The sequence below is a fragment of the Cetorhinus maximus genome, chromosome 18 (genome assembly GCF_964194155.1).
Source record: "Cetorhinus maximus chromosome 18, sCetMax3.hap1.1, whole genome shotgun sequence".
NCBI lineage: Eukaryota > Metazoa > Chordata > Chondrichthyes > Lamniformes > Cetorhinidae > Cetorhinus > Cetorhinus maximus.
Genome location: NC_135896.1, coordinates 90788090 through 90855780, shown reverse-complemented (window position 1 = coordinate 90855780; position 67691 = coordinate 90788090). Strand labels below are relative to the sequence as shown.

At 42.1% G+C, this 67691-nt stretch overlaps 2 protein-coding genes across 10 annotated transcripts; both read left to right on the top strand.

The window, feature by feature from the left end:
- Window positions 1-7025: 7025 nt before the first annotated feature.
- LOC144693337 (serine/arginine-rich splicing factor 5-like) lies at window positions 7026-36747 on the top strand. 8 transcript variants are annotated; one of them, XM_078563153.1, is made up of 8 exons: window positions 7026-7163; window positions 14518-14662; window positions 14780-14850; window positions 16954-17064; window positions 18667-18736; window positions 23120-23190; window positions 35222-35329; window positions 36137-36747. In XM_078563153.1, exons 2-8 carry the CDS (start codon window positions 14540-14542, stop codon window positions 36375-36377), a joined length of 795 nt encoding a protein of 264 aa, XP_078419279.1. In that variant the 5' UTR covers window positions 7026-7163; window positions 14518-14539; the 3' UTR covers window positions 36378-36747. The 8 variants fall into 8 exon arrangements, with proteins under 8 accessions (XP_078419279.1, XP_078419274.1, XP_078419275.1 ...); XM_078563148.1 differs by having other exon boundaries at window positions 7046-7159; window positions 14515-14662; XM_078563149.1 differs by having other exon boundaries at window positions 7056-7159.
- A 7967-nt stretch (window positions 36748-44714) lies between these two features.
- On the top strand, window positions 44715-54434 carry LOC144693336 (serine/arginine-rich splicing factor 5-like). Of its 2 annotated transcripts, none has more exons than XM_078563146.1 (8): window positions 44715-44833; window positions 47465-47592; window positions 47726-47796; window positions 47887-47985; window positions 49979-50048; window positions 52038-52111; window positions 53159-53266; window positions 53802-54434. In XM_078563146.1, the coding sequence occupies exons 2-8, from the start codon at window positions 47470-47472 to the stop codon at window positions 54070-54072; spliced, it is 816 nt and encodes a 271-aa protein (XP_078419272.1). In that variant the 5' UTR covers window positions 44715-44833; window positions 47465-47469; the 3' UTR covers window positions 54073-54434. The 2 variants fall into 2 exon arrangements, with proteins under 2 accessions (XP_078419272.1, XP_078419273.1); XM_078563147.1 differs by lacking the exon at window positions 44715-44833 and adding an exon at window positions 45906-46028.
- The last annotated feature ends 13257 nt before the right edge of the window (window positions 54435-67691 follow it).

The following is a 67691-nucleotide window of genomic DNA, read 5'->3' as shown; positions in this document are numbered from 1 at the left end:
TTCTTTGTTCTTTGTTCTTTGAATCACCGCAAGTAAGTAAGTGGTTTCGTCTTTCCTGCTGATTTCTTTTGGGAAGAGACAGAACAGAAAAATGTAGCTCATCAACCGCTCACCTGTTTCTTTGGTAATTGGCTGTTTGCATTTTTGCTGATTCTCTATTTCCTCTGAGGATCAAAGAGTTCCAAACCAGTCCTCCTATGATGTCAATGATAACTAAACAAAAATACCTCACTCCTCCATTTGCCCTCAAAAGTAAATTCATCAGTGTTCTTAACAATTATTTTATTTCAGAGGCCTGGAATTCCCCTTCGAACTTTGTCATCATAAAGCAGACAGCAAAACCTAACGACTGTGGTCAATTAGTGAAAATGGAGGGTAGAATCTTTTCTGGCGAGATTTCCTGATGCAAAATGTGAATGACAATACATAAAATGGAAGTTCCCAATTGGTTTAGTGGGTAAAAGGACCTGGAAAAATTTATTAATTTTGCTCCCAATTTCCACTCCTCCATCATTTTCACATGGTCCATCTCTGACACTTCCCTTCCCTTCCTTGACCTCTCTGTCTCAATTTCTGGTGATAGACTGTCCACCAATATCCATTACAAGCCTACCGACTCCCACAGCTACCTCGACTACAGCTCCTCACACCCCACTTCCTGTAAGGACTCCATCCCATTCTCTCAGTTCCTTCACCTCCGTCGCATCTGTTCTGATGATGCTACTTTCAAAAACAGTTCCTTTAACATGTCCTCCTTCTTCCTTAACCGAGGTTTTCCACACACGGTGGTTGACAGGGCCCTCAACTGTGTCTGGCCCATCTCCTGCGCATCCGCCCTCATGCCTTCTCCTCCCTCCCAGAAACATGATAGGGTCCCCCTTGTCCTCACTTATCACCCCACCAGCCTCCGCATTCAAAGGATCATCCTCCGCCATTTCCGCCAACTCCAGCATGATGCCACCACCAAACACATCTTCCCTTCACGCCCCCTGGCGGCATTCCGTAGGGATCGTTCCCTCCGTGACACCCTGGTCCACTCCTCCATCACCCCCTACTCCTCAACCCCCTCCCACGGCACCTCCCCATGCAAATGCAGAAGATGCAACACCTGCCCCTTCACTTCCTCTCTCCTCACCATCCAAGGGCCCAATCACTCCTTTCAAGTGAAGCAGCATTTCACTTGCACTTCCCTCAACTTAGTCTACTACATTCGTTGCTCCCAATGCGGTTTCCTCTACATTGGAGAGACCAAACGCAGACTGGGTGATCGCTTTGCAGAACACCTTTGGTCTGTCCACAAGCATTACCCAGACCTCCCTGTCACTTGCCATTTCAACACTCCACCCTGCTCTCATGCCCACATGTCTGTCCTTGGCCTGCTGCATTGTTCCAGTGAAGCTCAATGCAAACTGGAGGAACAGCACCTCATCTTCCGACTAGGCACTTTACAGCCTTCCGGACTGAATATTGAGTTCAACAATTTTAGATCTTGAACTCTCTCCTCCATCTCCACCCCCTTTCTGTTTCATCCCCCTCCTTTTTGTTTTTTCCAATAATTTATATAGATTTTTCTTTTCCCACCTATTTCCATTATTTTTAAATGTATTTCCACCCATTGTTTATCTCTACGTTTTATGCCCTTTTAGTATTATTTCACCCCACCCCCACTAGAGCTATCTGTAACTTGTCTGTCCTGCTCTCTACTCTTAATTAGCACATTCCTTTAGATAATATCACCACCTTCAACACCTCTTTGTTCTTTTGTCTGTGACATATTTTGGTTATCTCCACCTATCACTGGCTGCTTGTCCCAATAAACCGCTCCCCCCTTAAACCAGCTTATATTTCACCCCTTGCCTATTTTTACTTAGTTCTGTTGAAGGGTCATGAGGACTCGAAACGTCAACTGTGCTCTTCTCTGCCGATGCTGCCAGACCTGCTGAGTCTTTCCAGGTATTTCTGTTTCTGTTTTTGTTTTGGATTTCCAGCATCCGCAGTTTTTTGTTTTTATCTCTAGTGGGTAAAGTGTTCGGTCTGCAGTGATGTTCAGTCACGGAGAACAGAACAGTCCAGACCCAGTCCTGGGCCTGTGCTAAGCTAACTGAATTCAGCCAGGGTAGTGGTGTTCAGGTTTTATCACAGTGCCTTTAAGCTACAAGAGATTCTCTGGTCCTGATTGATATCCTGTGATAGCCCTACTGAAAAATGTGTTCACCTGAATGTCAGATGAGGACAGGATTATGTTTTGATTCCCCTTTTCAGTGTGTATTCTGGCGACACTTTCAATTTAAGAACGCTTGGGAAGAATGGAAATAAATAGTATTTCTCTTACCAATTACAGATAGGTAATAAGTTGTGCATTCTCTCCTTATTTGTATATCCCACCTTAATTTGACATTATTTATCAAATTATGAACTCTTGAGGCAACTTGGGAATTGAGTTGGTTGGAGCACAGTAGTTTCTCTGCACAACATACTGAGGTGCTAGGAGAGCCAAAAGCTGAAATGCTTCAGCCTCATCCCTGCTTGTGGCTTCCACTCTTTATGCAGACTAGCAATGGATAGTGGAAGGAAAGACAAAAATGTAACAGCTGGAAGGCAAATGACAAAAATAGGAAGTGTGCGTGGATAAAGTTTACAAGTCTGGAGTTATTGTTAAATAAACAGTCCCTTGTTCGTACAGAACTTGAATATTGCCAAAAAGGGACACGTGTCAACAAAGCTTTTCAAGACTGCCGGTAGTTTCTGGCAACTAGTCGACTTGCCATCCAAACAGCAATCCTTGCTCCTGTAGTAAAAATTGTTGTGATCATTTGAAATTTGGCATTCTTGCATTTGTCCTGATGAGCGCAAGACGCAAAAGCTTCATAAACATAGAATCGCACAATTGTTACAGTGCGGAAGGAGGCCATTCGGCCCATTGTGTCTGTGCCAGCTCCCCGAATGAGCAATTCGCTTAGCACCATTTCCCCACCTTCTCCCAGTAACCCTGCGCATTCTTCCTTTTCAGCTAACAGTCTAATCCCCTCTTCAGTACTCTGGTTGAATCTGCCTCTCTTCATGTCTCTCTTTTCAATATTGTTCAATGGTATGTTTGGAGACCAACAGTTTGAAAGGTTTTTAAAATGTCAGTGAGTCAGCCACAAACAGCAACTTGCAGAGTTATGATGAAATCTATTGTCCAGACACAGATTCTAACCATTCACAGACTTTAGAAAGTCATTAGAAAGGGATAATGAACATCCCCTTTGGAAAACTTTTACACAATTTCTTCCAATTCATTGAATAACAGGCTTAATCATAGCTGCTATAAAAACAAAAAGCTAAAAGCTACTGCGGATGCTGGAAATCCAAAACAAAAACAGAATTACCTGGAAAAACTCAGCAGGTCTGGCAGCATCGGCGGAGAAGAAATCAGTTAACGTTTCGAGCCTTCATGGCCCTTCGGCAGAACTGAAGCATAGTTAGGAGAAGGGAGAAATATAACCTGGTTTAAGGTGGGGGGGTGGGGGGGCGGGGGGGTGGAGAGAGACGTTGAGGGTGTGGTGATTGTGGAGATGAGCAGATAATCAAAAGATGTCACAGACAAAAGGGTCAAAGAGGTGTTGAAGGTGGTGATATTTGTCTAAGAAAAGTGCTAATTAAGAATGGAAGACAGGATATTCAAAGTACAGCTCTAGTGGGGGTGGGGTGGACAGACTAACAAGGTTTTAGTTTTAGATTTAAAAATAATGGAAATAGGTGGAGAAAGAAGAATCTATATAAATTATTGAAAAAAAAAAGGGGGGGGGAGAAACGGGGTGGGGATGGGGGGAGGGGGAGTTTAAGATCTAAAGTTGTTGAATTCAATATTCAGCCAGGAAGGCTGTAAAGTGCCTAGTCGGAAGATGAGGTGCTGTTCCTCCAGTTTGAGTTGGGCTTCACTGGAACAATGCAGCAAGCCAAGGACAGACATGTGGGCAAGAGAACAGGGTGGAGTGTTAAAATGGCAAGCGACAGGGAGGTTTGGGTCTTTCTTGCGGACAGACCGCAGGTGTTCCGCAAAACGGTCGCCCAGTTTGCGTTTGGTCTCTCCAATGTAGAGGAGACCGCATTGGGAGCAACGAATGCAGTAGACTAAGTTAGGGGAAATGCAAGTGAAATGCTGCTTCACTTGAAAGGAGTGTTTGGGCCCTTGGACGGTGAGGAGAGAGGAAGTGAAGGGGCAGGTGTTGCATCTTCTGCGTGGGCATGGGGAGGTGCCATAGGTGGGGGTTGAGGAGTAGGGGGTGATGGAGGAGTGGACCAGGGTGTCCCGGAGGGAACGATCCCTACGGAATGCCGTCAGGGGGGGTGAAGGGAAGATGTGTTTGGTGGTGGCATCATGCTGGAGTTGGCGGAAATGGCGGAGGATGATCCTTTGAATGCGGAGGCTGGTGGGGTGATAAGTGAGGACAAGGGGGACCCTATCATGTTTCTGGGAAGGAGGAGAAGGCATGAGGGAGGATGCGCGGGATATGGGCCGGACACGGTTGAGGGCCCTGTCAACGACCGTGGATGGAAAACCTCGGTTAAGGAAGGAGGAGGACATGTCAGAGGAACTGTTTTTGAAGGTAGCGTCATCAGAACAGATGCGACGGAGGCGAAGGAACTGAGAGAATGGGATGGAGTCTTTACAAGAAGCGGGGTGTGAGGAGCTGTAGTCGAGGTAGCTGTGGGAGTCGGTAGGCTTGTAATGGATATTGGTGGACAGTCTATCATCAGAAATTGAGACAGAGAGGTCAAGGAAGGGAAGAGAAGTGTCAGAGATGGACCATGTGAAAATGATGGAGGGGTGGAGATTGGAAGCAAAATTAATAAATTTTTCCAGGTCCCGACGAGAGCATGAAGCAGCACCGAAGTAATCATCGATGTACCGGAGAAAGAGTTGTGGGAGGGGGCCGGAGTAGGACTGGAACAAGGAATGTTCCACATACCCCATAAAGAGACAGGCATAGCTGGGGCCCATGCGGGTACCCATAGCCACACCTTTTATTTGGAGGAAGTGAGAGAAGTTAAAGGAGAAATTGTTCAGTGTGAGAACAAGTTCAGCCAGACGGAGGAGAGTAGTGGTGAATGGGGATTGTTCGGGCCTCTGTTCAAGGAAGAAGCTAAGGGCCCTCAGACTATCCTGGTGGGGGATGGAGGTGTAGAGGGATTGGACATCCATGGTGAAGAGGAAGCGGTTGGGGCCAGGGAACTGGAAATTGTTGATGTGACATAAGGTGTCAGAGGAATCACGGATGTAGGTGGGAAGGGACTGGACAAGGGGAGAGAGAAGGGAGTCAAGATAACGAGAAATGAGTTCCGTGGGGCAGGAACAGGCTGACACGATCGGTCTGCCAGGACAGTTCTGTTTGTGGATTTTGGGTAGGAGGTAGAAGTGGGCCGTCCGAGTTTGGGCGACTATCAAGTTGGAAGCTGTGGGAGGAAGATCTCCAGAGGAGATGAGGTCAGTGACAGTCCTGGAAACAATGGTTTGATGTTCTGTGGTGGGGTCATGGTCCAGGGAGAGGTAGGAGGAAATGTCTGCGAGTTGACGCTCAGCCTCCGCGAGGTAGAGGTCAATGCGCCAGACAACAACAGTACCACCCTTGTCAGCGGGTTTGATGACAATGTTGGGGTTGGACCTGAGAGAACGGTGTGCAGTGAGTTCAGAGAGAGACAGATTAGAATGGGTGAGAGGAGCAGAGAAATTGAGACGGCTAATGTCACGCCGACAGTTCTCAATGAAAAGATCAAGAGAAGGTAAGAATCCAGAGGGAGGGGTCCAAGTGGAGGGAGAATATTGGAGGTGGGTAAAAGGATCCGTTGAATGGGGAGAGGACTCCTGCCCAAAGAAGTGAGCACGGAGACGAAGACGGCGGAAGAAGAGTTCAGCATCATGCCGAGCCCGAAATTCATTGAGATGAGGGCGTAAGGGTATGAAACTAAGTCCTTTGCTGAGCACTGAACGTTCAGCATCGGAGAGGGGAAGGTCAGGGGGTATAGTGAATACGCGGCTGGGGCTGGGATTCGAAGATGGGGTGAGGACGGAGGGACAAGCAGGGGTGGAGGGTCCCAGATGGGTGTTGGTGTCGATGAGTTGTCTGTCCACCCCACCTCCACTAGAGCTGTACTTTGAATATCCTGTCTTCCATTCTTAATTAGCACTTTTCTTAGACAAATATCACCACCTTCAACACCTCTTTGACCCTTTTGTCTGTGACATCTTTTGATTATCTGCTCATCTCCACAATCACCACACCCTCAATGTCTCTCTCCCCCCCCGCCCCCCCACCTTAAAACAATTTATATTTCTCCTTTCTCCTAACTATGCTTCAGTTCTGCCGAAGGGCCATGAAGGCACGAAACGTTAACTGATTTCTTCTCCGCCGATGCTGCCAGACCTGCTGAGTTTTTCCAGGTAATTCTGTTTTTGTTAATCATAGCTGCATTGTCTAACCCTTGAGAAAGGACTTTCATAGTATTTACACTCTGATCATGGAAATTACAGGGGTACTGATGGGAGTGGTTACTCCTCCCGGCCGGGAGGGGGCAGTGTGAGCGGGAGAGTATCACTGAGGGAGCGGCTAGTCCTCCCGGCTGGGAGGGGGCAGTGTGAGCGGGAGAGTATCACTGAGGGTGCGGCTAGTCCTCCCGGTTGGGAGGGGGCAGTGTGAGCGGGAGAGTATCACTGAGGGTGCGGCTGGCCCTCCCGGCCGGGAGGGGGCAGTGTGAGCGGGAGGATGGTTGCTGAGGGGGCGGATAGTCCTCCCAGCCGGGAGGGGGCAGTGTGAGCCGGAGAGTATCACTGTGGGAGCGGCTGGTCCTCCCGGCCAGGAGCGGGCAGTGTGCGCGGGAGGGTGGTTGCTGAGGGAGCGGCTAGTCCTCCCGGCCGGGAGGGAGGTAGTGTGAGCGGGAAGGTATCGCTGAGGGAGCGGCTAGTCCTCCCAGCCGGGAGGGGGCAGTGTGCGCGGGAGGGTAGTTGCTGAGGGAGCGGCTAGTCCTCCCGGCCGGGAGGGGGCAGTGTGAGCGGGAGGGTGGCTGCTGAGGGAGCCGCGGCCACTCTTGGCCTCGCACGGTATCTGCCTGGGCTTCAGGAGGTGGCGGCTGTTGGTCACCAGGGAAAAGGTTTGGGAGAGAAAGAGGAAAAGGACAAGTGAGTGAGTGAGTTTGCGACGGACTGAGAGAGTGTGAACAGGAGAGAGAGAAGCTGGAAATGTGAAATAAAAGCAGACCGTGCTGAGTATCTGCAACAGTCCCTCGATTGAAACTTGTTGCTGGTTCCTGTAGTGAGAGGCTGACTGACTGAGGGAGCCTGAGCTTCACAGGATGTGTCTCCCAACCTGACTCTCAGGCCCAGAAACTCCCTTCCTGCCAGCCTGTTAAATCATTCAGTAAAGATACTGACCCAAATTCGGCCGCCCTTTCCCTTCGCCTCAAAAAAAACACTTGCAATTTTGACACAGGTAATTTCAGTGAAAGAAGTGGGATTAGGACATGTTTTATTTATTTACATTAACTGTCCCCCCCCCCTCCCCACTACTCTTGGTGGTGATAGGGTGGCAGGGTTGGGGTGATGGTGTTGGAGTGGCAGGGTGGTTGGGTTGGTGTGGTGGGGGTGATGTTGGGTTGGGGGTGGTGTTAGGATAGAAGGGGTTGGGGTGGTGGTGGTAGTGATAGGGTGGTATTAGGGTGGCAGGGTGATGGGGGTGGGGTGGTGGGGGTGGGGTGGTGATAGGGTTGGGGGGGTGGAAGGGTTGGGGTGATGGCATTGGAGTGGCTGGGTTGGTGTGATGAGTGCTACAGTTGGGGTGGGGTTGGAGGAGGAGAGTGGTGGTTTGGGGTGGGGGAAGTGTTGTCCAGGAAATGCTCCACGCAGGAGAGTTCTTTTGCCCCTTTATATTTATTATAAATCCAAAAATATTTTCTTTAAAATGCAGGGTTTAAATGCTGGGCTATTTTGTTGTTGTGGAAATTATCTTGGTCTCCAAGTGAACTGAAATTACTTTTGGAAGAAGTAATAATTGAGAAATGTCAGTGGAGGATGTCAGTGGGTTTGAGGAGGAGTGTTAATGATGTCTTCAAAATGCCAGTTGGGAAGGACTTGAGTTTGTTTATGTTCCAGCAAAGCTAAATGTCGGAATATGTTGCCACGTGCAGCTTAATTAAAACAGATTTTCTTTCAACGTTTCCAATGAATGGCCAGTTTGGAATTATCATCTGGCTATGATCATGTGACCACTTTCTAGCCAGTTCTCGTCACTTTGTAGGTCATCTTGTTGACTTGGTGTAAGTATTCAAATATGATACTGAAAACGAGGGAGTGCCAGTATTACTGACAGTTCCAAAATAGTTGCAGAATTTTAAGATATGCAATTCTCATCTCTCTCAGCAATTATACATCACTGCTGGAATCTTTTTAATTGGCAAAGACTGTTCCTGCTCAGTTTTAGTCTGTGGTCATTTACAGAAGCTAGTCTATCTCTACCAGGCCCTTTTCACTTATGCCATTGCTTCCCCTTTATTCGAGGTGTAATGGTATTAGTATTCCAGAGACCCAGGGTAATGCTCTGGGGACCTGGGTTTGAACCCAACAATATCTGAAATTAAGAGTCTAATGAAGACCATGAAACCATGTCAATTGTTATAAAAACCCATCTGGTTCGCTAATGTCCTTTAGGGAAGGAAATCTGTCGTCCTTACCTGGTCTGGTCTACATGTGGCTCCAGACCCACAGCAACGTGGTTTACTCTTAAAATGTCCTCTGAAATGGCCTAGCAAGTCTCTTAGTTGTATTGAACTGCTAAAAACAAGTGCAATGGTTCAAGAAGGCAGCTCACCACCACCACTTTCTCAAGGGCAATTAGGGATGGGCAATAAATTCTGTCCTAAGCCAGCGACACCCACATCTCATGAATTTTTTAAAAACTCATTTTTTGTTCAATATTTTACTTTATTTTGGAGCAATCATGCACAGTAAGTGGCCTTTCATGCTTCAAAAAAAAACCAAAGATCAAACGTGGCAGCAGTTTTTAATTTATCACAAAGACTTGAAGTCTAATGACATATTCACGGTGTTTTCCCCACATTTACAGTTTTCAATGAACTCAAGTTTGTAAAGATGAGAAGCTGGGCAAGGAATAGTCCAGACTGGTGGCAACAGAGGCATGGGTGAGGGCTTTTTGCAGCAGGTGAACTGAGGTGGGGGTGGAGGCAGGGGGATGTTGCAGAGGTGGAAATGGGCAGTTTTGGTGATAATGCCATTTCAGTGCTCCCATGGTAGAAGGGTTGAGATGAGTAATGGTGTGGAAGTAGACACTATTCGAGTTGATATAGGGGAATAGAAATTGCTGCAATTACATTTTCATGCTCGGAGTGGACCTGGCACTTGGAGCACAAAAAGAAAGCCCAAAATCTTTGTCCCTTGTTAATTAAAACAGGAGGAAGGCAGATATCCAGCCAAGCTGTATGTCATGAGAGAACAGAGGTCACAGAGCATGAGAGTGCCAAAAGCATTATATCCAAACAAAGCAAACTATGTAGACTTGAGTGCATTGACTAATGTAGATTGGGTAACTGTATTCAGTGAAATTACGTAATCAGTAGTTAGCATTTAAAGGATGAATACATAATTTGCAACAGATGTACATCCCTCTTTCCCTGGTACTGATGCCAGTGGCCCATGAAGTTAAACTCCTTCCTACCACACCACTCCTTTAGCCATACATTTAACTTTCTAATCTGGTTATCCCTATACCAGTTGGTGCATGGCTTAGGGAACAGCCCAGAGATTATTACTTTTGAAGTCCAGCTTTTTAATTTGGACCCAAACTCCCTATACTCTCTCAGCAGAACATATTCCCTGGTTCCACTTATGTTGTTGGTTCTTACATGGACCATGACAACTGGATCCTCCCTTTCTTCCTCCAAGTTCTCCTCCAGATGTGAGGAGATGTCTTTACCAGTTTAATATTGGTGACGACTGAATGGAAAGCTGCAGAGAATGGAGTGAGCTGTGAATAACAAAAGCAATTGTATTAAACTGTACATTGCAATGGTTAGTAAGATGTATACTGCGGGTACCACTTATCTGTACATGTAGAAGAGGCTGCATTAATGATTTTCAAAATATCTCATAAAATTTTCTCAACTCATTATATTGGATGAGGGAAGATTGAATTTAAATTCTGGAAATTGAAATTAAAATTTTCTTTGAGACTTGACCTGACTTCATTATTTGTGATTGCAATTTGACTAAAGGTGTTACTCATCCCTGCAGAATTGTTTCATAGTGAGCCCTGAAAGGACTTTGCATCAAGCTTTACTAGTCTATCCGTATGTGTCTGTAATAGCATCAAGTAACTTGCGTATTAAAATTAATTCCTGTGTAAAATGATTTTGACAATCCCTAATGATTAAATTTAAAATCATTGGAAAACCGTATGCTCCCTCCACCAATGATGCACAGTGATAGCAGTGTGTACCATCTACAAGATGCACTGCAGCAACTCATCAAGCCTCCTTAGACAGCACCTTCCAAACCCACGACTGCTACCATCTAAAAGGACAAAAGCAGCAGACACATGGGAACACCACCACCTGGAAGTTCCCCTCCGAGCCACTCACTATCTGACTTGCTGTTCCTTCACTGTCGATGGGTAAAAACCCTGGAACTCCCTCCCTAACAGCACTGTAGGTGTACCTACACCACGGATTGCAGCGGTTCAAGGCAGCAGCTCATCATGACCTTTTCCAGGGCAATTAGGGATGAGCAATAAATGCTGGCCTAGCCAGAGATGCCCACGTCCCATGAATGAATTTTTAAAATGCTCACGTTGTAGCAACAGTGGCTGTTTCCAGCTGTAGTACTGAAGACTTGTGCTCCAGAACCAGCCACACCCTTAGCCAAGCGGTGCCAGTACAGCTACAATGCTACATATACCCAACAATGTGGAAGAATGCCCATGTATGCCCTGTCCAGAAAAAGCAGGACAATTCCAATCTGGCCAGTTACTGCCCCATCAGTCTACTCTCAATCAGCAAAGTGAAGGAAGGTGTCATTGAAAGTGCTAAAAAGCAACATTCACTCAGCAATAGCCTGCTCCCCTGTGCTCAGTTTGAGTTCTACCAGGGCCACTCAGCTCCAGATCCCATTAGAGCCTTGGTCCAAACATGGATGAAAGAGCTAAATTCCAGAGGTGAGCTGAGTGACTATCCTTGACATCAAGATAGCTTTTACCCAAATGTGACACCAGGGAGTTCTGGTTGTAGTCCTACCAAGCACAAAGTAAGATGGCTGTGGTTGTTGGAGGCCAATCATCTCGGCCCCAAGACATCACTGCAGGAGTTCTTCAGGGTAGTTTCCCAGACCCAATCATGCTTCATCAATGACCTTCCCTCTATCATAAGGTCAGAAGTGCGAATGTTCACTGATGATTGCACAATGTTCAGCACCATTTGTAATTCCTTAGATACTGAAGCATGCAGCAAGGGCCAATTTATCAACCCATGCTAGCTTGGACTAATAAGTGGCAAGTAACATTCACGCTACACAAGTACCAGGCAATGACTATCTCCATCAAGAGTGAATCTCTTAATCTCTCCTTGACATTTAGTGGCACTATGATTGCTGGATGCCCCACCATCAACATCTTAGAGGGTAGATGGACTAACCATATTAACACTGTGGCTACAAAAGCAGGTTGGAAGCTGGGAATTCTGAGGCAAATAATGTGCATCCTGACTCCCCAAAGCCTGCCACCATATAGAAGGCACAAGTCAGGAGTGTGATGGAATACACTCCACTTGGCTAGACAAGTGCAGCTCTAACAACACTGAATAAGCCCAAAGCCATCCATGATAAGCAGGCCGCTTGATCAGCACCCCATGCACCATCTTAATCTCCTCCCAGCAATGGCAGCAGTGTGTACCATCTACAAGAGGCACTGCAGCATTTCACCAAGGCTCCTTCGACAGCACCTTCCAAACTGCAGCAGGCGCATGTTCCCTACCAAGTTACTCACCATCCTGAGCTGGAAGTATAGCACTGTTCCTTTAATGTTGCTGGGCCAAAATCCTGAAACTCTCCCAAACTGCATTCTGGGTGTACCTACACCACATGCAGTGGTTCAAGAAGGTAGCTCACCACCACCTTCTGAAGGGCAGATGGGCAGTAAATGCTGGCCTTGCCGTCGACACTCTCATCATAAGAATGAAGTTTTAAAAAGTAGCATGTGTGCATTTTTTGTCGATGAATAGGATAATGTTGTGGGATGATGGGGATATTAAACTGGATGGGAACTAATTGGAGAAGCAAAAATACGAGGGAACAACATGGGGGGTAGGGGGCAGTGAAATAAAGCCTGAAACAAGGAAAATTGAAGATGCTTTGTTTCAGAGAAAGAAAACAGAGTAAATAAGATGGACAGAAACAGGCTTCACTGTGGATTAGCTATAGTCCGGATTGTTGTTTAATTTGCTTTCATATAGAAATCCAATTGTTTTACTTGGCTGTGTATTGCAGCTTGTGTCATTGGAGACCCTAAATACCACTCTGGTCTGACTAGGATCAGCTCTTCTTTTCTAGTTGCTTTTCTGTACTGCCTTGAAACCGGACATATGTTTCCGAGTTGCTGGTTAAAGCTAATTTGTACCTGTTCCAGATAATGTTCATTGTATTTTTTTAATTTATAATTGACTATGTGCTCAGACTGTGTCAAAGCATGAGTAGCAAATTTAAGTGGCAGTCTTGTTACTAGGAGGATTCAAAGCCAACATATTTGATATGGTTAATAATTTCTGCAGAAGTTTTCAGCCTCCTGCTACAGTATTGCTGGCCTGCTTAACCCCTAATTTACATGATTGCTGTTCGCATTAAGATGTAGGGGAGATGGTGACATAGTGGTAATGTCACTGGACTAGTAAACCGGAGGCCCAGGCTAATGCTCTGGGGACATGGGTTCAAATCCCACCACGGCAGCTGGTGGAATTTAAATTCAATTAATCAAAAAATAAAACAGAATATAAAGATAGTCTCAGTAATGGCGATGAAGCTATCATCGATTCTTGTAAAAACCATCTGATTCACTAATGTCCTTTAGAGAAGGAAATCTGCCATCCTTACCTGGTCTGGCCTACATGTGACTCCAGAGCAATTGGTTGACTCTTACCTGCCCTCTGAAATGCCACTCAGTTCAAGGGCAATTAGGGATGGGCAAAAATTGCTGGCCTTGCCAGCGATGCTCACATCCCTTTGAAAGAATATATTTTTTTAAATGCCATCTTTGGCTGAGATGGTTGTAGTCCGACCTAGCACAGATGGTTGTGGTTGTCGGAGGCCAATCATCTTGGCCCCAAGACATCGCTGCAGGAGTTCTTTCGGGTAATTTCCTAGACCCAACCACCCTTAGCTGCTTCATCAATGACCTTCCCTCCATCATAAGATCAGAAGTGTGAATGTTCAATGTTGATTACACAATGTTCAGCACCATTTGCAATTCCTTAGATACTCAAGCAGTCTATGCTTGCATGCAGCAAGGGCCAATGTAACTAGATCAAAATTGAGAGTTGTACAGTGAGGGTTCAGCTTTTCAATACTTTTAGTATTGCTGAAAAAAGAGATGCCTAAGCTTTCGCCATGCACTCATTAGGACACTTGGCAGGAATGTGAATTCTTTGCAATGCCAATGCATGTTCAAATTGTGCCTGTGTGGTACATTTTAAAGTTATTTTACCATACCATTTGTTGTAATTTAGCCCTGCTGTCCAGTAGTTCTGTACAGCATTCTTGATTTTCAATCCCTTTGCAATGTCAAAACATTTGCAGTCTTTAAGTGTAAAGTTCTGCATTATTTCAACTTGTATCACTGTAGTAATCAATCTCCACCACTGGAGGTTCCATATGAGCTAGGTAAATGTTACAGTTGCCTCCATGGGGACACCTGCAGTGACCAAATGATTTGCTATGGAAACAGTCCCAGCCCAAATTCCCATTTTTTTCCTTAAAGTGTAAATTGCTGAATTTTGCATCCCTAGCATTTACAATAAGATGGGCTAAACTTCAATTCTTTCATTGCCTAGTCAATGAAACAATGATGTGATGACTTATAAGAATGTCATCAGGTTTCATCATTTAATATACTGCCCTTTGATTAGTTGGACTATTTTCTTTTCCCTGGAATGGCCAAGCAAAGATCTCATTTGGAACTTACTAATCTATCACTTCCAATGATAACCACAGAAAAAAAAATTCTTAAATAAAGTTGTGCTTGAATATGAAAAGGATCCCTCTAAGTTTGGTTCTGTTCAATTTTAGGTGTTAAGAGTGTAATATGCATGTTAACCCATCTAGATAACTGATAAATCGGCAAAATTGCCTCATAAGAAAGGATCCAAATAAATCAGCCATTTAGTTTAAATAACAGGTCAATTTCAAAATGTGTTTGCTTTACTTTCTGTAGGAAGCGTTGTGCTCTGCTTTGAATTTAATATTTTTAAATGTTTTAATAAAAGCAGGTTCAATTACGTCTAAGTTACAATGAGATGCCGTGTGTTCATCGGTCACTTGAGCCCTCATGCCCGAGAGAAGGATGTTGAGAGGTTTTTCAAAGGTTATGGACGTATTCGAGAAATCAACTTAAAAAATGGTTTTGGTTTTGTGGTAAGTGCCAAGTGTTTTGAAGCTAGCGAAATTCAATGACTCACTGCCTTTCATTCTACATATCATTCCCTGTGCATCTGGTAGAAAGGTAATTTGCAACCAGTTGTTCTATTCCAGGAATTTGAAGATCACAGAGATGCTGATGATGCAGTCTATGAATTGAATGGGAAAGAACTGTGCAATGAAAGGTAATCTTTCACCCCATTCAGCATTACAATTAATATGGGGCATGCCTCACCACAAAAAGAATGCAAACCTATTTACATTTTCTGTCCATAATATTGCTATCCAGATGACTAAGAATGCAGAACATTATTGATGAACATAAATTGCATATTATCCTCGACCTCAGGGACCAGTATATACCTGTCTTGGCACATAAGTGGATAGATCTATTACTTAATCTGTGCAATATCTGTTCAGTCAAACTCCATGTATAACGGACAACAGCTTGCCAGACGCAAAATTTGTTTCATGTGGGTGCAAATTTAACGATTGTGCTGGTCCACTGAGAAGAATAAATACCTGTGATTGTTTTACCCGTGGAAGTGTCTTTGAAACCCACCTATTTCCACTGTACCTTTCTTGGCACACTTGAAAGAGAAAGAACAGTTTTTATAAATTTTAAAAACCTTGTGAGTAGTGTTCATCCTCCCTATCCATTTTAGCCCATGGTGAGCAAAAATGAGGCAGAACTTTGCAAAATGGATGTGATTCCCGGAATTCGGGACTGACCTCTTGACTCCTTTTATTCAGGCAGAAGTTCCTGCCTGCTTCATCAGACTTTGAAGTGTGCTTGCGCATTTGTATCAGCTGAGTGATCTTGACAGCTCTTTCACTCCTTTCTGCACATTCCTACTAGAGAAGCAATCTTTACAGGATATGACACTGTAAGCCTGCTGTTGAGATCCAGCCTCAAGTGATAAATTGGCCTATTTATTTTTGAGACTATTGAGTATTGAATATTAGGAATATTCACATTGGGGTTATGTATTAATTAGTGTTCGTTTGTATGTCTTGGTGGGGGATGGGGAAGGCTGTTACTAAATATAACAGAAAATATAATTTTGATTCAAGTTTGAGCCCGTTGTCTCATGCTGTCCCCTATCTGTAGCTTTTTTCTATCGTTGCTGCTACATACCCACTTTGCTGTTGCAAGAATGACTAACTGTGAGACGCATTGAAACGTTTGAAATGGTTGTTATAGAATAATTCTGATCTCATTTATTTCTTGCATTGAATTTTCTTCAGAACATTATTTAAGAATTACAGTACCTTTATTACAGCTTTAAGGAACAAGCTAGCAACTGGAAGAGAGCACTGTGATGATTTCTCTTTCTTTCATCTATCACTACTAAAAATACACTTTTGACAAATGACCACAGAAAAAATATGTGAATTTTAAAAGTTTTGCTACCAGTTATTGAAGCAGGTTCAGTAATAACTGGATTGCATAAATTCTTGAAACGAAAAGAAAAAAGAAATTGGATAAATTCTTGAAAACAGGAATACAGCCGGAGAATGTGGCTAATTGGATAGCTCTTTCAAAGAGCTGGCACCAGCTGTATGGGCTGAATGGCCTCCTATGTGTATCATTGTCTGATTCTACATATGTGTTCACAATGATTTAAGCTTGGAGCAGGCACTAACCCCAAGTTAAGAAATAACATATGTTCCAAATTCGAGTGATTTTCATTGATTGCACTTGGGGCACTTACTGTATTTCATTTTATACTGACCCAACATTGATACCTAAAATTTACCAGTGCAACTCAGAATCCTATGTTAAACCTAAATTCTAATTTTCACCTGAAAATAACATATTGATCCTTGTGACTCCTTGGATGACTCAGTTAGTAAACTTGAGTCACAAATTCCAGAACATCTCAAGTTTGACCCCTAATCTTTGCTATGTTAGCTGATCTCAGCTATGGTGGCCCTAGAGATATTAAAATTTAATCAGACCCACTTGGGGGAACAAAATCAACCAGGGTTCCCACTTCTGGTCGTTATCTATTAATCCCCTTTGGAAAGTGCATACATGGCCATCACACTGTGAAGCTATCTCCAACATACTTGGTCAAAAGTTCCTGCTGACCAGTATTGTCTAGGCTCATGCCAGATGACGCCAGGTACTCGTGGAACTGTACACTGGCAGGAGTTGATGCCTTCAGGACAAGGGGCAAAAATAGTGGGTGGAGGGGTTAGCAGGCAACTCTGCCTTGCCTTCCTGAAATTTGGTTACATTGCTCGAAAAGAAATTTATTCAACCTTCTGAATCATCTTCATAGGGTTACTATTGAATATGCTCGATCACGATCAAGAGGAGGTTGGCGCAGAGGAAGCAGACTCCCACCACGCTTCAGTTATCGCAGACCATATAATGGTGGAGGCGAGGGAAGGTGAGATCCTCATATAAACCCTTTGGAATAACAATATTCGTGTTCTTGGAAAGGAAATTATGGACTTGGGTTGAAATCGAATGCTTGCAGGGTGCAAAACAAACAAGAAAGCACTGAACTGTGATATGTGGAGTTTAAGATTATTCTCATGATTGGAAAAAGATTGAATACAATAGAAACACTGAACAATGAGCAGAGCATTGGGGAAAAGGATAATAGAAAAAAGACCAATGTGGACAACAATGGAAGTAATGCTTGGAATGAAAGCAAAATAGATTGTACCTCAAGTGTAAAGCTATGGTTAGCATAATGGACCAAAACAAGATAATGGTAAAGGAGAATTTAATACAGGTTCACTAAACATTTGTATAATAATTTTCATATTGTAGTATTCTAATCTGTTCTAATTGATTGAAGATTTGATTGCAATAACCAAACAAAAGCTAGATATTTAAATTAGTTATCTAGCACCATAGTTATTTTTGTTGTATATATTTTGGTGATAGTCGAATCTGTTTTGTCTAACATCTGAGGAGAGGAGGGGGGAGGAATGTTCAACCTAATACCCGCATTAGGCCAAATGGAAAAGAATTTTCCTAAAAGGAATCTTTCCCTTCAACAAAACACATGCCATACCTATTAAAACCATATTGAAATATTAAAAATGCATCTTCGAGGAAAAGCCTTGTGAAAGATCATATTTACAAAGCTGCTGCTCTTCTCTGCCCCATGTTTTTGGGAATTTTTCTGTAAACAGTTTTCTTCCTGCTTTAGGATGCATTGGCACTACAATTAAAGATTGTTCTTGTTGAGGAAAGGTGGGAGGAGGCTGAAGTAGTGTATAAACACTGACATGGGCTGGTTAGGCCAGATGGTCTGTTTCTGTGCCCTCAATCCTGTGTAATCTCACTCGTGTAGTAAGTTTTATAGCTTGTCCCATTGTGGTCCCCACGTCTAACATACCTTATTTGTAGATTTTTTTTTTCTCCCTCTCGGTTGAATGCACTGCCTCTTTGCTGCATATTGTTCTGCATGCCTTCCAGTATCTTACTCAGTTGTGGAATATCCATGGACTATTTGGACTTGGGAAACATCACAACCAACCTAGTCCTACCCTCCTGACATCCGCACATTTATTATTTCCAGCAACAGTCACAAGAGTAGTGATCAAGAATAAGAACGTGGACAATTTGTCTTTCCCCCACCATCCCCCAGCCTTGCAGAACTGCAGCAGTCGTGCTGCCTCATTTGAAATTAGATTACCCAGAACAGTACTACTTGTGCACTAAAGTCAGCCAGAAAACCTTAGCATTACGTGTTTTAAGGTTTTCTAAACCTCCTGTGCAGCAGCAACTTGCCTTTCGGTTCCTTATGATTGGAAGAACCAACTGTTAGAAAATCTCTTCTCAATCAGCAGAATGTGGCTTGAATGTGAAAGGCTGGAAAGCAGCTCTCACTGCTAGCATTAGAGTATATGCAACTCTGCGGTGCAAATTATACAAATACACGCTTGTTCAGATCTGCATTGAAATTGCCACTAAAGCGCAGTCAGCATAATACTGGCTTAAAGAGTGGAATAAAACGTTCTTGTTTGTTTCTCAGAGGTGGCCGTCCAGTTCGTACTGAATACAGAATTATTGTGGAAAACCTGTCCTCCAGGGTTAGCTGGCAGGTGAGCATTGTGATTTATCTTTTAAAACTCTTTTATTGTGTAATATTTTGCAAAATACTTGAATCTCACATGTCTGAACGTATGCAAATAGCAATGCCTCTAAGTACAATGTCAGCCTAATCTAAAGTGCCAAAGCTAAAAAATGGGTTTGATCAAGTCTACCAGAACCCATAACTCTAATAACACTTATGGTCCTGGTTCTGTTTTGAAGAATGTACTTTGAGTATGATACTTTTACCAACACATCAAGTGCCAGAAACTTAAACAGCTGATGCCAGATAACTTGTTTTCCTGTTAGGTCCCCATCTGCTACCTCTTGTCAACACATTTCCTCCTCCAACTGGGAAAATGGCATGGTCTGGGCTGTAGACTTCTCCATGGCCAGCATCCGTTCACTTCGTGATCAGACAACTGGAATTGTGCAGTACGGTGGGTCAGTTCCTGCCTGTTTTTACTTTTCCCTCTGAGATGGAATGCTCTGCTGGTACACAGTGGCCCATCTAGCAGACTGGGGATGGAACTCTCGATCATCTGTTTGAGAGTTCAGTGCTCTACCATCCAAGTTGCAGGGCCACCAAATATAATTTCATAAGTGGCTTAATTGTTCTTAAACCTACACAACTGTAGGAAATACAGTTTATGCTAAAACTGACTATACTAACTTGGGTATTTTTTATAGCTCTGTTATAAGACAAGTGCAATGGAAAAATATGTTCACATTTGTTGCTGTGTACATTTAATGTACTACAGGGACCCAACATTAATTTTTTGATGACTTGGTATTTCACTTGCCTAAATTTAACCTTAGATCAGCTGGATTGTTCATCCTTAAATGTATCAGTTGTGCAAAACAAACTAAACATTAAATGAGAAATGTGATGTATTTTCTAACACATTTATTATTATTATGATATATTAGTGTTCTCTTTCTTAAGTTTTTGCTAGAAATCTTGTTTAGTAGCTGGTTACCACCAGAGTAAATGCAGATGCAAAATGCTGAATGAATATCACGAGTCTCAGTTTGCCCCTGGAAGTGGGACAAGGCAGACGGCACCTAAGATTGCAAAAACACAAGATCCCATGGTAAAAGGTACTTTTTGGCAAAGTAATGTGGTGAGTCAGCAAAAGTTACTGATGGGCCCTGTCACAAATTTAACGAATAATTTGTGGAGTATAGTGGGAATTACACATTGCCTAATTACACTCAGTATCTTAATTAAAAATTTGGTATAGTCCCACTGGCATATCATCAAGTGGCTAAACAAGAGTGCTGTTAAAATTTGTCCACTGAATTGAATAAATTAATTAGTCTTTAATCGAAAGAATTGCCTTGTTTCAGATTTAAAGCGTATAGACTAGATATATTGTGCACTGAAAGAAAATGAATTATGAGCTTAACATCTTTGTTTGGCAAAGTGAATTGTTCTGTAGCAACACATAGAGAAGTACTTGTGCTAGTGTTATGGCTTCAACGAATGGCAGTCTTTTGAATGTGTGCTTAATAATGTACATGGTGACACTAAAAAAAAACTGATTTATTTTGGATTATCCTAGAACAATTTTGTTTGATATTACGTGAAGAAATGCTTTTGCCATGTTCCAACATTCTTGAGCATTTTAGCATACTATTTAGATAATGCGTCCTTCACCCACATTGATATCTCCTGAGTTGGTAAGTTGCTTTGACTGATGTTCTTTGATCCTGAACTCCTCATGATCTGAATCAATTACATTCAGTTGCACTAAAGTATTTTTAGTGGCAAATTTTTCTGTAGATAATGTGCTGCATTGGTCTTGAAATCCCTTTTCTAATGATCTTATGTGGAATGTGATTAGTCTTTGGGAGACCCTTTGTACAGCTATTGCACATACTGCAGAAGTCTTTTGTTGGCCATGTTGCTTGTTTGACCTTAATTCATGTCAACATTGCCAAATGTTATTTGGGAACTCGAAACAAACCTACATCCTTCAGTTATTTTTTTCTAAACAGCATGCATTTAGGAAAATTTGTACTTCGAGACAGATGTATCCTGTAGTATGGAAAATGGGACTAGCAGTAGAGTGCTTGGGGTAGATTTAACTTTATATAAAATTTCAGATGAATCTTTAGAACACATGGCTCTGGGCTCATTGTGGGGCGGCCTGTCCAAGAGGTTTAGAAAATGGCCCCAAGGGGCCTTAATTGACTGTCCACTTCCATGGAGTGGGTTGCCAATTCCCATGGCAGCCACCCCTGGAAAAATGGCCCAGAGGTGGGACAGCATCATGGAGCAGCCCTGACAAGTAACTATCTGTATCGGCCACTATTTTGAACCGGCCACTATTTTGAGACCCATATGTTTGGAAACCAGTTATTCAAAATTAAATTTTTTATAGTAATTTAGCATCCAGAGTGATATTACTTCATTTCTTTTTGGGAGATATCTTGCATTTCTTTTGATCCACATATCTAAGCCATCACTAAGCCTGCCTATTTCCATTTCCCTAACATCACCTGACTTGATCCTGGCCATTGTCATTGTTCTGCCGAGACCCTCATTCATGCCTTTGTTAACTCTAGCCTTGATTATTCTAATGCAGTCCTAGCCTGTCTCCCACATTCTATTTTCTAAACTTGAGATCATCTAAAACTCTGCCAACAATGTTCTAACTCACACCAAGACCCGTTCAACTATCACCCATGCACTCATTACATCTTGATTTTAAAATTTTCATCCTTATTTTCAAAGCCCTCCTTGACCTCATCTCAATTATCTCTGTAATCTCCTCCAGCCTCAAAACCCTCCCAGATATCTCTGCTCATCTAATTCTGGCCTCTTGAGCTTTCATGATTTTAATCACTCTACCATTGGTGGCCATGGCTTCAGTTGCCCAGGCCCCAAACTGTGGAATTCCGTCCCTAAACATCTTCGCCTCTCTACCGTGCTTTCCTCCATTAAAGCACTGCGTCAAAACCTACCTCTTTGACTAGCTTTTAGTCATGTGACCTAATATCTCTTTATGTAGCTTAGTGTCATTTTATTTCATAATGTTCCTGTGAAGCGCCTTGGGATGTTTTATTACATTAAAGGCACTACATAAATATAAGTTGTCCTTGAAGTTGTTGTTGCTACTTAATTCATTTATGCTTGGGTCCAGTTTAAATCTGACTCTACAATTGCGGAGGAATTGTCAAAGATTACAAGCTTAGCCAACCGTAATAAGAACAAAAAAGGCTGGAATAAGCCAGCAGGTCGGGCAGCATCTGTGGAGAGAGAAACAGAGTTAACATTTCAGCTTGATGACCTTACATCAGAACTCATCTATATACTTAGCCAACTGTTGTTCTCCTCCCAAGCATGTGTGAACTCTCTCTTTAACTGGCTATTGTCTGGGTAGCCACTTGGTTTCTTTGGAGGATTACTTTTCCCCTTTTTAAATATATGATTAGGTAATCTAGTTGACTTTTTGTATGGTCTCCATTTGTTTGCAGGTTGCACATATTTATTACATCTATAGAAGCTCTGGCTTGGCTAATTTGACTTCAGGTTGATATGCATAACGTATTTAATATTCAAATTTAATGAGTGCCCTAGAAACTAGGAAAGTATTGGCAACAACCTTTATCAGGATAACCTTTTGTTTTGCACGGTTCTTGTCAACCAGGTATCCTACCCTTACCTCAAGGGTTTTTTGCTTCTGATTGAAATAATAGGATTTCTTTAGTGGGTTGTTTGGAGGATCAGTGTAAGAAAAGGAAAGCCAATACTGCCTAGGAATTCTGTAGCGGTTTCCATTTCCATGAAAGAATGTGGATCCAGAAACTTGAGAGGCAGATTTCCTGAATGCCCGAATGCACAAGATGACCAGCTAAGTATTGAAGAGTGGCTCTCTGGTAAGGCAGCGCAGGTGCTTGGGTGACATCTGCTAAGGCTTGTAAGGTGACTCGCCTAGGGCTGATGTAAAAAAAAAGTAATTAAATCATACTTTTATAGTCTTTGAGAAAAAGAAACAATTTCACAAATTAAGGTTGGTGCCTAGACGGGTGAAATTTCTTTCATTCTGTGCCTCGCCCAGGGCGAACCAAATTTAATTTAAATGCTTTATTTTTAAAATAATGGTTTTGTGGTGCAGTTATGACCAATAAGTAACCAAAAGTCCTTTGTAAAAATGTAAAAAAAAAATTTATGTATACTGTTTAATAATTCAAATTTTTTTATAAAATGATCGTATTTTCTTAAATTCCTAATATTTTGAAGGAAGGTGAACAAAAGTTCACCCATGTTGGAATGTCTACAGAAACTTTAAAATGCCTGAATCATATTTAATATGTTTTAATGTGTATTCTGTAAATATCAAAGTGTACACTGTTAAATGAATAAATATTGTTCTTGTTGTGCATAGGATTTGAAAGACTTGATGAGACAGGCTGGAGAGGTTACATTTGTGGATGCACACAGAAAGAAAAATGAAGGGTAAGTTGAGTTTGCTTTGCCGATTAACCTTATTTGTACGCTTTTGACTTTTTAAAATACAGTGTAAATGGCAGCAATAGATGCATTGTTATCTTTCCATGTGTCCCTTCCTAATGTTTAACATGAGATAACTGTGGTGTTACTTAATGAGACAGGCATTTAAAGGGAAGTTTGATAGGAAGCTACCATAAAAAGAAATGGAAGGGTATGTTGATAGGGTGAGATCAAGTAAGGCTGGAAGGGGGTCATGTGGAGGATAAACTGGCATTGACGCTGACCCAAATGGTCTGTAAAAAATCTGTTTAATTAAGGTTTACCCATTAGTGTTATAATGAAACTTTAAAATAGTTTAGCCAGAACTTCCCCAAGTGTCTGGCTGTTTCAAAAGATCTACTGACAATGTGATTTTAATATAATGTGATTATTTAGGATTACTGCACTAGATATTTTCATCTTTTTCAATCCATTCTTTAATGCAAAGATATTTACCTGAAGTCCCAAAATGATCATCTGAAAGCAATGTGGGCTGACATGACGGTGTACTGTGGTTTAATAAAACACTAGCGCTAATAAGCAGGAGCATGTGTATTAATTTCAGATACTGAAATTCGATGATTTATGCAGCATTTTTTAGTACAAAGCTTTAAAGTATTTATCTGACTTACTGCAGAATTAGACATAAAGATTGTGATATGCAATCTTAGTAGCATCCATACAACCAGCTAATGAGTATGACCTAAGAATACTGTCCATTATATTATGTAACAGATTATCATCGCAAAGTTTGTCATGATTAAGGCTGAAACCTTGTAATAACCTAATCTTTGAAGATTCATCTTCAAAATGTAGTTTTCTGTTTCCTTTAAAATATTTAATTAGAGTTGTTTTTTTAATGTTTATATGGCTAGCCTCAGATCCATCATGCCATTTTCAAAATTTAAGGACTGAAACAAAATTTGAACAACTTTATATACCTTGCAGCTCACTTATCTACCCACCTCAAATGGTCCCTCTGAAATCTCAAATTCGCTTCCCTCAGCGAACTCCTTGTTACCCCCTCAAAAGATTTAATCAAATAGTCAGACACAACCTTCTCTTAACAAATCTGTGCTGACTGGCCTTGATGAATCTGTATCTTTGTAAATGACTATTCACACTGTTCCTCAGAATTTTCCCCAAAAATTTGCCTATTAGCGAGATTAGGCTGACTGGCCTGTAATTGCCAGTTTTCTGGCACCACACCTGTAGCCAGAGAGGATTGGAAAATGATGGTCAGATCCCTTTCTTTTCTTAACAATCTGGGGCACATTTCATCCAGTCCTGGCAATTTATCCACTTTCAAAGATGCTGAACCACTTAATATTTCCTCTATATGTTTATCCTATCCGATATTTCACACTCCTCCTCCTTAACTACAATGTCTACATCATCCACCCTCTTTTGTGAAGACAGATGCAAAGAATTCACTAAGAACCATGCCCACTTCTTTCACCTCCACATGTAAGTTGCCTTTTTTGGTCTTGAGCCCTCCTCTTTCCTTAGTTGTCCTCTTGTTCCCTATGTATTTATAAAACATCTTTGGATTTTCCTTGATTTTTACTTGTGAATTTTTTTTATGCCCTTTTTTATTCATTAATTTTTTTTATTTCACCCCTACACTTTCTGTACTCCTCCAGGCTTTCTGCAGTATTGAGCTCTCAGTATCTGACATAAGCTTCCCTTTTATGCCTTATTTTTCCTGGTATGCACTCTGACATCTGGGGAGGGGTGGCACAGTGTGGGGGGCATCTAGACTTGTTAGTCTCTCACTTTTCCTTTTTGGGAACATATTTGTTCTGAACTCTCTGTGTCTCAACCTTGAATGCCTCCCACTGCTCTGACACTGACTTACCATCAAGTAGCTGTTCCAACCCATTTTTGTCATATCACATCTCTTATTAAATTTGGGCTTTCCCCAATTTAAAACTTCTATTCTTGGTCCAACTTTGTTCTTTTCCATAATTATGCTAATTCTACCTAAATTATGATAATTGCCACCAAAATGTTCTCTCACTGACACCCCTTCCACTTGCCCTGCTTCATTCCCCAAAACTGAGTCCAGAACCTCACTGTGGAAGACACAAATAGCATCCCAGAAATAATGGTTGTTTAAGAGGTGCAAGGGAGGGAGGAACAAAAAACAATTACAATCACCAGGCAAAAGGCACTGAGAAAATTATGAGAACTAAAGACTGACAAGTTCCCAGGTCCTGATATTCTAGAGCCTTAAAAGAAGTGGCTGCAGAGATAAGAGATGCATTGGTTTTAATTCTCCAAAATTCTCTAGTTTCTGGAAAGGTCCCATCGGATTGGAAAATAGCGAGACAGAAAACAGGAAACTACAGGCCAATTAGCCTAACATCTGTCATAGGGAAAATGCTTTAATCTGCTAGTAAGGAGGTTATAGCAGGGTACTTAGAAAATCTTAATGTAATCAGGCAAAGCCAACATGGTTTTGTGAAATGGAAATCATGTTTGACTAATCTAGAGTTTTTTTGAGGAAGTAACAAGTGATGTGGGTAAAAGGGAACCTGTAGATGTGGTATACTTAGATTTCCAGAAGGCATTTGACAAGGTGCCACATCAAAGGTTACTACTCTAAATAAGAGCAAATGGTGTAGGGAGTAACATATTAACATGGATAAAGGATTGGTTAGCGAACAGAAAACAGTGAGTATGCATAAATGGGTCATTTTCGGGTTGGCAAAATGTAATGAGTGGAGTTCCACAGGGATCAGTGCTGGGGCCTCAACTATTTACAATCTGTATTAATGACCTGGATGAAGGGACCGAATGTATCGTTACTAAATTTGATAATGACATGAAGATAGATAGGAGAGTAAGTTGTGAAGAAGACATAAGGAGTCTGCAAAGGGATATAGACAGGTTAAGTGAGTGGGCAAAATTTTGGCAGATGTAGTATAATGTGGGAAAATGTGAAATTATCCACTTTGGCAGGAAGTATAGAAAAACAGCATAATATTTAAATGGAGAGAGGTTATAGAACTCAGTGGTACAGGGGGATCTGGTTGTCCTGGTACATACATCACAAAATGTTATTATGCAGGTAGAGCAAGTGATTAGGAAGGCAAATGGAATGTTGTCGTTTATTGTAAGAGGGATAGAATATAAAAGTAGGGAAGTTTTGCTACATTTGTACAGGGCGTTAGTGAGACCACATAAAGAGTACTGTGTACAGTTTTGGTCTCCTTATTTAAGAAAGGACATAATTGCATTAGAAGCAGTTCAGAGAAGGTTCACTTGACTTCCTGGGATGAAGGGGTTATCTTATGACGAAATGTTAGACGTTTGGGCCTGTATCTATTGAAGTTTAGAAGAATGAGAGATAATCTTATTGAAACATATGATATCCTGAGGGGACTTGACAGGATGGATGCTGAAAGGATGTTTCCCCTTGTGGAGAGACTAGAACTAGGGGACTGAGTTTAAAAATAAGGGGTCTCCCATTTAAGACGGAGGTGAGCAGAAATTTTTTCTCTGAGGGTTGTGAGCCTGTGGAATTCTCTGCCTCAGAGACCAGTAGAGGCAGGGTTATTGAATATTTTTAAGGCAGAGTTAGATAGATTCTTGACTAACAAGGTAGTTAAAGGGTATAGAGAGTAGAGCAGGAAAGTGGTGTTGAGGCTACAGTTGGATCAGCCATGATCTTATCAAATGGCGGAGCAGACTCGAAGGGCTTGAATGGCCTACTCCTGTTCCTAATTCATGTGTTCATATATATGGAACTGCCCCTTCCACGGTTAGGCTTGCTACATACTGGCTAGAAAAATGTTCTCTTGCATGTATTTTGTCCTTCATACCTTTCTCACTGATTTTATCACAGCTAATGCAGATATCGTTAATCACTGAGCAACCATTTGTTGTCTTTTTTCTACCCTTTATTTCCTTTGCCTCCCCTACTCACGTATAATTTTCTGCCTTCCATTTCCAGCTTTGCTTTTTCTCCCTTCTGAATCTGACTTAGGTTCCCAAGGCCCCGCCAAGATAATTCAAACCCACCCCACCATACACTAGCAAACCTCCCACCATGCTGTTCCTGGCAGCAATTATTCATTTCTTCTTAAATGTGCAAATTGTGCTGTGAGGCTGGAGAGTAGCAGATGTAGCACCTTTGTTCAAGAAGGGAGAGAAGGATAAATGGGTGGCTAGGTCAGTTAGTTTAGTACTAGTTATGAACGAACTCATGGCTTAGGTAAAATTAGTGAGTATTTGGAAGGGCATTGGTTAATCGAGTATATTCAGCACAGAATTGTTAAAGGTGAGTTGCCTTTGACAAACTTGCTGCCGGTTTGAAGAAATGACCAATTTCATAAATAAAAGAAGTGCAGTAGCTGAAATATATGTGGATTTTCAGAAGGCATTCAATTCAACGTCTCACAGTACGATTATTAGAAAAGTTCAAGTATATGGTCGAAGAGGAAATATAATAGAATGAAAATTTGATTGCCAGGCAAGGAACAGTGAGTTAGGGTAAATGAGTATTGCTCAGATTGGAGAATGGTTGGAAATTATGTATTCTAGGAGTCAGTGCTGGGTTCACTTTTCCTAGTATATGTACATGATTTAGATTTGGACATCACAATTCAAAATTTGCTGACACCAAATAAGTTAAAGAGCTAACAAGCAGTGAAGAGGAGTGTAAAAGGTGTAAGTAGCTTAACAGAGTGCTCAGACATATGACAGATGAAATTTAACATGGATAAGTATGAGGTAATAATTTCTGAGGAGGAACAAGGGATGGGAATAAATATTTAAGGACAATAAGGTTATGTATGAACAGAGACCTAGGATTCAAATACACAATTTTCTGAAAATCTGAGTGCCATTTTCAGTACATAGTTACAGAAAGAACATTAAAGCTATAGGAAGCAGAAAGAATAAATTGACTATATGATGCCAGGGATAGGAAATTATATTTATATTTATGAAGATAGACTTGTGACATTGGGACTATTTCCACTCTCAAGTAGAGATGGCTAGTAAGAGATTTAACAAAGCTTTTTATTTTAATTATGAAGAGTGAATAGTGAAAGACATTTTTCTGGTGTAGGAGTCAGTGATGAGGTCATCAATTTAAAATTGTCACAGAGCATAAGGAAAGTTTTGGGAGAAAATCTGATGCTTGAAGCGTGCAGTACTTTGACACAAAGAGTGGATGCGGTTGAGATCATTGAACAGACACTTGAAGCTGAGCAAAATAATGGGCTATGGAGACAAAGCAAGGCAATAGGATTGTTTTGTGGTCTAGCAAAGAACCAGAAGCGATGGGCTGAATGGCTGCCTCCTGTGCTGTAAGCTTCTCTGGATTGCATAAAACTAATGGATGTCTAGAATGGAACTGTTACATTTTGGAGCCAAGTACAACGAAAATGCAACTAAGAAGATTTAAATATGAAAATAGTTGTACTTTCATTAGCTAACAATTTACTTGTGATATACATAAAACATGAATGTGATGTATAATATTGAATTGAACAGCAGCAATTGTGAACACATTGACAACTATGCTTGCAACACTGAAGTAATTATATTTTAGTATTACTGAAAAAAGACATTTTGTCGAAACTTTATGTCTTGCACTCAGCAGGACAATTGCAAGAATACCAATCTCAGGAGAAGCAACAACTTTATACTGTATGAGAAGAGAATGCTGATTGCTTGGCAAGTGGACTCTGATCGGTAGAGGCATTGCCATGGAGAATGCACCAGTTAACGGTGACTGACAGTTAACTGCCAAGCATTGTTTGAAATTTAAACCGGGCAGCTTGACTCTGAATGGTCATGACATTGGCCTGAGGAATGAACCAGCAAATGGCTATCACTTATTTTGTTTACCTGAAACAGTTGCAATGTGTGTACATGTGCATTCTCCATGGCAGTGCTCCTACCAATTAGCACACTCTTCTCATACAGTATAAAGTTGTTGCTTCCCCTGACATTGGTATTCTTGTGATTGTCCTGATGAGTGCAAGATGAAAAGCTTCAACAAAATGTTTTTTTCAGCAATACTCAAGCTCTGTACTACCAAGCAACTATAATTATATTTTGCAATTGCAAAGTGGGTATTTTTTGAGATAATTTGCATAACTTCATCAATGCTGCTGTCAATATAAGTTCACACAACATGGAATAATTTTCTTTACACAAGTCTGCCATTATATTGTCATAATATGTCTGCCTCAATGTACCTTTAATATCGACTGATCCAAAAAGCAACAAAATGCATCTATATCAAAATCTAAGAATGTCAACTAGAAGGGATTTATTTTTTGTTTTGCAAATTGCATTTTTTAATATTTGTACACTATGTAATTATACCGTACTTGTTGAAATAATGGTGCCGAATGATAACTGATGTAGCATTTTTGTGTCAAAGTAAATATCAAGATGAAGAATGCGATTTGGTTTTATTTTGTAGTTTATTCAAAGAATGCTGTGAATGAAGAAGCCCATGTTTTCACCAGCCAGCTCATGTCGATTTTTTGGGGGTCCAAAATTACTGATATTAGGTAATTTCTGGACTTAGTTCTGGTAAGCACTGCTCAGCTTCCCGAGCATTGTTAACAAAACTAGAATGGTTCCCAAGTCAGATTTGGAACGCTTTGAAAAGATGTTGCGAGCAAAAGGTGTCTGACTGAAATAATACTCTGGAGCTCTTCAATAGAAGGTTGTAAGTTTTAGTCACTGGCTTCATTGTCTATTATAACATGATTTTTTTTGGGTTCACCCATCTAACTTAACCTACCACATTACCTATCAGTTTCCTTAGCAATTCCAGAGCTAATAGTTCAGTATCCCTTTCCTGATAGGACTTCCTGCTATCCTTTTATAAAACTTGCCTTGGATTTCTGTTCACCACTACTGTTTGTATTCTGTTTCAAAATTCTATCACCCTGTATCTTAAAATAAAAGTTACCTATATCCTTAATTTTCTTAAACTCAACTGTAAACTAAGTCTTCTCGTTTTCAAATCATGTGGCCGAAGGAACTTTAATGTATTCAAATTTTCCACACCCATGAATAGCTTCATGATCTCCGAGCCTCTTTTCATCCTTCTCTTCTCCATAAAGTGCCAAGATAAATCACCTTTCCTCAACTCTAAGCCCTCAAAATTCTAGCTCTCTCCTGGGCTGCCTGCAATAAGTCTAGATTTTTCTGATAAAAGCAAAAAAACTGCGGATGCTGGAAATCCAAAACAAAAATAAAAATACCTGGAAAATCTCAGCAGGTCTGACAGCATCTGCGGAGGGGAACACAGTTAACGTTTCGAGTCCGCATGACTCTTCAACAGAACTGGAACACAGTTAACGTTTCAAGTCCGTATGACTCTTCAACAGTTCTGATGAGGAGTCATACGGACTCGAAATGTTAACTGTGTTCCTCTCCGCAGATGCTGTCAGACCTGCTGAGTTTTTCCAGGTATTTTTATTTTTGTTCTAGATTTTTCTATGTTCTTACGAGACCCACACTGAACACAACACTCCAGATGCAGCCTTACTGGAACTTGATAGAGCTTCAGGATCACTTACTGAGACCTAAGTTATAATATGGAGTTGTTTTCCTCAGCTTGTTGATAGAGTCAGGCGAGTAAATTGGTATCTTACGAACATAGGAACTAGGAGCGGGAATTGGCCACTCGGCGCCTTGAGCCTGCTCCGCCATCCAATAAGATCATGGCTCATCTGATTGTAACCTCAACTCCACATTCCCACCCACACCCAATAACCTATCACCTGCTTGCTTATCAAAAATCTATCTACCTCTCCCTTAGAAATATTTAAAGACACTCTTCCTCAAAAGGCAGTGGAAGCAGAGTTCCAAAGACACTCAACCCTCTGAAAAAAAAATTTCTCATCTCTGTCTTAAATGGACGATCTCTTATTTTTAAATAGTGACCCCTAGTTCTAGATTCTCCCATAAGGGGAAACACCCTTTCCACATCCACCCTGTCAAGACCCCTCAGGATCTTATGTATCAATCAAGTCACCTCCTACTCTCCTAAACTCCAGCAGATACAAGCCTAGCCTATCCAACCTTTCCTCATAAGACAACCTACCCATTCCAGGTATTAGTCTAGTAAACCTTCTCTGAACTCCTCCAACGCATTTACATCCTTTCTTAAATAAGGGGATGAATACTGTCCACAGTACTTCAGATGTGGTCTCACCAATGCCCTATACAACTGAAGCATAATCTCCCTACTTTTGTATTCAATTCCCCTTGCAATAAACAATAACATTCTATTAGCTTTCCTAATTACTTGCTGTACCTGCATACTAACCTTTTGCAATTCATGCACTAGAACACCCAAAGTGCTCTTATTTTGGAGGAGTTAGAGTAGTGGTCAAACAGGATTATTTCCATTTAATCACTGTCATGCTAACTGTTCATGAATGTTAGTGACTCTACGGAAAAATGAAATCTGAGAGAATTCTGTGGCAACAAGTATATAAGAATGGGGAGAAGAAACATGAATGCAGTACGAACAAAGCATTTGATTGAACACAGTTCAGGATGCTGCATGTTTTTATTATAAACTTTTTTTGATTGGCTGAGTCATTATAAAATACCCCAAGTAAAGTGAGAATGGACAGGGAGGTGTTTGGAGCCAGTGACAGCTGAACCCAGCCCAGCCTCCTGGACCGACACAGGCTCCTCACATCATCGGAACCTGAAGGAAGCTGCAAGTGATTCAAGTTTCCATTTTTATTTCAAGTATTATTAATTTCCTGAATTGGTTATACAAATCAATTTACCTTGCCAGAAGGGACTGGTGCAATTAGAATTGGACCACACACTTTTAGTTAGACAACAGTAAATGAGAAGCTGCACATCTATCCTGTCCTACCTCCAAGTTTCTGCCGTGAAGTCAAGTGAATTGAGAACTGACAATTGAAGAAGGCAAAAGTGGCTCTTCTGGTGACTGAGATGGTAAATGTACTGCTGTCCAGAGTACAACTGAGTCATCTGCACGAGAAAGCACCCAGGTTCAATCACTTAACTGTCTTGATTGTACTGATCTCAGGTGAATGGCAATAGCAGCAATACTATTGGCCGGAGTGTCTGATTGAATCGTTCACTGGCCTGTGAAGAATGGTCACTTGGGTGAGATACTGAACAACTTGAATTGGTAACTTCATGAAGGAAGAGAATTGTGTACAAGTGGAGTTTTAAAAAATATTGAATATACACCTTGTAATAAACTTTGGTAGTGTATTTTAGCTTTGGTGCATTCAGATTACTTAATTTTAAAAAAGTCCCTGTTTCCTCAGCAATCAGAATAGATGTGCACCTTATTTACTGTTGTCTAACTAAAAGAGTGTGGCCCAATTCTAACCGCACCAGTCCCTTCTGGAAAAGTAAATTGATTTGGATTACCAATTCAAGAATCCAATTATATTGCATTAATCAAAGCATAAAGACACTTTGGGCTGGGTAGCTTGAATAATCACCCATTGGGTAACTGCTGGTGTTACTCTATGATAGCAAGTAACCCTTTGACCAATGGAAATATAATTACTCTAACAGATACAAGAACATTTTAGTTGTATTTAGTTGTTCATGGTATTCTTGTTCGTTGAATCTGTGTAAAGTACAATAGTGGAAACCGTTTAGATTTTTTGGTCACCTTGGTATCTCTCCCTAAGAGGATGTAGCCAACTTACCCAAATCCAAATAGCTTAGACACAAAAAGGTAAAGCTAAGGTTTTGGGACTTTAGGGTATGTGCTGCGATGTGTCTGGAATTCCAAAGTGCAACACTCTTGTAAGCTTCCAGCTAGGACCAACCTATTTATTAGGACAGAATTTCAGAGTTATTTGGAGCAAACTTGTAAAAATACCAGCTTCCAGTGATGGGTCTGTCCCTCCTGGCTCCAGTAGTGAGCCAAACTGGTTAGCTATCATCACTAGTATCTTGGAATGCTGTATGTTTATCTAGTTCAGGTATTGGATTATTGAGTTTACCACAGTGGGCTGACTTCCATCATCACATGTGTCATCTTAAAGCCACTTCACCATGATAGTCTCCCTGTCCTAAGGAGTATAGTCACTAATTGGTCATTAGATAACAGAAAAGTGCAAAGCTGTGCCTTCATTAGGTGGACAGCAGGTATCGGGAGTTTCTTGTCATAGTATGGTGAGCAGCATTACTCCTTGTAAGATGTAAGATTGTATTGCCACCATCTTCTTGAACATAGCATAGACACATTAATGGTGGTTCTCTTAGTTGTAGGTATGGAGCTTCACCAGCAGCCTAACTTCTCTGCAAGCCAACCGTGGTAACTGCAGAGCGCTGGATATATGAGCACATGCTCTGACAATTAGTAGTGTCTTCCAGCAATAGGTTCCTCTTTAGTTGTACAAGAGATATGCGTTCAGCATAGTGGAAGAATCTACCCAGGATATATGTTCAAATCACATGTCATATACAGGCTTGTCAAACCCCTTTGTCTGGTCCTGGATTTTGCACATGATCAAGAGGAAGCTATTTTGGTGCATGCTGAGGCGCTCTGAGCCATAAAATTCAGTTTTGCTATATAATATTCCACAAACTTTACCTGCACTGGAACTTTGCAGGTAGGTGAGAATGATCAAATTGTCCTTTGCCCTTTCTGAATGGTCTCAGAGCTAAAGTCTGCATACATTGGGATCCTCAGGTAATGAGGTGAATCAACAAATGGAGCAGCTACTCCCCTCCAAACAATGCTTTACAATAATCTTTTGGGCTGTGCAAAACTTAATAGCTGCATTTTCTGGCCTCCAATAGAGTATCCGACACATTAACCCATTGTTCAAGATGCTTAATAATGTGTAAAGTTCTAGGTGGTCCACCAACAACACAATTTAATCTGCAAGAATCAGCGTCCCAATAGTTTAGGCAATATTTGGAACAGGCACTGCAAGCCCATGCCATACGTTGTCTTTCAAAACATTGATGACCACCTGGTCTCACTCCCATTTTGAGAGCCTTATCCACCTTTGCATTGAGCTTTGAACTGGAGTACCTATCACAAATTAAATCCAAGATTTGGCCGTATATTCCCAGGGCTCCCAGCTTGTTGAAGAAGCATTACATTGAAAGTGTTGTGGAAATCAATCAAGTCCTGTTTTCACTGAGCCTTACAATCTCAAATAAAGCCGCAGTCTGTTCTTCATATGCCTTGAAATTGGAATCTAGCCAATTCCTTTCTGATTATCCTGTGTGACTGCTTGGCATCTGATATCGGTCTCCAGCAATTCCAAGAGAGACACTATAAAGACCACAGATATCAGCAAGATTCCTCAGTAGATGTTATGCTCACTAGAATCCCTCTTCTTGTGGATAGAAGCCGTGACTGTATTCTGAAATTTCAAGTATTATGCATGCCACGATCCACTGGGGGCAGCTCCAAGGCAAGTTGGTGGTTCATGTTACAGAACGGGTAGAATAGTGGAGTGTAGACGAAATATCTATCTATACATGTTGATAAGCTTTCCTAAAACATTTGTTTCTTTAAAACTCACTTTTCCAATGTTCTCTCTTCTGTTTTCTTGAAGGAGTTAATCCGTGTTCTTGTACTAATTCCACCAACACCAGGTTTCATCCACTATTTTGCCTAAGTGGCTATTCTTCACCTGTAGGCCCAGACATTGAACAACGACAAGCCCTAAAATTGAACGTTGGCGGACCCTGAAACTGTGGAAGGCATCACAACCTCACGCTTGCCCAGTATCCATGTAGGCTCACATTGCAGCAGGTATTCGCTTTAGCCATCAGGATGAGAATCCTTATTGATTTCCTGCATAGTCCTAGTGACAGCATAGGGTGAGTGCACATTCAGCACAGGCTGGAGATTGAACCGGGGATCTTCTGCTGTTGCTTTAGTTTATACCTGGCTGTGCCCTTACCACCTGAGCAGGAGGCAAAATATTGCATGATTATCAGTATTACAAGGTGTGAATTTCTCAAAATGTAATTTTATTTGTTTTAGGGTGGTTGAATTTGCCTCATCTAGCGATATGAAAAATGCTCTCAACAAGCTGGAAGGTGCGGAGATAAACGGTCGCAAAATAAGATTAATTGAAGATCGGAAACGCAGGTAATTGTTACTAAGACTGTTAGCATTTGTCCTTTGAATTTACAAAAGTCCTTAATTACTATATCCATGTGACAAGCAAGCAACATTATAGTGACCATGCCTGCAGCTGCCAAGGCCCTAAGCTTTGGAATTCCCTCTCTAAACCTTTCTCTTCCACCCCCCCCCCTTCATTTTCCTACATTCCTTGAAACCTATCTGTTTGGCCAAGCTTTTGGTCATCTTATGTGGCAGAGTGTGCAATTTTTTATGATACCTCCGTGAAATGTCTTGGATACATTTTTATTGCATTGAAGGCGCTATATAAATACAAGTTATAGTTGCTTAACCATATGGAGGAGGGCTAAATCACAGCTCGATCTAAGCCTGCACTTGCGTGATATCACACACGTACTTGCCAGTCAGGCTGCTCAATGTTAATGAGAAGTGGGAATTCTTGCTCATTCCCCCTCCCCCTTTTCCACTTGCCGCAATCAGCTAAAATCTGTAGGAATTCTGATTTGATGTGGAGATGGCCATTGACTACCCTCAATACCATTGTCACTATGGGGGATGGGGAAATAATTAAGATCAGAATTATCTCAGCAGGTAATTTTTTTCAATCTTCGCACAGATTGTTCAAATTGCTGGTGCTGGATATGGCACAGGGCACATTGTATATGCTTCACAGATGTTACTGGAAGAAAATATTTTTAAATGACCTCTGCGCGGTACCTTTTCTACATGAATAAGCTTTAGAAATCAAGTTGTTGATGACTTGTGACTAAATATTTGATAATGAAAAAACTTGGTCATCTAATTCATTTCCAGGACCAGAAGCAGATCTCATTCTAGAAGCTCCTCAAGATCCCGCAGCAGGTCACCATCACCTAGGCATTCAAAGTCAAAAAGTAGGTCCAGAAGCAGGAGTCGCAGTAAGTCCCGTTCTGCCAGCAGATCGCCAGGCAGGAAAGATCAGCCAACAAAGAAGGCACATTCAAGATCAAAATCTCCTTCCGGATTGACGAACCAGTCAAGGTCCAGGTCGCGTTCGGTGGAAAGTGCTGATTAGACAATGTTTGTGAAAAGCTGTTTTCTTCTGTAAACTGATATTTGCCACGTTTTACTTGAGACAGTTTGTGCGTTTGTGGATGCTTCTCTTTGTTCATCTAGATTTTTGTTGAACTGTAAAATGTGACTCTTTCTTTAATACACAAAGTCCATTCATGCAAAATAAATTTTCTTGTATTGGAACTGGTTTTAAAGTTCTACGCTGCTTTGGTATTGAATATATAATTGATTGATTGAGTAAACTAATGGAATGTTTTTTGTGAAAAGCTGTTGGCACATCTTAGATTCTCCAGTTCATATTAGTTTTTCCGTTCATTATAACTGATATATTATACTTTTGATTGAAACTAAATAAATATTATCACACATTTTATTTTCTTAGACTACTTAATTGCTATCTCTTCAAATGAAAGCATTTTGAATGAAATGTTTGCCTTTGCTACCTGAGTGCAACTGCGTGGTGACCTTTGACCTTTTTAAAAAGATCTTTTTATTAGAACGCGATTTGACTGTATTTTCATCTTTTTCTTTGTCAGCCTTGGCTCAGTGACAGCATTTTTGCCTTGAAGTCAAAGATCGTGGATTCGAGCTCCAATCCAGAGAGTAGAACATATAATTTTGGCTGGCACTTCACTGCTGTACTGAGGGAGCATTGCAATATTGGATGTGTCCTCTCTCGGATAAGACATCAAATCTGCCCTTTCAGGTAGATGTAAAAGACCCCAAGGTACTATTCAAAGAAGAGCGGGAAGTCCTGTCCAACATTGACCACTCAAGCAGCTTCTTAAAAACACAAGTTGGGGTTTGGGTGGGGAGGAGTGGCAGCATTGATTAAAGATGGTATTACAGTTCCGGAGAGAGAGGATGTTCCAAAGGGGTCAAGGACAGAATCTCTCTGGCTAGAGGTAAGGAATGAAAAAGGTGCAATAACATTGACCGGTGTAGTATGTAGACCACCAACTAACGGGAGGGATGTACAGAAACAAATTTGCAAAGAAATTACAGAGAGGTGCAAGAATTATAGAACAATTATAATGGGGGACTTCAATTATCCAAATGTAGACTGGGATAGGAATAGTGTAAAGGGACAAGAAGGGCAAGAGTTCTCGGAGTGTGTTCAAGATAATTTTCTGCAGCAGTTTGTTTCCAGTTCAACGAGAGGGCTGGCACTGTTGGACCTGGTTCTGGGGAATGAGTTGGCCCAAGTGGATCAAATAACAGTGCGAGAGCATTTAGGAGACAGTGACCATTGTATCATAAGGTTTAGGTTGGCCATGGAGAAGGACAAGGAGCAATCCAGAGCAGGGATAATTAACTGGGGGAAAGCCAACTTCAATGGGACGAGAATGCATTTGAGTCGAGTGAATTGGAATCAAATATTGGCGGAAAAGACGGTGGTTGAACAATGGGCTATCTTCAAAGAGATAGTATTGCAAGCAATGTCAAGGTATATTATATTCCCTTGAAAGGGAAAGGGAGGTCAAATAAATCTATAACACTCTGGATGATGAGAGAAATAGTGAAGATGAAAAGGAAGAAGTACACGTATGACATGTCAGGTAGAAAATACAATGAAGAATCAGGCTGATTATAGAAGAACCAAAGGAGAAGTGAAAAAATTAATCATAAAAGCAAGGAGAGAACATGATAAGAGGCTGGCAGCAAACATATAAGGGAATCCCAAGGTCTTCTATAAGCATGTAAATAATAAAAGGGTGGTAAAAGAAAGGGTAGGGCCAATTAGGGATAAAAGAGGAGACTTGCACATGGAGACAGGAGAAGTAGCAGAGGTTTTAAACGAGTACTTTGCATCTGTATTTACAAAGGAAGAGGATGCTACCCAAGCCAAGGTGAGAAAGGAGGTAACTGGTGAATACGAGGAATTTACAATTAAGAAGGAGGAGGTATTAGAAAGGCTATCTTTACTTAAAATTGATAAGGTATCAGGACCGGATGAGATGCATCCGAGGATACCGAGGGAGTTGAGAGTGAAAATTTCAGAGGCACTGGTGATAATCTTCCAGTCTTCCTTAGACGGGGGTGGTGCCAAAGGACTGGAGAATTGCAAATGTTACACCCTTGTTCAGAAAGGGGTGCAAGGATAATGCCAGCAACTACAGACCAGTCAGTTTGACTTCAGTGGTAGAGAAACTTCTGGGAGCTGCAGTTCAGGACAAAATCAATAGTCACTTAGGTGCATAATAATTAAGGAAAGTCCACATGGATCCATTAAGGAAAAATCATGTTTAACTATTTTGAGGAGGTAACAGAGAAGGTTGAAAAAGGCGATGCTGTTGATGTGTATATGGATTTTCAAAAGGCATTTGATACAGTGCCACACTATGGACTTGTGAGCAAAATTCTAGCTCATGGAACAAAAGGGAAAGTAGACACTTGGATAAGAAATTGGCTGAGTGACAGGAAACAGACTAGTGATAAATGGTTGTTTTTCAGATTGGAGGAAGGTCTGTAGTGGAGATCCCCAGGTTTGATTCCAACTCACTCGACTCAACTGCATTCTCATCCCATTGAAGTTGGCTTTCCCCCAGTTAATTATCCCTGCTCTGGATTGCTCCTTGTCCTTCTCCATGGCCAACCTAAACCTTATGATACAAAGGTCACTGTCTCCTAAATGCTCTCGCACTGTTATTTGATCCACTTGGGCCAACTCATTCCCCAGAAACAGGTCTAACAGTGCCAGCCCTCTCGTTGAACTGGAAACGAACTGCTGCAGAAAATTATCTTGAACTCTCGCCCTTCTTGCCCCTTTGCACTATTCCTATCCCAGTCTATATTTGGATAATTGAAGTCCCCCATTATAATTGTTCTATAATTCTTGCACCTCTCTGTAATTTCTTTACAAATTTGTTTCTGTACATCCCTCCCATTAGTTGGTGATCTATATAATACACCGATCAATGTTATTGCACCTTTTTCATTCCTTACCTCTAGCCAGAGAGATTCTGTCCTTGACCCCTTTGGAACATCCTCTCTCTCCGGAACTGTAATACCATCTTTAATCAATGCTGCCACTCCTCCCCACCCAACCCCTCAACTTGTGTTTTTGCTCTTAATATATATTAATGACCTAAACTGTGGTGTGCAGGGCATGATTTGAAAATTTGCAGATGATACAAAGATTGGAAGCATTGTCAACTGTGATGAGGCTAGTCTTGAACTTCAAAAAGACATAGACATATCGGTGGATTGGGCAGACAAGTGGCAGATGAAGTTCAATGCAGAAAAGTGCGAGGTGATTCATTTTGGTTGGAAGAATGTGGAGAGGCAGTATAAAATGAAAGAGACTCTAAAGAAGGTGCAGGAACAAAGGGACTTTGGTGTATATGTACATAAGTCATTGAAGGTGGCAGGGCATGTTGAGAGAGCAGTTAATAAAGCATTTGGTATCCTAGGTTTACTAATAGGGGCATTGAGTACAAGAGTAAGGAGGTCATGTTAAACTTGTATAAGACATGAGTTAGGTCTCATCTGCAGTACTGCATCCAGTTCTGGCCACCATACTCGAGTAAGGATGTGAAGGCATTGGAGAGAGTACAAAGGAGATTCACATGATTCCAGGGACAAACAACTGTAGCTATGAGGATAGATTGGCGAGGTTGGGCCTGTTTTCCTTGGAGAAAATAAGGCTAAGAGGAGACTTGAGAAAGGTATTCAAGACCCTGAGGGGTATGGATAGGGTAAATAGTGAGAAACTGTTCCCGCTCAAGAGAACACCAAGAACTAGAGGGCACAGATTCAAAATAATTGACAAAAGGAGTAGAAGTGATGTGAGGAAAAATTTTTTCATCCAGTGGGTGGTTGAAGTCTGGAACAAACTTCCTGAAAGGGAGGCAGGTTCGATCGAGGTATTCAAAAGGCAATTGGATTGCTACCTGAAAAGAAAGAATGTGCAAGGTTACGGGAGTGGGATTAGGTAGAATGTTCTTTCAGAGAGCCAGTGCAGACTCACTGGGCCGAATGACCTCCTTCTGTACTGTAAAGATTGTGATGTCCTGGTCATTTATTTAATTTCTGTTTTGTGGGACCTTGCTGTGTGCATACTGACTGCTATATTTCCATCATTGCAACAATAACTACACTTCAAATGTAGCTTCTGCACTATCTGACTCCTGTTTCCAAATCAAATATTTTTTTGAATATTTGAACAATTATTTTTTTTTAACAGGCTCTCTGTGTTTTACCGGCAACAGTTACATTTTTTTTGAAGGGGAAATTAGAGCTGTGACAATGATGAGGTGTCAGTTTTCTGTATAAGATTGATTGGGCCTTAATATTCTGCGTATGTAAACGTTACTGAATAAGAGAAATGTGAATATTGCTGAAAAAAGAGACATGTTGCCAACGCTTTTCATCTTGCACTCATCAGGACAAATGCAAGAATGCCAAATTTCAAACAATTTATATTACACTGTTTGAAATTTGGCATTCTTGCGTTTGTCCTGATGAGTGTAAGATGAGAAGCTTCGGCAATATGCCTCTCTTTTCAGCAATATTTAAAAGAAATATGTTTTGATAGATTAATTATTCACTGGCAGAAAACTATACCTAGATTTGAACCAGCTGCATTTTGTAGGTACATTCCAGAATTTTTGCACAGTAAACTTTTCCTGCATCGGAAATCAAGTAAAATTTTCTTAACGCAATTCATAAATAAAATTGAAACCCACCTAATTTAAGATCTGTGATTCTGTTAGCTGTTGGAATATGAAATGCTTTGCCAGAAGTTGAGACATTGCACATTCTAATGGCAAAAGTGAATGAGCACAGTTTTACACTATCGCCTTTGAGTGCTAGCCTAAAAAGTAGCCACATGCATGGTGAGGTTTTTTGGCAGAAATATCTAGCTAGCAACAGATAGAAATCAGTGAACAAACCAAGCTTGCAATCTAATTCAGGAATTGAAACAGTACCATAAATTAAAATAACTTTTTAATATAACATTAAAACAAAAAATGCTGGGGAAACTCAGCAGCTCTGGCAGCATCTGTGGAGAGAGAAACATCTTTGTCAATCTCTCCTGTGCTCTCACCTATCCCTGACCTTCTATTTTAGATACCTTTTCTTTGACCTTCTCCTGACCTCTTTAGCTCTGAAGAAGGGTCATATGGACTCAAAACATTAAGTCTGTTTCTCTCTCCACAGATGCTGCTGGACCTGCTGAGTTTCTCCAGCATTTACTGTTTTTATTTCAGATTTCCAGCATCTGCAGTATTTTGCTTTTATGATAACTTGTTAATTGTCCCTACTCCCCAGTTGTGTATCACCCTTGTAACGATGTTGACTAATGTTAGGGTAGGGCTCTTCGAAGTGTAGATAGCCTTGTGGCACTCTTTGTGTGAATTTAGCCATCTGGTCAGGCCATTTGATGGTAATGTTTGATCATCATGGGAACAGCAGAAATTATGGACAAATATACAGGCAACAGTACAGAAATTTAGTGATTATAAAGTAACTAGCTTTTTCAAAGCAATGACACTTGCTCAAAGTGAGCTTTTTAAGAGCATGATAGTTTATACGCTTGCAATCTTATAAATCCTAGAAAGAAAAGTAGAGACTAGGAAAGGGGAGAAATGGAAAGCTGATAGGAGGGAACAGGGAGAAAATTGGAAAGAGAAACCCAGTGACCAATGTGAGAAACGAAATATAGAGCACATAAAATAGAAACTGTCATGATGCTTCAACTGGGGCCAGGCAAAGTTGACCAGGTAAAATCATCCAGGGTACCTGTTTCTGATCATTATTCTTGAGTGGGCAATAATGAAAATAGGATTGTACTTGGTTACAAGGTTCTCCACACTCTATTAATCTCCTAACACTCAATGTAACTTACACATAAAGAATAACACCTTGGAGGCAGTAATGAAGGATTGCTGATGTCCTTTGAACTGCCCAAGGTAATGTCAACTTTTAACAGGTGAAGTAAAAAGTTGGAGGGGCAAAGTAGTAATTTTTATCTTCTACATCACTTGTACATTAATTAATTTACAAACAACATCTTAAACATTTACCCCTTAATTGTCATTGTAATAAATGCCAGATAAACAATCATTTTCAGTCAATGGGCTAGATAAATAATCAGCAGTTTGTTGCTACAATGTTAATTGTTATCAGACTCCACAAGGGAGTATCTGATGCAAGAGACAAACGTCTGAACTAACTGAGGTCTGTTGAATTTCCTAGTTCACTTATAAAGCTGGCATTTGTTAAATTGTGATGCTCTGCTTCAATCATTGAAGTGCAGAGAAAGTGGTGTTTCTCATCAAGCACAGGCTCTGGCTCCATATGTTTACCGCTCAGATCAAAGACGTCATTGAGGGAATAATCCTGTGTAGGAGAATTTGTGCTTTTGGCAGTGTATGAGCATTGTTCTATACCAAAACTTCCCTAACTGACTCTTCTGACTTTTCTGTCCTCCTATCATTTCAATCTCATCCTTGATATAAACTCTACCAGCTATCTTACTGGCCAGCCATGTTCTCTTGTACCAAAGACATGATTCCTGACTAGACTATCTCTTCTACCCACATCCCTCTACCCATCTTCAGAGCTGCTATCCTCATTCTCTGCCTGTGCAGAGAACTGGCAGCTGAGCTGACACTGCCTCTCCACTGCACTAATTCTCTTTTAAACACTTTTCAAGTTAGCTTTCAGTTATTCTTGCTAAACAATGATTGTTTCTTACTTAGCTCGACTTTGGAGAAACTTGGCACTCAATGTTAAAACTACCATATAAACGGAATACTACAGAACTATGTAATGTATGCCTATTTATATTAAAATATGCTGTACACAATGAATTACTCTTGAGGTTCAGTGACTTCAACATTGGTAAACACCAACTTCAATCACTTTATTATAGTTTAGAATCTCACTCCCATTGAGTTCACAAGGATAGTTCATTTTGTATAATGAACCCTCATGTTCGGTAACTCAGTACTTTTCATTCCACTCTGCACCATGTGAAGCCCAGGACTCCGCTGCAAATCCCAGATGTAAGATTGTCGCTGGAGCCGTGGATGGTGAGGGAAATAGAAGGTTTAGTTGCACACTTAAAGTAACGGTGCAAGTTTGAAGTCGAATTTTACAACACTTTGAAGCCATTCAACATTTATGTGCTGACCAACACCAGATTTCCATGTGGCATCTACCATTAAGCTTGAGGTCTTCTGTGGCCAGTAGGCTCCACAAGACATTCATAGTATAATTGATCACAATAATGATTTAGTTTATGCTAGTTTGATTTCTTCCCTAAATCTACCCACCTCTGTACTGTACCTCTACTGCTTTTAGACACTTAAAATACCTCTGACCAAGCTTTTCACCAACACTTCTAATATATGGCTCAAAGACAAATTTCTGTTTGCCAATACTCCTGAGAAGTGCCCTGGAATATCTTATTACATTAAAGGTGCTATATAAATGCAATTTTTTTGGACCTGAGGTTAAATTATTTTATTTGTGACAACCTCTAAGAGATTGTGTTTGTGACACAGAATCATAGAATTGTTACAGCTCAGAATGAGGCCATTTGGCCCGTTGTGTCTCCACCGGCTCTCCGAATGAGCAACTCACTGAGTGCCATTCCCCCACCTTCTCCCCAAGATCCTGCATATCCTTCCTTTTCAGATAATAATCCAATTCCCAATTGAATGTCACAATTGAACCTGTCTCCGTCACACTCTCGGGCGATGGTGGTGGAGTAGGAAGGGGGAAAGGTGAAGAGTGAAGGGGAGAGGTGAGAGCAAAGGGGGGAGAGTTGGGATGGAGAGGGAAGTGTGGGGAAGGGTAGGGGGAATGAATGTGGTGGGGGTGGGGGGAGTGTGGGGAAGGGTAGAGGAAATGTGGGGAAGGGTAGAGGAAATGTGGGGATGGGTGGGGGGGAAGGGTAGGGGAAATGTGGGGATGGGTGGGGGAAAGGGTAGAGGAAATGTGGGGATGGGTGGGGGGGAAGGGTAGGGGAAATGTGGGGATGGGTGGGGGGGAAGGGTAGAGGAAATGTGGGGATGGGTGGGGGGGAAGGGTAGAGGAAATGTGGGGATGGGTGGGGGGGAAGGGTAGAGGAAATGTGGGGAAGGGTAGAGGAAATGTGGGGATGGGTGGGGGGAAGGGTAGAGGAAATGTGGGGATGGGTGTGGGGAAGGGTAGGGGAAATGTGGGGATGGGTAGGGGAAATGTGGGGATGGGTAGAGGAAATGTGGGGATGGGTGGGGGGAAGGGTAGAGGAAATGTGGGGATGAGGACGGGTGGGTGTTGGGGGGGGGTTGGGCGGAATATGGGTAGGGGGGAAATGAGGGGGGAGGGGTGAGGCTGACGCGTTGACGTTCGGAAGTGACGCTGAAGCCGCGCGCTGATTGGCTGCCACGAGGAGTGGGCCGCCATTTTGTGCGGCGGTTTTTTATTTTCACCTGCGTCATTTCAGACGGAGAGTCGGAGCCGGTAAGAGGGAGAGAGTAAACCGGGGGCCGAGTGGGGGGGAAGAGGGTAAACCGGGGCCCCGAGTTGGGGGAGAGGGAGAGATTAAACCGGGGCCCGAGTGGGGGGAGAGGGAGAGATTAAACCGGGGCCCGAGTGGGGGGAGAGGGAGAGATTAAACCGGGGCCCGAGTGGAGGGAGAGATTAAACCGGGGCCCGAGTGGGGGGAGAGGGAGAGATTAAACCGGGGCCCGAGTGGGGGGAGTGGGGGGAGAGGGAGAGATTAAACCGGGGCCCGAGTGGGGGGAGAAGGAGAGATTAAACCGGGGCCCGAGTGGAGGGAGAGGGAGAGATTAAACCGGGGCCCGAGTGGGGGGAGAGGGAGAGATTAAACCGGGGCCCGAGTGGAGGGAGAGATTAAACCGGGGCCCGAGTGGGGGGAGAGGGAGAGACTAAACCGGGGCCCGAGTGGAGGGAGAGGGAGAGATTAAATCGGGGCCCGAGTGGGGGTAGAGGGAGGGAGTAAACTGGGGGCCGAGTTGGGGGAAGAGGGTAAACCGGGGGCCGAGTGGGGGGAGAGATTAAACCGGGGCCCGAGTGGAGGGAGAGGGAGAGATTAAACCGGGGCCCGAGTGGAGGGAGAGATTAAATCGGGGCCCGGGTGGGGGGAGAGGGAGTAAACCGGGGGCCCGGGGGGGGGGGGGGGGAAGTGTAAACCGGGATTCTCCCCGCAGTAAATCCCATCTCGGCAGTTTTCTGCTGGGCCTGGCGCCTCGAGGAGGCGAGGGTTTTGTTCGCGGGGGTTGAGGGCCTCATTCCCACGAGAGGCGCCCCGCCCCGGGTGTGTGTTAATACCAGGTCTCCATTTCCTCCCAGTGTCGCTTCATTTTCCACTCACCCCCTTTTTATCCCCCCTCCCCTGTTTTCAGGTCGGAAAGTTGAGTTCAAGTCTATAATATTCAATCCAACGTTTTCCGCCGCCTCAATTGTGCACATGGCGCTGGCGAAAGCAGCAGGGGGAGGGCCCACCGCCCAGCCCTGTTCTCGCCTGATACCATCCGCATGGCGTGGGCATGTTCCCCCGCCCCACCGAAAGAGTATTTGGATGTGGGGGTGGGTGGAAAGCCCGTTTTTTTTCCCCCAACCCCGCGATTCCAATCATTCTGTTCCTCCCGAGTTGGATATTTCAAAATGCAACCTTGGAAATAATCGTGGAAAAGTAACTATCTTTAAGGAGTTTGCAGTTGTATTACTCCGAGTTTTTTTTTAATAGTAAGCTACTTGAATAAGCAAAACTTTTGTTTTTGTTCATTGTAGCAAAGAGCTTCATGTGAGCAATCTGAATTAATGTATCCAAACATGCCCTGCAATGCAGGAGGGCTGTACCATAGTTTGGCAGTTTATCAGAGGGTAGTACATTAAAATTTATATGTTCTGTTTTATCTCTGCTATGTAATACTTGTCCTTCAAAAAGTGCTCTTATGTAGTTTATTCCCATCTCCCTGCTGCCCTGTGGCATTTTACTTTGTGCGAAATGTGCTTAGTCCTCCTGTTGCTCCTGTATTGGCCCATTGCTGCCTGATTTCAGTTTCACTCAATCTTCTTTGCCTTTGGTCTGCCCTGTGATGGGTATACCTATCCTCAGCATGTGACCTTTGTCACAAATTGGCCATTTCTTTTTATCCACGTTGCTGGGTTTTATTTGCACTTCACGCACATGTGAAAACTATCACTTCTGAGCACAGCAACCAACCTAGATTAGAAGTGATAAATGTGAAGAGCCAAAGTGAGATAAGAGTTTGTAGGGAGTGTGTGGAGGTGAGGACGTTTGAGTGACCGTCATAACTTTCCAATAATTCCACTATACTCAGCCCATAAAGCCACTACAATTCTCCAACACTCAAATGCAAACCGTTTATCAGTGCCTACTGCTCACTCAGGACTCCCAGGTTCTGTAAGCCCTTGACCAATTCACTCTCTTCACCTCCCACACTAAACGGCTGAATCCTTCTTCCTGTTCCCACTTCCTTGGTATGTTTTGCTCCTCCAATCCTGAATGACTATATTTTTGTCACTTTTTTTGCATTCTCCTTTGCTACCTCCTGCTCCAAACACCTCTATGTATTCCTGCTCATCACCGTTTCCAATTTTAACTCATCTTGCCAATTACCACTATCATCTACTGCATGAAGTACCTATAACGTTATCTGACCATTTCCCTTTTCCTGACCCAAATATCCATTACTCCCTGCTGTTATAATGGTAGGCTACAGCACCCTGACCTCCCCCCACCCCTCCCTGATTGATCAGCCTCTAATTTTTAAGCTTATGCCTCCTTATTCTGGACTCTCCCACAAGGGGAAAATATTTCACTTCCTTTATCAACTTTCATCATGCTTCGAGTAGATCACAGCTCAAGTTTCTGTATGCAAAGAAAAATATATACACAAGCATAGTCTACGCAGCCTTACTTCCCATTGTATGGCATAACACCTTTATCGTCGTCAGTGTCATATCATTCAACTTGGGGGAGCAATGCCACAATAGATCGGTTTTGATTTGTCTACTGAATGTGTATAAAATCAAAGTTCTACGTTCAATATCCAAAATTAATCCGCCTTATTTCTAACTTTATTTTCTATGGAATGCCACCAGACAAAATGAGCTCCCGTGTGTTCATTGGTCGACTAAGCCCTCATGCCAGAGAAAGGGATGTGGAGAAATTCTTTAAAGGGTATGGGCGAATAAAGGAAATTGACTTGAAGAATGGGTTTGGATTTGTGGTAAGGTTGCTTTTTAGTTCAACAAATTTGAACATTGTAACTCAAACCAAGAAAATATTCAGAAATGCAATTTTTGATGGAATAAACCAACTTGTGCATATCAATTTAGCTATACTTTATTATCTACTATTAGGAGTTTGAAGATCACAGGGATGCAGATGATGCCGTTTATGAATTGGATGGGAAAGAATTGTGTAGTGAAAGGTAAAACAAGTCAAAAAGGTTGCTTTGTAGTTGTAACTTTCTTCATTTTAAAATGGGGTGTTTCATTAAGAGAATATTTTGTTTCTGCAGAGTTACTGTTGAACATGCTAGAGCACGGCCTAGAGGGGGTCGTGGAGGAGGACGCTATCAAGGTCGCTTTAGCCCACGCCGTCCACGGAGTGAGGGAAGGTGAGACAATTTAAACAGGAGCTGCACTGTTGGCTCACTCAACATGACCCAGTAAATAGCTGAGCTGTGCATAAGGGAGAAATAACTCCAGGTTCGATCTCCAGCCTGTGCTAATCTTTGGTAGAGCAACAAGAGTGCTATAATTGGCCTCAATGCCAATTATAAGGGAGTGGAAAATTGAACATAATTTTTGATCCTGGTAGTATTTTAATTTTTTTTAAGTCCTGGGAAAACTCAGCAGGCCTAGCAGAATCTTTGGAGAGAAACGTTTCGAGTTGAATATAATTCTTCAGAAGTGAAGGAAGGTAAAAATGTGGGATTTTACACTGTTGAGGGGGGGGGTGGGGGTTGAACAAAAGGGAAGGCCTGGAATAGGATGGAGGGTAGGAGAGGAATAACAAAAGATGTCATGGAACAAAAGGCAGAGTGGTAATTGTAGTAGTAAAGAAACAAAGCATTGTTTTAGAGTAGGGAGAAAAGATCCTCTTGCAAACAATACCTTCCTTGTCATGCTAAACTTGCATAAATTTCCATGCAATGGCTACACATATAGTTTTATGTATTTCTGAATATTAAAATACCTTTGGATTATACTTACAGACTAGTTTTGGAGTGATTTGGATTGTGAAGTAAGGAGGTGCAATCCAGCAGTTTGTGACTTGGAGATTTTGATTTGATTGCAGCTATCACAATGCTGCTCTTTCATGCTTGCATTGTTCTTGCCAGCTTGTGCAGTGATTTACTGCCTATTGCTAGTCAACCTGTTCGGTGTCTCTGTTCAGTCAAATATCAGTGCTGGACAAGTAGAGCAGCAACAGAAAATAAATCATTGGTCGAATGAGAAAATAACAGTGGGGTTGCAAATAAACACAAACAAGAATTTTGTTGGGAAGCTTAGAGATTGATTTGATTTCTGTATGTGCTATTTGAAAAATTGAGGATAATTTCATTTAGAGGATTGTTTTCAACGTAACGTATAAGCAACGCATGCAAGATGACCCTCCCCCAAGCAAGGCCGGGGACCACCAAGCTTAACGGCAGGATCCCTTTAACATTTTTGGTCACTTTCCTTCCAATTGGAAAATCCTAACAGCAGCAACAGATGGCTGTGGCCAGAGACTATTCCCAGCAATTGGAGTTGGGGAGATGGCAGGTGTGTGGGGCCTTCCTTTCGGGGCTGGGTAGATCATCCTCCTCCAACACTTGAAGCCGGCAGCTCGAGCCTTTGTTCAGTCTGGTTTTCCCAAATCCATACAGCAGCAGCAAATTTTAATTTCAGGTCCCATTGGCACTGTGGGAGTCAGATTTAAATAACTTGTGTCCCACAGTGGACATTTGGGTGCCCCAATAACTGTCACCCTTTAAACATATTCCCGTTTTTAACTCCTAGCTCCTGTCATGTAGAGGTTAATATCGAGGCTGTAGATGTCTTGAGTGAATAGCTATTGTAAAGAAATGGTTTGAATTGATGTAGCACTTAAAATTAATTCTTCAGAAAATCCCAGAAGTACTTTATATCCAGCAAAGTGCATTAAAATACACTTGATGAAATGAGAATTTTTTTTAAATGAATTATCTCATCACCAGTTTTAAACTCTTTTATCATATTTGCTAGCTGGATGTACCTCCATGACCTATCAAGTATTTGAATTGATTTACAGGTATTTGTCTCACTGGAATGTCACCGACACTTCACATAAGGCCATGTATGTTGGGTAGTGTAATCCTGAAAATTATCTCACTAATTCATAGGATCAGCATCATTTCCTCATTGCTGGGCACCAATTCATCGCAGCAAAATTCTAGTGATTTGTGAGGTACCAATGTCTGAGTAAATTGGTTCCTGAGTCATCGCATTGAAACTCTTTACTATCACATGGCAAAAATCCACGACTTGGCGTTTGCCTGATAGAAATTAAATTCCAGTAAAAGTTGAACATAGGATTCCTCACTGAACACAGTTGTGAATCTCAGTTCATGTGATTTGTTTCAGAAATGGACCTCCAGTTCGTACAGAGAACAGACTCATTGTTGAGAATTTGTCTTCAAGAATTAGTTGGCAGGTATGTTGCATATAACAGTGAGTTGTATTTTGTGATCCTGTTGCTATAATGTGAAGAGTGCTTTCAAGGTTAGCTGAGATTTTTACAGCAAAAAACAGATGGATATGGCAGTACGTATTACTGGTGAGGACCTCTAACGGGGACTGCGAAAATCTTCAATTAAAATGTTACTCAAAGCTTGCACTATTGTTACAAGAAAGTTACTGGCATTAAAGTAAGGATTGGAACCTGAAATTTGTCTTGCTCTGTTTAGAAAGTGTGGAATTAGTTACTTAATTTCTGTGGTAATTTTGTGTGGGCAAGAGAATACTAATGGATTGTAAACAGATGGATGAACTGAGAGTTTCTCTTCTAGAAAGAGAATTATCTCAAAAGGATGTATTTCATAGATGGTGCTACTACTGTTCATGCAAACACAAGATGCCATACCATGTTGTTGTCTTCCCAGTAGCATTTGGATTCAAGAAAACTGCAGAAACTTCGTGACCTGACTCTTGTTTGAATCTTGCCAATAGGGCTTAATTAATGTAATCCAAAAACTTGCCTTTTATCTTAAGAGCCTTTAAGTGTCAAATATGCAGTATTGTTTACAAGTCCTAATTAGAGACTGATGGAATGTTCCTTAAGTTTAGATGTTTTCTTTTTTCTACCTCCACTTGTCCCTCAGATTTTTTTTCTTCGGTTCTAAAGCCAGTGGCTCATGCTGGGTACGATTCCATGGAGAGTACTGATTCTCCATAACTTTGACCAAGTTGCAATTACCTGTATGTAAGGTTGGATGGTGACCATTGGCAAACAATTCTATTTGGCATTGCAGTCAAGCCCCATCTTGACATTGTGTTTTGCTGAGTCATGTTTCTAGCAGAGGTTGCTGATAGTGGTCAGAAATCAGCATCGTGGTAGATGTTTTTCTTCCTTCCCAAGTGCTGCTTGGTATTGTGCAATCCCTAATGTCAATCCAATTAAAGTCACTAAATTGACATCATTTGACTTTATTTCCATTTTTCAAAATAATTACCTATTTAAAATTTTGGCCAGGGTTGGTGGGCAAGTTGTCAAGAAATTTGGCCCAAGATGCACCTAGATTTTTTTTGCCTTTGTCAAACTTCAATTACTAAGGCTGACCTAGGGAAGGAAGAACAGTGGTAAAAGGAAATTGATTTGAAGATGCACAATACTGAACTAATTTTAATTTGTCCATTTATAAAATTTTCATTAAGTACTGCAACTTTAAGAGTGTTAACAGTTAACATTCATAATGATGTAATTTGTCTAAATTGCTTACTTATTTGAAAACCTTAAATGTGACATTTTTGTTTGGTTTCTGTGTTGAATTATGTGCAAACTTTAACCAAATATTAAAACCTTTATTTACCAGCCTCTCGTATCGTTGGCCTTGTGACGAGTGACGTTTTCCTAATCGCTCTGGCTTGGTCTCTTGGTGGGCCTAGTTGAATTGCCAGTCCTACGTTTCAATCAGTTGGTGATCTGTATTATGCTGGTCTGACCAACATTGGTGGGCGCTAGCTTAAGTGCCGGGGTTCGTTCCTGCGCCTCTGAAAATGCTGGTAACGAGTTGTCCAAAAGTCGAGTTGTGAGAGCTGACTCTAAAATGAGGTCCTTGATTGAAAGAAATTCGCTAGTAGGTTTGTTTGGAAGCTCGATTTGAAGTGTGAGGAGCCCTTGGTAACAACACAAGATTTAGCAATTCCTGTTCCCATGGCACCGCCAAAGCCCGCCTTTAGGATGGGTGATGTCCGGGAAGGCTCACGTCGAGTGGGTGCTGAAGAGCACCATCGGGTCGTCAGTCGTGATGGTACCTCTGCAAGTTCTTCTTGCATTTGGCTGGTTGAATAGCCTAGGGAATTGTACAGGAAGGTAATAAATTTTGATGAAATTAGCTTTGGTTTCTTTTGTAGTAACTTTGTTAGAAGATGACTTGAGTAAGTATGCATTTGTGTTTTACCTAACTGATCTGATCTTGTATAGGATCTGAAAGATTTCATGAGACAGGCTGGAGAAGTTACCTTTGCGGACGCGCACAGGCACAAAATGAATGAAGGGTAAGTTAAAGGAATGAATTAAGTTGATGTGTTCACAAAAGCTTGATGATTAAATGGGAAAAATTTGCCTATTAGCACTCAGTAAAAGAAAACAATCTTTGTCAATCCAGCTGCACAACAGTTTTCAAACTTGCACCAATAGTACCAGAATTATAGTCCTTGGTGGCAGTAACCTTAATATTTTGAAATCAACTTTGATGTAATCTCATTTAAATGCTGGCCTTGGAAATGTCATCAGAAGGCATTGAGTCAAATTCCACATGTATGCTGATGTCCACCATCTCTTATGACACCCACCACTATATCTTCTGTCAGCTTGCTTGACTGATATTGCAACATGAGCTGCAATTTCCTCCAGTTAAATACTGGGAAGATCAAAACTATCATCTTGGCCCTTCACTGTAAACTTCATACCTTCGCTACTGATTTTGCTCTCCTCCCAGCCACAGTCTTGGGTTGAATCAGACTGTTGGCAACTTTGGGGTTCTATTTACCCCAGAGCTGACTCCATTACCTGCCTCTTCCCCTTGCCTCAACCCTTCAATTGTTGAAACCCTCATTTACATCTTCGTGACCAAGAACGTTGACTGCAACAACACCTCTACCCTTCATAAACGTGAGCTAATCCAAAACTCTGGATCTGGGAGATAGTATATGGGAAGCAGGTCAACCATCAACCTACGTTGTTCCCTAGTCCCCTAACATCTCAAGTAACATTTTCATCTTCATGTTTAACTTTGTTCGTGCCCTCGCCTTTTTCTGGAGGATTCAGTCTTCCATGACTCTGCATTTCTTCAATTCTGGCTACTTGTGCACACATCATTGCTGGTGGATATCAGCCATCTGAACCCTATGACCTCGGATTCTCTCTCCTCCACACCATTTCATAAGACCCTTGTTAAAACGCACCTCTTTATTTAAGCTTTTAGTTAGCCCTCCTTTGACTTGGAATCAACTTTTTGTCTGGAAATTTTTAAAGTGCTTGAGTAATGGGTTCAAATTGGAAAAAGTTGAATTTCATGGGAAAATATTAAATATTCTTTTTAGGGTTGTTGAGTTTGCCTCGTATAGTGATTTGAAGAATGCTGTTGACAAACTCTCTGGCACAGAAATAAATGGAAGAAAGATCAGGCTGATTGAGGAACCTAAACATAGGTAAGTGCCACATAAAATGATCTCATCTGGGTTTTATTTCCAAGTGAAATGTTAGATAATTGCATTGTTGATTTGAAATATCAGCTACAGAGACATCATAGCTTCCATTAATTATAAATCAGAACATGCATTTAGTTTCTGTTGGTGACTTGCTTTAACGGGCTGAAGAATACATATTTCGGCATTTGTAGAAGAATAGAAAATTCTTGCATTTGCTTCGCAGGAAGATGGCCAAGCTTTCAAACATATACGAGCCTTTGACTGTATTATAACTGATATAAAAGGAAGATTGCATTTGTACAATTTGGAGTGGGGGTGGCATATACAAAAGTTTGTGTTTCTTAAATATTTTGCCATAGTGACAGCAGTTGCAAAGAGGTGACGTCACTTTTGGAAATCCAATCAGCAAAAAAAATGGTGTTGGCATTTAAGCTGTATTACTGTCACTAATATAGATTAGTTTTTTGTAATGACTGATGAAAAACACTGACTACACATGCTAAATAGGCAGTTCTTATTTCCCCTGGACGTTTAGGTCTCGCAGCAGATCACGTTCACGTAGCCGTACGTTTTCCAGATCTCGTAGTCGGTCTCGCTCCAGGAGCCGCAAATCCTACAGTAGGTCAAAGAGTAGAAGCCGCAGTAAATCCCGTTCTCGCAGTAGATCTCGTGTCCCTGCCAGGGAGCAAAAGGCCCGTTCGCCTTCGCCGTCCAAATCGCCTGCATCATTGGAACGGCCAAGATCTCGTTCTCGCTCGCGTTCTCGGTCAGTGTCAAGATCGCCTTCTGTTGCAAGTGCCGATTAAGCAGTATGTACTGACTGTTAATATAGTAAAAGTGGACTTTTACCCAAGTAAATGGAAGTTAATGTAAGTAGAAAGTAGTGAATATGTCTCAAGAAATATGAAACTTTAATGTCTTTTACTTGAGGCTAGAGTGCTTGCAATTATTGGAAGTATGTTGGAATTGTATTGTTTACATATGCAGTAGTTTGAAAAAAATGTATGCACATACCTTAATATACCATAATGTTCAATTAATGTTACTTTAAAGATGCAGCTAAATTTGCATTAGTACTTTCCCAATGGTATATATAATTGCATTTCATTATTTTTTTTGTTTGTAAAACTTGCAAATGTAACTCAATTAAAATGTGCATTTTTCCCAACTGGACTTTTGGATATTTCATTGCATTGCATAAGTGGTTTGAATGCTCCTCTGAAATATTGACATTTTTCTTAATGTACAAGTTTGTTTTGTGTAGTCAGTAATTTTTAAGTTTTTGTTCCTCATTCAACAACTGAAATGTGGATTTAGTGTCACAACTTCCTCAACCTATCTTTTTTGGAGGAGGGAGTTGGGAGGAGTCAGAGCAACTCCATTGTCTTTGTAGCTCTGGTTTATTTAAGTGATCACCAAAGCCATATTTCATTCTCTGTTAGTTTCCTTCAATTGCAAGTAAAGTTAATGAAATTGTTTTAAAGTGCTTGTAAATAGTGAAGATGAGAGAACTTCACATCTATTACATTGATCTCTTACTTTGCAAAGCACATTGGATTATTGGTCTGATTCTGCAATGGTATGGTCAGAGAAGATCAGCCCTTGTTTCCATGTGCATTTTCCTAAATTAGGTAAGTAGGCCTGAATACCTGATTCACGGTGCACCATTTTGATCACCTTGAGTTCTCTGCCCAAAGGCTGGTCCGACCCACAGTGCCACAACCTCCGGCACAAGTAGGGCAAGGCGGCAGGTCCCAAATCCACCCCAGCTGGAACAGGTCAAACCCCATGCTGTTTGCACCAATCTGATCCACAGTGGATATCCAGCCAGTGGAACCAAATGGCCCTCTAGGACTCACTCTGACAACATGTGTTTTTGCATGCATGTATATGCTATGGATACTGGGGCTCCAATTTCTTTCCATCACATGATTGACCAGGAATATCTCCCACTCATGGTGCCTGCCATTGGTGTATGTTGAAAGCAATTACAAGTTGATGCTCGATCTGTTTGGCTGCATTATGACCACATCTTCCTGGAGTTGGAGTTGAACCTGTAGCTCTGGCTCAGAGGCAGGGTGCCACCCTCTGTCTCAAGAGCTCCTCACCAACTTTGACTACAGTATTTTTAGGACTTTTGCAGGCCTTGTGGTGAGAGCCTCATTTTATTTGCCATTTAATTGTAGTAATTCTTGAATAATTGGATTGCACTCTGCATTTCTTGTTGGCATGCTACTCTACGCTGAGATGCTCACTGCTTTCGAGGGCTACAATGATTCTGGGGAGCCGGCCCGGTTATGCTGGAACCAAGAGCCTCCGATAGCTGCGTGGGAGTCTTTGCTGATGGTCTTAACATGCAAAATGGGCAGTTTATCCGATACTTAGCCAGGTTTTTAAACTGATGTACATAGAGATGTCCCTAGCAGGCATAAAGCCTCCTCAGGAACACAGTTCTTAAGTGAATCAGGTGGAGCATTGAAACACGCCAGCACAAAAGCAACTGCAACACTTTGCCCTCTTCTGACACTGCCAGCCCCCCAACTACATAGTTCAACCAGCGTTCAACAGAGTAGTGGTGTTGGGTGTAAGGGGATAAGCTATATCTGCGGGTGGGGAGGCTCAGGAGTGTTGGGAGTTATGGAGACATGTAAAAACTCCTAGTCAATGAACTGAAGATGGACCTTAAGGGTTTCTCTGGACCAATTACTGCAGTCAAACTGTGCAGGCAGCCAGTAATAGTGCAACACCAGCAAAATCTTGTCCTCAAGAGTCAGGGCCAAAAGACACTCAAGTTAACCAACAGTCTGAAATGACAAACCAAGGACTAACTTGTAAGTACTGTGCATGATTTCTTTAAATAGCATTGCTGCATGCCTTTAAGGGCCATGAGTTGCTGAACACGTTTACCATGTGGCCTGAGTCAGGAGTTGAGGCAGCTTGCAAATGGATCCTTATTTTAATTGCTTTGGCAAGTGTTCTGAATCCCTACAGAGAGGCCTGAACCAATATGGGGAAGGTGTGTCCCACTTCTGGCTCATAAGGAGCACACCCTTTGTGCTTGCCCCTTTTGCTTCTGAAAACCGAATAGGGTGTGAACAAATTTCTTGACCTGTGTCCTTTCAATGTGACACCAAGTTTTCCTGTTCAGATAGACAAAGATTCATGGTGCAATCAAAGGTGAATACTGCTGGTGACCTGAGCAATGCATATCCCTTGACCATGGGACCTTAGTGCTTTGATGGCAATTACTAAACTTCTATAAACTGGCTAAAAGCACTTTGGACTATCCTGAATACTTGAAAGACCTTATCAAAGAGACAAGTAGTGAAAGCAAACAATGGTGCTTGAGCAAAATAGGAGTGAGGGAGAGGGGGTGAATAGTAACATGTGATCCTCTGGCCTGTCAGCATCCATCTTAGAGGGAGCAAGTGAGGATGGATTAAGGGTTATGAAGAAGAGAATAAAATGGCTGAGTGGATGGGTATAGTCATAGGAATTGAGGGCTGGTGGCAGTGAGGATAGTAGAATGGTGATGTGGTAGAGGACAGATCAAAGGGATAGGAAGTAGAAAGGAAATAGATGGTAACAACTAAACACTTCTCTGCTAGCTTCTCACTGAGCATCCTACAAACAATGATTTCTTAGCAAAAAAGCAGAAGAAAACAGGACAAGCAAAAAGATTAGCTAAGAGCAGCAGAAGAACAGACAAAAACAGGCAAGATAGCAACTACATTCCTTATACCATGGGAGGTCCATTTGTGATAGAATAAGCTCCAAATATTGTATTGGTTAAAGCAAATAGATAATTTTAAGGGGAGGCTAGACAAGCAGATGAGGGAGAAGGGAATAGAAGGATACGATGAAAGATGGGAGGAGGCTTGAGTGGAGCATAAAAGCCATGCAGTTGTGTCCAATGGCCTGTTAATGTGCTGTGTGTAACCCATATAACTATGAACCCCTAGGTCTATCTGCTCATCCACATTTTGTGTCTTTCTTTTAAGTGTATATTCCCATGTTTACTTTTAAATGTATTACCTATTCTATTTACCAACCTATTTTTCATGTCAGCAAACTGAGCTGATGTTCCATAGTCTTCAAAACCAAATCATATGTATACATGGGTCTATGTCAGCTGTAAATGCTATGCTAGTGTTCATAAAAGCAAAGAACTGTGGATGCTGGAAATCCAAAACAGAAATAAATACCTGGAAAAACTCTGCAGGTCTGGCAGCATCGGTGGAGGAGAGCACAGTTGACGTTTCAAGTCCTCATGACCCTTCAACAGAACTAAGTAAAAATAGGAAAGGGGTGAAATATAAGCTGGTTTAAGGAGTGGGGGGGGGGTTTGTTGGGACAAGCAGCCAGTAATAGGTGGAGATAACCAAAAGATGTCACAGACAAAAGGACAAAGGTGGTGATATCTAAAGGAATGTGCTAATTAAGAGTAGAAAGCTGGACAGACAAGGTACAGATAGCTCTAGTGGGGGTGGGGGAATACTAAAAGTGCTAAAAGGTAGAGATAAGCAATAGGTGGAAATACATTTAAAAATAATGGAAATAGGTGGGAAAAGAAAAATCTATATAAATTATTGGAAAAAACAAAAAGGAAGGGGAAGAAACGGAAAGGGGGTGGGGATGGAGGAGAGAGTTCAAGATCTAAAATTGTTGAACTCAATATTCAGTCTGGAAGGCTGTAAAGTGCCTAGTCGGAAGATGAGGTGCTGTTCCTCCAGTTTCTCTTGAGCTTCACTGGAACAATGCAGAAAGCCAAGGACAGACATGTGGGCATGAGAGCAGGGTGGAGTATTGAAATGGCAAGCGACAGGGAGGTCTGGGTAATGCTTGCGGACAGACCGAAGGTGTTCTGCAAAGCGGTCACCCAGTCTGCGTTTGGTCTCTGCAATGTAGAGGAAACCGCATTGGGAGCAACGAATGCAGTAGACTAAGTTGAGGGAAGTGCAAGTGAAATGCTGCTTCACTTGAAAGGAGTGATTGGGCCCTTGGATGGTGAGGAGAGAGGAAGTGAAGGGGCAGGTGTTGCATCTTCTGCGGTCGCGTGGGAGGGGGTTGAGGAGTAGGGGGTGATGGAGAAGTGGACCAGGGTGTCACGAAGGGAATGATCCCTACAGAAACCTCGGACGGCCCGCTTCTACCTCCTATCCAAAATCCACAAACAGGACTGTCCCGGCAGACCGATCGTGTCAGTCTGTTCCTGCCCCACGGAACTCATTTCTTGCTATCTTGACTCCCTTCTCTCTCCCCTTGTCCAGTCCCTTCCCACCTACATCCGTGATTCCTCTGACACCTTATGTCACATCAACAATTTCCAGTTCCCTGGCCCCAACCGCCTCCTCTTCACCATGGACGTCCAATCCCTCTACACCTCCATCCCCACCAGGATGGTCTGGCAGTTCTCCGCTTCTTCCTCGAACAGAGGCCCGAACAATCCCCATCCACCACTACTCTCCTCCGTCTGGCTGAACTTGTTCTCACACTGAACAATTTCTCCTTTAACTCCTCTCACTTCCTCCAAATAAAAGGTGTGGCTATGGGTACCCGCATGGGCCCCAGCTATGCCTGTCTCTTTATGGGGTATGTGGAACATTCCTTGTTCCAGTCCTACTCTGGCCCCCTCCCACAACTCTTTCTCCGGTACATCGATGATTACTTCGGTGCTGCTTCATGCTCTCGTCGGGACCTGGAAAAATTTATTAACTTTGCTTCCAATCTCCACTCCTCCATCATTTTCACATGGTCCATCTCTGACACTTCCCTTCCCTTCCTTGACCTCTCTGTCTCAATTCCTGGTGATAGACTGTCCACCAATATCCATTACAAGCCTACCGACTCCCACAGCTACCTTGACTACAGCTCCTCACACCCCGCTTTACTGTAAGGGCTCCATCTCATTCCCTCAGTTCCTTCGCCTCCGTCGCATCTGTTCTGATGATGCCACTTTCAAAAACAGTTCCTCTGACATGTCCTCCTTCTTAACCGAGGTTTTCCACCCACAGTGGTTGACCGGGCCCTCAACCGTGTCCGGCCCATCTCCCGCGCATCCGCTCTCACGCCTTCTCCTCCCTCCCAGAAACATGATAGGGTCCCCCTTATCCTCACTTATCACCCCGCCAGCCTCCGCATTCAAAGGATCATCCTCCGCCATTTCCGCCAACTCCAGCATGATGCCACCACCAAACACATCTTCCCTTCACCCCCCCCGGCGGCATTCTGTAGGGATCGTTCCCTCCGTGACACCCTGGTCAACTCCTCCACCACCCGCTACTCCTCAACCCCCTCCCACGGCACCTTCCCATGCGACCGCAGAAGATGCAACACCTGCCCCTTCACTTCCTCTCTCCTCACCATCCAAGGGCCCAAACACTCCCCTTTCAAGTGAAGCAGCATTTCACTTGCACTTCCCTCAACTTAGTCTACTGCATTCGTTGCTCCCAATGCGGTTTCCTCTACATTGGAGAGACCAAATGCAGACTGGGTGACCACTTTGCAGAACACCTTCGGTCTGTCCGCAAGCATTACCCAGACCTCCCTGTCGCTTGCTATTTCAATACTCCATCCTGCTCTCATGCCCACATGTCTGTCCTTGGCTTTCTGCATTGTTCCAGTGAAGCTCAAGAGAAACTGGAGGAACAGCACCTCATCTTCCGACTAGGCACTTTACAGCCTTCCAGACTGAATATTGAGTTCAACAATTTTAGATCTTGAACTCTCTCCTCCATCCCCACCCCCTTTCCGTTTCTTCCCCCTCCTTTTTGTTTTTTCCAATAATTTATATAGATTTTTCTTTTCCCACCTATTTCCATTATTTTTAAATGTATTTCCACCTATTGTTTATCTCTACCTTTTAGCGCTTTTAGTATTCCCCCACCCCCACTAGAGCTATCTGTACCTTGTCTAACCAGCTTTCTACTCTTAATTAGCACATTCCTTTAGATAATATCACCACCTTCAACACCTCTTTGTCCTTTTGTCTGTGACATCTTTTGGTTATCTCCACCTATCACTGGCTGCTTGTCCCAACCAAACCCCCCCGTCCCTTAAACCAGCTTATATTTCACCCCTTTCCTATTTTTACTTAGTTCTGTTGAAGGGTCATGAGGACTCGAAACGTCAACTGTGCTCTCCTCCGCCGATGCTGCCAGACCTGCTGAGTTTTTCCAGGTTTCTGTTTTTGTTATGCTAGCGTTCATGCTGCACAGGAGCTTCCTCCCAGCTTAATCTTGTTTTGTCAGCATTAGTTTCTATTCCTTTCTCTTCATGTATTTATCTTGTGTCCCCAGAAATGCTATCTTAATTGACTCAACCACTCCATATGGTAGCTAGTTTCATGTCTCAACTCTCAGCTTCTCTTGAATTTCTCATTGGTTTATTAGTGGCCATTTTATATTTATGGTCCCTTCTTTTGGATTCGTTCACCAGTGGAAGCATCTTTCTTAATGATTACCCCACCAAACTCCTTCATAGTTGTAAAGACCTGTATTAGGTCACTTCTCAGTCTCTTTTCTACAGGAAAGGAGCTCCAGCTTGTTCAGTCTTTCCAGATTATTGTACACACTCAGTTCTGGCAACATCCTTGTAAGTCATTTTTGTACTTTTATGTCTACATTTAAAAAAGAGGGTCTTTTGATAAATTTAGACTTGATGTCATTATTAACCGTTTAACATGTTTTATTTTGACAGATATAACCATCAGGCAAAGACTCGGACACCAAATTGGCAAATTATACAAAAGTTTATTGACTAAGGATAAGATGAAGTACTTATCAACTAACTGAAGGAGCAAAAGTATAAAAAGTATGCTTATCAATAATACACTACAGATTTCATGACTTCAAATGGATGGCCAGTTCAGAAGAAGCAGAAAATGACCTCGGCCCTTCCTGCTGACCAGAATTCTGCCTCTGTCCCTGGGCCCAGCTCTACACTACCTGTTCTCATGCCAGCAGGAATTCTACCCCTGGCTCTGAGAAAACACAATACAGGATCCCTTTACTTGGTGTACACAAACATGGTTTCCAAAACCTTATCGAACAGCTAATTCAAAGTTATTGTGAACAGCTAATTGGTCAATAATGTAAGGGTTAATTTCATTGCATTTGCCCCATCTGCTGTGCACATTGCCTTAAACATAAGGCAATGGATTGTTTCAAGATCTCAATACTGCACAAGTGCCTTATTCATTGGCCCAGTACTAGACTAGTCGAGAAGAGTTTATTTTGATAGGGGTCTCTACAGAATAGTGTAGGTTCCTTTCAAATATTTTCACAGCATGTTTAAAATACGGGCAGGAATGTTAGCAGAAAACAGAAATAAATAGATATAATCTGATTTTCATTAATTATATGATTAATTACTTTACCTCAATTACTCTAATTGAAGAATCTTATATTCATCTGTTGCTGGTCGGTTGCTACTTTGCAATATTTTAGTACGTTAATTAGTATTGTAAAGTTTGGCAGCAGGTGTTCAAATCACAAAATGGCTTCTTTTATATATATAAGGTGTTAATACAAAATGGCAGTTTAACCATGTTAGCCTGTTGCAGAATGCAGTCTCTAAAAATGGTCAAGTTCATCAGGAAACTAAATCATACTAAATTAAAATCTAAAGTCTAGGCCAGTTTACATTTGTTTCTATATCCCTGTAAAATGGAGATTAGAAATGTGCAATGTGTCCTCAAATATTATCTAACTACATAAATTTCACACAACTTCTTCAATTTGGTTTCTATTCCTCTAGAAATGAACACCAGAGCTTTGTTGGCTTTGTCAGCCTGTGCTGCTATTTTTAATGCTTCCCTACTCTTAAACTAATTTTTTTTTCTCAAGCCTTCTCAAGGTGGCCTTCTCCTTCCGTTACCAGAATGTACCACCTCACGCTATCTAAATTGAAATTCATTTGCAATTTACATGCCCATCTTGAAAAGTTGTCAATGTCGTCTTGTGCTTGCTACTGTCTTCCTTTAACCATAAGAACAAATGCATACCAAGAACTATTGTGGACTCAGCACTGACCTTGGGGTACACCACCTCTCCAATCTGAGCAACACCTATTTACCCTAAATCGAAAGCAAAGTACAGTGGATGGAAAAGTGGACCAAGGTGTCTCAGAGGGAACTGTCTCTTCAGAATGCTGACAGTGAAGATGAAAATGTACTTGGTGATGGTATGCTGAAAGGTGGTGGAAATGATGGAGGATCATCTATTGAATGTGTAGGCTGGTGGTATGAAAGGGGACCCTCTTGTGGTTCTAGGATGGAAGGAAAGTGACAAGGGTTGAAATGCATGGAATACATAGGGTCAAGGGCCCTGCCACCCTGAGGAAAACGAAAGACATATCAGAAGTACTTGTGTAGAAAGTGGCATAAGCAGAACAGATACAACAGAGAAATTGGGACTGACCAGTCCATTACCCCAAATACCCACTCCCCTTAGCCAGTTTCCAAGCAAGCACTGGGGATGCAATACCTTTCTAACATGCAAGACTCTTCACACTCCCCTGTGAACCAATGATTTTTTAAATAGTACTTCTTACAATGTGGTAGGCTGTATTCACTATCTCCTCTACACTGGGGAGACCAATTGCAGATTTGTTTTGCTTTGCTGAACACCACTTCTATAACAAAATGGCCTTGCATTTAAATAGCACCTTTACAAAGTAAAGCTTCCCAAAGCACCTTGAGTGTTCCATAGAACCATAGAAAAGTTACAGCACAGAAGGAGGCCCATCTTGTCCATGCCAGCCCGAGGACACCCAGGTGCCCTTTCTAATCCCACCTTCTTGCACCCAGCTCATAGCTCTGCAGCTTACAGCACTTAAGGTGCAGATCCAGGTACTTTTTAAAAGAGTTGAGAGTTTCTGCCTCTACTTCCAACTTGGGCAGCGAATTCCAGACACCCACTACCCTCTGCGTAAAAAAGTTCTTCCTCATGTCCCCCCTACACCTTCTGCCACTTATCTTGAATCTATGTCCCCTGGTTCTAGAATTCTCCACCAAGGGAAACAATTTTATCCTGTCCACTCTATCTATTCCCCTCATAATTTTGTACACCTCAATCAAGTCACCTCTCAGCCTTCTTTGTTCTAAGGAAAATAACCTCAACCTATCCAATCTCTCCTTGTAGCTACACTTTTCTAACCCTGGCAACATTCTTGTAAACCTCCTCTGCACTTTCTCCAGAGCTATTACGTCCTTCCTGTAATGTGGTCCCTTGGGTTTTGAAAAAAAAAAGAAACTTTCTTACAGGTCATGACACTGTGGACATAGATAAGATGCTTCCTCTGACCGATAAGTCTAAAACCAGGGGACATAATCTCAGGATTAGGGGTAGGGCATTTAAGGCCGAGATGAGGGGGAATTTCTTCACTCAGAGGGTGGTGAAGCTTTGGAATTCTCTACCCCAGAGGGCTGTGGAAGCTCAATCATTGAGCATGTTCAAGAAAGAAATCAATAGATTTCTGGAGACCAATGACATCAAGGGAGATGGGTACAGTGGCAAAATGGCATAAGTGGTAGATGAGCGGCCATGATCTGGTTGAATGGGGGGAGCAAGCTTGATGGGCCGAATGGCCTACTCCTGCTCCTGTTTCCTATGTTCCGTCACAAGGGGTCTGGACAGAGTAGAGGGGGGAGAAACCGCTCCCATTGGCAGAAGGGTCAAGAGCCAGATTATACCGATTTATGGTGATTCAGAAAGTGATAGTGCGCAGCGAGTGGTTAGGCTCCAGAATGCGCTGCCTGACAGGGTGGTGGAGGCACATTCAAACGAGGCATTCACGTTACAACAGCGCACTGAGGTGTTAGCTCAGAGAGTGGACTCAAGTCTCTGGAGCAGGAGGTTTGAATTCACCACTCCCCTGCCTCGGATTTGACACTAAGCCACATAAGAGGGTATTGAGTTGGATGACCAAAAGCTTGGGCAAAGAGGTTGTAAGAAGGGTCTTAAAGGAGGAAAGAGAGGTGGAGATATGTAGGGAAGGAATTAAGAGCTTAAGCAGCTCAAAGCAGAAACAGCAATGGTGGAGCAATTAAAATTTGGAATGCACGAAAGGCTAAAATTGGAGGAGTGCAGAAACCTGGGAGCGTCATATGGCCAGAGGTTAAATTTATGGATGCAACGAGGCAATGGATGGGTTTGAAAACATGGATGAGAAATTGAAATTGAAATTAAAATTGCAGGGCCAAGAGCCAATGTAGGTCAGCCAGCAAAGAGAAAGTGGAAAAGCGAGATTTACTGTGAGTTAGGATACGGCATAAGAGTTTCAGATAAGCCCACCATATTTCTGGGCCGTGGGAGCATTTTACTCATTGCCAGAGTTCCCATGCTTCCATATCCCTCTGTTATTCTGTATTGCCATTAACACCTCTCAATTCAACTTTTGTTTCTTTACTTGTCCCTATTACTATCCCTGTTACCTTGCACCATCATTCCTTTTGTCATTTAATCATTTCTGCCAACCATCCTATCACCGACCTTTCCTTTTTTTTCCCTTTCTCCCCATCCGGGCTCTATACTTGCTTAAAAACTTGGAGATTAACATCATTCACTTCTGATTTTAAGTATTAACTTTGTTTCCTCAGCTGAGTACTTTGCAGCATTTTCTGCTTTCACTACCTAATTACCTTACCCCTATCTTTTCCTCTGCTCATCAGCCAACTTTTTATCCAAAAGCCAAATATGGTGGATGCCGGAGATCGGAAATAAAACAAAAAGTGCTGGAAATACTCAGCAGGTCGGGCAGCATGCATGGAGAGAGAAACAGAGTTAACGTTTCAAGCCAACGTGACTCTTCTTCCACGCTGTACATTTCCTTTTAAAATGGAACTTTTCCCCCTATGAGACACCTTATCAAATAAAATGGAATTGATTCTAAAACTTTTTAGCAAATGTCAAGGTTTTTCCCTCTTCCCTGCCCTCAGTTTTTCCCTCTTCCCTGCCCTCAGATTTTCCCCTCTTCCCCTGGTTTTTCCTTTTCCCTGCTCTCAGTTTTCCTCTCTTCCCTGCCCTCGGTTTTCCCCTTTTCTCCCCTCACTAATTCCTTCTTTGCCCATCCAAGGGTGACGTTCTGGTTTTCAGAACTTCTCTCACAACAACTGCTGGCACAAAACCACGAGCAAAGATACTGAGGGAGCCCAACCTGTGTAAGGTAAATACAATAACATTACAAATACAATACAAAAACAATACCGATGTGCTGTGATCCAGCCTCCAGCAATACATCCAGTCAGACTTGGAAATGAGACCCCCAGGTAGGGTCATAATGGCAAAAATCCTGTGCCTGGGAAATAAGGGCTACAATTATTAACAAGCAAATGCTTAACTCGTTGAATTTAAACAGAAAAATATCTCTCAATATCTTTTTAAAAAATCAGACAAAGCAATTTCATATGAATGTAGTAAACCTTAATTTGCTCTTATTCAATTTCGAACCACTAAAACAAAATTGCTACACAATTGAATCCTGCAATGAGATGAGAGCTGGTTGAAATAAAAAGAGCCAATAGCCTTCCTCTTCCGGTATCTACTGCTCTAATGAAAATTACTTTGCAGGGGGAGAAGCAAGATACGGTAATGTTCCACAGAGGCCAAGAGGTCCCAAAGGAGTGAGGGTTTTTTGTGTGGGAGTCTCTGGGGTGGATATTGTTGCACGGAGCAATTCCATCAATATGTTTTTTCTATGCCACTTCATGGAATCCCAGGTTGCTTGTTTTGGAACCTGGATGAGTTGAATAGATCACATTTACTCAGACTATGAGAAGATGCACTGGCACTTTGTCAAAGACGAGCAAGGGTGTTATCTCTGGTGTCCTGGCTAATAATTATCCCTCAATCAACATCACAATAAAAACCAGATAATCTGGTCATTGTCACCTTGTTATTTGTGGGATCTTGCTGTGTGCAAATCAGCTACTGCGTTTCCTACAAGTGACTACATTTCAAAAAGTACTTAATTTGCTGTAAAGTGCTTTGAGATGTCCGGTAGTCATGAAAAGCACTATATAAATGCAAGTCTTTCTTAAATCAGAATACTACGTGACTTGGAAGGGAACTTGCAGGTCATGGTGCTCACATTTGTCTGCTGCCCCTGTCCTCCTATGTGGTGGAGGTCGCAGGTTTAGGTGCTGTTGAAGGAGCCTTGACAAGTTGCTGCAGTGCATCTAGTTGACACACACTGCTACCACCATGTTACACTCTGAAGTGCTTCAATACAATTATGATACATTTAGTATTCACTGCATACACTCCTTGTGAGCCGTACAGCCCGAGGGGTCTATACCTTTCCCAGCCCCTCGGTGCACTATGGCAGAAAGGTCTTAGACAGTGACCTTTCCCCATTGCACCTTTGCAGTGGCTGCCCCAAGCTTTAATGCGCCCCTCAGCACATAGGCCTGGACCTTGGAATGTGCCAGTCTGCAACACTCAGTCGGGGACAACTCTTTGCGCTGGAAGACCAACAAGTTTCGGGCAGACCAAAGAGCATCTTTCACCGAGTTGATGATCCTCCAGCTGCAGTTGATGTTTGTCTCGGTGTGTGTCCCTGGGAACAGCCCGTAGAGCACAGAGTCTTGTGGCACAACACTGCTCAGGATGAACCTCAACAGAAACCACTGCACCTCTCTCCAGACCTTCTTTGCAAAGGCACATTCCACAAGGAGATGAACAACAGTCTCTTCCTCACCACAGCCACCTCGAGGGCAACATGCAGAGGGGGTGAGACTCCTGATGTGTAGGAAAGATCTGACGGAGAGGGCCTTTCTCACCACCAGTCAGGCTACACCTTGACCCTTGTTGGAAAGCTCTAGCGATCAGGCATTCTCAAAATGACTTTGACAGTCTGCTTGGGGAACTATCCGACAAGATCCACCATCTCCTTTTCCCACAGGGCCTCTAAGACGTTATGTGCCGACCACTGTCTGATGGACTTGTGGTCAAAGTTGTTTCTCTGCATTAATTTTTCCCCGAGGGACAGTAGGTACAGTACGGTCCAACTATTTGGAGCGTTCCGCGGCAGGTGGCCAGACCCATTCTTCGCAACAGTGGGGACAGGCAGAACCTCAGCACGTAGTGACACTTGGTGTTTGCGCACCGAGGATCTACACACAGCTTGATGCAGCCACTTACAAAGGTGGCCATCAGGATGAGGGCGATGTTGGGAACGGTTTTTTCTGCCTTTACCTAGAGGCTTTTACATCGTGTCCCTGTGGACACGATCCATTTCTGACCTCCAGATAAAGCGAAAGATGATTTGGGTGATCGCCATGGTACAGGAGTGAGGAATGGGCCAGACCTGTGCCACATACAGCAACACCAAGAGTGCCTCACACCAGGTTCTTACCCGAAATGGAGAGGGAGCGTCACTCCCACATGCCCAGTTTTCTTTTCACCATAGCCACTCACTCCTTCCA

Coding starts and splice junctions, on each gene's coding strand:
- LOC144693337 (XM_078563153.1), top strand. CDS start 14,540: ATGAGATGCCGTGTGTTCATCGGTCACTTGAGCCCTCATGCCCGAGAG. Junction 17,065..18,666: donor AATGGTGGAGGCGAGGGAAG/GTGAGATCCTCA, acceptor TTTGTTTCTCAG/AGGTGGCCGTCCAGTTCGTA. Junction 23,191..35,221: donor CACAGAAAGAAAAATGAAGG/GTAAGTTGAGTT, acceptor TATTTGTTTTAG/GGTGGTTGAATTTGCCTCAT.
- LOC144693336 (XM_078563146.1), top strand. CDS start 47,470: ATGAGCTCCCGTGTGTTCATTGGTCGACTAAGCCCTCATGCCAGAGAA. Junction 50,049..52,037: donor CTTCAAGAATTAGTTGGCAG/GTATGTTGCATA, acceptor GATCTTGTATAG/GATCTGAAAGATTTCATGAG. Junction 52,112..53,158: donor AGGCACAAAATGAATGAAGG/GTAAGTTAAAGG, acceptor TATTCTTTTTAG/GGTTGTTGAGTTTGCCTCGT.